The sequence below is a fragment of the Strix uralensis genome, chromosome 4 (genome assembly GCF_047716275.1).
Source record: "Strix uralensis isolate ZFMK-TIS-50842 chromosome 4, bStrUra1, whole genome shotgun sequence".
NCBI lineage: Eukaryota > Metazoa > Chordata > Aves > Strigiformes > Strigidae > Strix > Strix uralensis.
Genome location: NC_133975.1, coordinates 12,355,540 through 12,419,478, shown reverse-complemented (window position 1 = coordinate 12,419,478; position 63,939 = coordinate 12,355,540). Strand labels below are relative to the sequence as shown.

At 39.1% G+C, this 63,939-nt stretch overlaps 1 protein-coding gene across 1 annotated transcript; it reads left to right on the top strand.

Moving 5' to 3' along the window:
• Nucleotides 1-25,279: 25,279 nt before the first annotated feature.
• HTRA3 (HtrA serine peptidase 3) lies at nucleotides 25,280-52,627 on the top strand. Its single transcript, XM_074865674.1, has 9 exons — nucleotides 25,280-26,097; nucleotides 35,321-35,420; nucleotides 37,189-37,411; nucleotides 38,097-38,291; nucleotides 41,143-41,175; nucleotides 41,852-41,966; nucleotides 48,727-48,775; nucleotides 50,562-50,657; nucleotides 51,648-52,627. Exons 1-9 carry the CDS (start codon nucleotides 25,674-25,676, stop codon nucleotides 51,811-51,813), a joined length of 1,401 nt encoding a protein of 466 aa, XP_074721775.1. The 5' UTR covers nucleotides 25,280-25,673; the 3' UTR covers nucleotides 51,814-52,627.
• Nucleotides 52,628-63,939: the final 11,312 nt, after the last annotated feature.

Below are 63,939 nucleotides of genomic sequence, written 5' to 3'. Positions count from 1 at the left end.
GCGGCTGGTGTTAGATACTTGTGTCATATCAAGTCAGGTTATAAACTGGGGGAGAGAGAAACTTCTCAGCAGCCAATCCATTCCCAAACTGGGAAAAGACTTTACCAAGAATTAGGGACCATTATCCACCTGCTCATAGTTTGCTTAAAGTGCAGATACATTTCTGTGTGCCTGCCTTTTCTAATATATGCCATAGTTACATGTTTGAGACACAACACACATATTTGTTTCTCTCCCTTGAGAAGATTTAATATAGTATTAGTGTAACTGGGCACTTTCAGCAGAAAGCAACAGCGTATGGGTATCAGGACATACAAGCAAGCACCTAAGAAGTGACCAAAAGTGACCTTGAACCAAAATATTGCCTCCTTTTCTGGAGTTCCACATTCTGGCCTTTGGTCATGAATAATTGGGGGTGGGGGTGGTGTTTTTAGGAGAATCGGGGGCTTAGGTTTAGTAATGTACTGAACCCCCAAGTTAATTTCTGCATTCTTCCATAATTTCTCTTTAGCAATTCATATCTATTTAATAACATACACAAATTTCCAAATACAGGCACACTGTTGTTGTTCAGTGGCAATGCAGCAAAGTATCCACATTTGCTTGAAATTCAAATGTAAATTGATTACTTTTAGTCTACCTTCCTTTTAAAGACTATCTTCAGCGTTAAACAACCTATTGATTATTGAGGCAATTTTATTCTCAATTCAGAATTGAATTACTGAGCATCATTGTAAAATGTGGTAAGGATGTTTTGTCTGTTTTCAAAGTTGATGTTAGGACTAACTGTGCAGAAGCATCCAAATTATAAAGAAACAGGATAGTAAAATAAATACATCCACTCTATCTATGAAACTATTCCCTAAAAGCTATTACTTTTAAAATTTTTAATTCTTGGTATAATTCTGTACTTACTTCTTTGGTAGATTAAAGTGATATGCACTCCAATTTTATTTAAATCCTGAAGCTTTGTCTCATATTGGTCAGGAATTACATGGTATAAAGACTTAGTTAAAATTCATGCATTTTTGTACTGATGAATTGAACTCAAGAGAAAACACTTGTAAATTGCTTACTAAGGAATCTGAAAAGTGTTATTCTTTTATGCTCTGCTGTAGGTCTGTCAATTATACACTGTGTAAAAGTTCTTTTTTCTGTTCTTCCTGCATACCAGAGATAACAATAGTCTTGCATGCAAACATACAGCTGAATAAACATGTTGTTCACCATGAAGTAATGATAATTCTATGACTATAATATTATATTTTCTTTATTATCTGAGATAGAATTTTCTTTAAGTTTCTCATTTTATTTTACTTATTGATACCTGTAGATTTCTAAAAATCTTGAAAGACTTGTAACTACAGGAAGTTTCAAGAAAATTGAGGTGTGTGTCATCAAGTCTCTTTGCCTAAAAATCTGTCCTTTACTAACAAATTTGAACTAATGTCTTCGTTTCTGACATATTTTTTCTTCTTTCACAGATAAGTATAATTTTTGGGTAGAATCACTTTGTCAGATAATCTATTTCCTTTTTCTGCCTACCAGCCGACCAATGTGTATAAATTTGCATCTGTGATTTTCTGGGTCATTGAACAGACAATGACACTTTCTTATTAAATCAGAGAAAAGTTGTCTTTCTTGCAATGTTTTGCCAATTACATTTGCTCTATTGATTTCCTTTTTTAGACAACATTTTTACTTTGGTTTAGGTCTGCCAGGCTTTTCATCACCCTTGCTGGACCTTGGGTGTCTGCCACATACCAGTTAATGTTGGAAAAAAATCAATCCTATTTCTAAGAATGAGTCTAGAGAAAAGAGCACTAATTGGTCAATGTTTATTTTAAACTCAGTGGAGGATGGTTACCTGTTCTCTATAAAGGTTTAGTGACCAGGAGCACTGATTTATCAGCCAAGTGGGGTTGCTTTAAGAATGGACTTTCTCTTATCAAAATGTATTCCTGTCCTAAGCTTTTAAAAAACTGCAACTTGCGTAGGAATGATGTTTTGACACATGCTTCCAAAATTCTATGTCTACTGAGTAAGCTTGAGCTACTTGCATCTTGTGCGGGTAAGCAGACTCTGCCATGAGTATGCTTCAGGCTGTTATGAGGCTGAAGCAAATAAAGCTATGAGAATTCCAACAGAAATTGAGAATAGCTTTGGGAAGTATGAACAAAGCTTATCCTCTGCTCAGAATGAGGAAGAATGGGAAGGGAGCTACTTCTGAAGATGCTGTTGCATCACATCCAGTCTCCCATACTCACAGCAATCACATATTAGAAGCTTCAGAATTCTCTGTTGCTTTTTGTCAAACAGCCCAAAACGCACCCTTTTTAATTGGCGAGAGGTAAAACTTAAAGCAGTGCACTGCATATGTTTCTCTATGGTTTTGGCCTTTGTAGTGCACTGAATATGTTTCTCTACAGTTTTGGTCCTTGTAAGGTGCAAATAACTGCCATTTTGTAAACTGCTTGTTTATTGCTTCTGAACTTTACTTTTAAAATCTATACTTGGATTACCCAAATGTATTTGTTGATCTTTTCTGAACTCTCTTCAATTTTTAAATGACATTTGATAAACTAATCCTGTACTAAATATACTGGAAATGGTTTATAACAAGTTAAATCTAACATAAACTTAGATCAAGCATCTAGAAATATTTAGATTGCTGCCTTTGGACCTCCACGTTCACAAGTTAAGGTTTTATTTTACTCAGTTGCTGAGACATGGAATTGTGATTTGGACAATATGCCACATTCTCAGTTCACATAAATGAGCTAAGCTCCATTAAAATAAAACCCCAGGTTTGGGTCAAATTAAGAATCTGAGATTTGGCTAAAGGTCCATATCTAACCTGACATTCCCTTGCCACAGGAGATTAAAGCTAAGTGCTGAGGTCCTGCATAAAGGCCCAAGTTGAAGGACTTCCTGGAAACAGAGACTGTATGTGGGCTGAGAGACTGAATCTTCCTCCTGTCTGATAGCTGTTGTGCAGCTCTGATGTGTGGCTGGTTTTCTGTGTGAGAGTCTGGGTGAGTGGGTTACATGGGCAGGGACAAACTGGAGAGACTTCCTCAGCATTGTGTTTGCACGAAACCATGAGAAGCACTTCTCCACAGGATGTAGGAGTTTTGGCACATTCCTACACATCCTTCTTCTTGGTTGTCCTCTCAGTGACTTTCCCCTCCCCTGTTCTACAAAATATTAGAGGTTCTACTGGAAAGAAGGCTGCAGAGTAGGACACATTTCACAGCATTTGGTTTATAAGAGAGGCCTGATTCTGGAAGAAGGTCACAAGTGTATGCTCTAAAACCAATCTCTCACTTTCCTTATAGTTCAAGATCTTATGAAACATTTTGTCTTCTGAAAAAAATCTATAATCCTTCATTGACTGATTCATATTTCTGTAATTAGAGTATTCTCCCATTCCACAATTTGTAAGCCAAAATACTGTCTGCTTTGTTTACATTTTCATGAAGCTAGTATTTGACCAATTTTACTGGTGTGTGATTTTGACAATTTCTGCTTGGATTCTTTGTTACTTCTTGTGTCATCTTATGCTGAAATCTTGCACAGTTAGTCTATCAGTTAGACTATATGAGGACTATCAGTGAGATGATAATTTTATCCTGCATTTAATTTTGAATAGTAGGAAGACAGGAAATTGTAAAATTGAGCCTTCAGTTCCCCTGAATTACGGGAAAATATAAGGGAAACTCTGAATGGTTTTTATTTCTCAAAGGTCGTATCAAGGCATATTTTCACATATTCTTTTGTAATTTCAGAAGTTTTAACTTAAAACTGAAACAGCTTAATATAAAGGTTCAGATTAAGCAAGCACATATATTTTCAATGTTACTCAGCTAGTTTAATATAGTCTTGCGAGCATCTAACAGAATATGCGTCTGGTGTTTTATTAAAGTAACAATGCGTGTGGGATACTCAGCAGTGTTTTTCCATTGTGGTCAAAGTAGTTTGGAGAATTCAAACATAACAAAAACAGTCTCATGACACTTGGAGATCATCTTTTTTTTCCCCATTTTTATCTAATACAGTGTTACTACACTGTTTTTAATTACTTTATTTCTACTCCACAAAAAAACAAGCATAATCTCTAGAATAAATTATGCAAACTGTTCCTTTTAGACTACAGAAATTTAAATTAAATTAAATTAAATCTGTGCATTGGACAAGCACAGGAGAGCAATGAATCTTTAATATCTTCACTGCATCTTCAAAAGTAGTATAATTTTTTCTCATGGTATGGATTAGTTATGCCATAACAACTAACAAATAAAGCCATTACACCCACTCCTGTACTACCAGTAACACAGTTTAAGCAAAAAGGCTGAAATTGGTAACTGAAGAATGTGTATGCCAATGAGATTCAAGCATTCATTAGCTGCATTCCCGTATGAAGTTCTTGGTAAAAATTACATGTATCAAAAAAAGTACAAAATGAACAAGAAAAAGTACAAAAAATTACCAAAAAAAATTACAAAAATATGGAAGATTGCAGAACCAAGATTTGGTGTAATATGTCTATTTTCAAGATCTTAGGTATTTTTAGTCCTTCACTCTAGCTCAGAAATTCTTCTTGTTTGTATTTTTGCAAACATACAATTAATGTTAAGATTTTAGCCCTATTTTTATTTTGTTTAAAGTGACTGCAAAACTTATTTCCATACAGAGAACTTATTTTCATACAGAGGATTGGGACACTATAGAATGTATGTGAAAACAAAGATAATGGTTAGATCTCATGGAATAAAGTACCAGAGTTAGAACCCTTGAGTTCCACAGGCCTACAGGTTCAGTCAGCCAAGTATAAATGTCTCAGATATGCATACAATCTTGGCCAATGTCTGAATTTTTACTATCATGCTTAGTTGCTGTATCCTATATTATGGGGTGTGGTGGAATATCAGTGTTTAAAATCATCCATATCCTGAGGCAATACTTCTGAATAAATGGTGGGAAACAAAATGGATTAAGTTCATTCAACTTGAGAAAACATCTGAAAATAACCTGAAGCTATTTTCTTCCTTTTGAATGCTCAATCCATTAAGGGGAGGTGGCTCTTCTTTGCTGGGTGGAGTCAAGTATCACTTTTCATTTGGTCCACACTCTACAGTATATTAAAATTACGTTCATTCTTTAACTTCATCTTTCATGAATAAAAACAAACTAATAAAAGTCTCTGGAAGAACTCACCATGCAAATAAACTTTCGTTATTATAGAGGCTTAAATCATCACTTAGAAATAGGTTTATGTACTTATAATTGAACTTATTAAAATAAAAGATCTTTTTACAGATTTTTTTCACACACCCTTTTCCAAAGAACATACAAATTTGGTTCAATCCCAAGAGCCTACTCTTGGATGGACTTTTTTATTATTATAAAGAGTCCACTAGAAAAGTGCAAAGTCTCTGCGGTTTGGATTTGACAACAACACTGCAATTCCTAGATTACCACTGCCCTTATACTTTGTGAAATCTGTGGCGGTCATTCAGGTAGCCACCTTTCTTCAGGAACCCCAAGGACCTCAGACATGGGATTTAATAAAAGCAAGGCGTAATATATGCCACTGGCATGAAACTGGCAGTAGGAAATACTAAGATGATGGTAAACTGCATTAGAGCTCACATGTCAGAATTTGCCAGGATAAGTACTTTAATGGGACAGTGGATGAAGGTGAAGTAATAAATGCCAAACTACATCATACATGCTCTTGTACAAGAATACGTAATGTAAACATGTGATTTACTAAAAATTTGAAAATAAGTTGTTGGGGCTTTATAGTATAAATGGAAAGGATTTCAAACGGCAACCTTTAGAGAGATAAATTTGGGCCTGTTTACATGTTTTGAAGAAATCTGGATGTCTATAATTTGCCAATGATATCAAATTGAAAGGGGCTAAATGCACTACTGAGGGCAGGATCAGAATTCAAATCTCTTTGAGACAGGAAACTTGTGTTAAAGACCTGTGTTATGGAAAATAAATGTGGAATGGGGAATAGCTGATTGGGTGACAGAAGAGGATGAAGGATTGTAATGGGTGACAAGTCAGACACGAATAAACATTTTGGCTGTAGTGCGAAAATGGCAAGCTTCAAATCAGTAAAAGTGTCACAGACAACATACAGAGAAATTTATTCTCTTTCCAGTGAGACCTTGGATGAAGAACTGTATCCAGTTTAGGCACAACACAACACAAGAAAGATGTTGACAAATTAGAGTACAAAGAGGAACAATAAGGCTGATAAATTCAGAAAATATGAACTTTGAGGAAGGGTTGAAGGAACAATGTTTGTTTAGTCTAGAAAAGACTGAGGGCAGATATAACAGTCTTCACAATGTAAAAGCCTTTTATGAGAAGATAGCTCTTCTCATCTGCAGGGGAAAGGAAAATAAGATTTATATTGTGTATTTTCATAATAGTAGAGTAATGAAGTACCAGGATCTGTTACATAAGGAGAGTCTCCTTCATTGTAGCTTTTTAAAAACAAGTTAGATAAATATTTTTTTAAATATTTGGTATCCTGGTTGTAGGTATTTCTGCCTCAGGGCACCAGGGCTGCACTGGATCCCTAGAGATCCTTCTGATCCCTTGCATTTGCATGCTTTCAGGATTTAATTTGACGAAATAGAACAGCTTAAGCTATGGAGGGATCAAAAGACCTCCATCTGTAAATCTCCCAGAGCCTAGTGGATATAAGCCAAAGGAGATGGTGATTCAGACTCTTTCATGTCTAGCTGTCCAACCACTAACTAAAAAGACATGATTTCATTTGGTTGTGTTCTGTATGGACAAACCATGCTTACATCACTAGAGTGAGAGATAGGGGAAACCTGTTTTCTTTCAATTTTGTAAGTGTAGAGCCATTTCTTTGGCACTGTCAGTGCTGATGTGTATGTCACCAGTGCCAAAGCTGTAAGCATACATGGGATTTAATCAGGCTGAAGAGTTCAGAAGAGATTTTGAATGGTGGTTATGCCAAAACAGTGGAGAGATGCTTAGTAAGGAATCCCATATCCTACAGTGACTGAATGGGCTTTGGTCTACGTAAGCTAAACAATAAAAAATCTTTTTGGAAGATTTAGCTTTTTCATTGTATTATTCTTGTGCTCAGACAAGCTTAGTGCTTCTGAATGAAAGTAGATATGACAGCAAAAGAGACAGACATCATTTCTTTATCTGCACAGGCACAGCATGAAATACAGTGGCAGTGCTGATGCTAAAAGGCTTTCTCAGTTTATGGGAGGATAGTTTAGTCTTCAGGCTGATGCAGAAACAATTACTTACCAAGACTGACGATTCTGATACGAGTGCTTGTCCACTAGGAAATGAGACTGAGAGAGGAGTGTAGGCTAATGAACAGCAGTCACTAACATCTTGGACTTTAAACTAATAATTTAGAACAGAAATGTAACATCCGTTGCACGTTACTGGTCTGTTCAGCAATCCATTTCCACTAGTAAAGCAGAATTGTTTTATACACGCAGTTTTATTTCAGCTGGATGTAAGGGTCCCTAATTTTAACTGAAAAATGCAGCTACTTCCAAAAGTTTACAGTATTTATCAGGAAGAATCAGATTCAATAGTAGGTCAAGCATGACACAATCTTTTCCAGTAATTTTTCTTATGTATGTGTTTCTGCTGGCTTACATCTCTTTTCCATCCATCATCCTCAATGAAAATACTTCAGAGTACTATTGTGTGGGCTAGACAGATGAATGAATAGGTCAGATATTAGGCACCTGACACCAAAGCTCGAGTATTCCAAACTCATGCTTAACAGCTGCTTAAAGCAGTAGGAAGTCCATAGACACTTATAATTTTGGTCACTTGGATTCTCTTGACTAGATGTTCTTCCTGTTTTATAACCATAGTTCCAACATCACAAGTAGCTCAAACCTCATATCTAAGTCCCATCAGGATCTGCTAACCAGACATTCCTTTGCTTATTTTGGTTGACACCTCAATCCAGAAAGCATTTTGGAATTTGCTTAATACATCAGTCTTTTAAAAAGAATAACTGAAAGAGGTTGTTCTTCCTAACCATCAGGCACTGTTAATTTTGGGGAAGAGGTAATAGAAAATGGAGTAAGTTTTATCAGTATGTTCCTAATAGGCCAATAAGACTGAAATCACACGGAGTCTCTCTGGGTTTGTGATCTACCATAAACTGATGGGCACCACTACTGAATATCTTAGTACTTAATCCTAAGGTCCCAGATAATCATATGTGGGCTTTGCAGTTCCAAAAGCAGGTTCTTATTGGAAGAAAAATTTTCTTTCAGAAGAGGAAGCCACACCAGTAAAACAGCAGGGCAACTGCCATATGCCTACATTTCCTGGGTCTCGGTTGTGTGGAAACTACAATGATCCCAGTGTTGTAAACTTCCATTACACATCCAGTTGGCTTTGTTGATTGACCTACATTGGCCTTTCAGCTTTGGGCATTGTGGTTTGAAGCTGATGAAAACTCAGGCAAACACCACAAAGACTAAAAGACAACTGCTTTTTCAGTGACTACAGTATTACTCCAATAACACTGTGAAGTTTACAAAGATACAATCAACCATTCCATAGTATCAAATCAATAGTATGTGCAATAAATTATCTGTATCGCTACATAACTCCAAAAATCTAGACTAATGAGAGTTTTCTTGTGTTTAATTGGCAGAGTTCATGCTACTGTACTAATTTTGCCAGCTGAGAGATTTGTTGTCATTGAGTTTGGTGTCCTATTTCGGGTATAAACCAAGAAATATACCCTAGAAAGTATTTATCCATTTTTAGCCACTGAGTTTATCACTTTCATTGCCAAGGAAAATATTTTCAAAATTGAAAAACACGAAGGCTTTATTTTCATACTTGTTGAAAAAAAATTTCCACTGCTACACAAACACAAACACACCCGTGAGCACAAATCCCAGTGAGGTAATGGCAAAGCTCAGAATCAAGTCTGCAAGAACTGAGACTTGCTTATGTGAACAAAAAAATATTAAATTTACAGGCTGGGTGGCTGACTGCTATCTTCCACAGGTGCTAGACATAATTTATCAATAGAATTTTTTTAATTACTGCATTCAGTTTTTATTTCTGTTTGCTGTTATTTATAGAATCTGTCTGTCAGAAGCCTTTAATCCTAATTACTATCTTCTAATTATTCTTACTGAGCTCCTTTAATTTTAATGGATATGCGTATTTGTGCCTGAGACTAGTGGACTGAAAAGACAATACTGAGGCTATGGTTTGCAACCATCATGTTTGCCCTTATGTGCCAGAATGTCATCCTGTTTCTGTTTTTAAGAATAGCCAGTCTATTACTATAAGCAGTATATTTGATCTGAAATTGTTTGGAAATTTTTTTTAATTAAAAATTACTTTCCTTTTATTGAAAAAGTTAAGTGTATAAAATATTGGGAAAATAAAGTATTTAGTATAATTTTTAATTTTAGAAATGTGCAGAATTTTTTGCCTTTCTATAGAACTGACTTAGTGAGGACAGAGGAGCAAAGATTGATAAATTCTTTTCTTGCCCCTTCTATTTTCACTGAAAATTCACTCTTTTTTATTAAGTTGTAACCTGAAAATCCAACAATTCCAAATGTACCCTCAGGCAAAAAGGCTATTACCATGCATATAAAAGGAGATGACTTCAAGAATATTTTTTCTGTGAGCTTCATAAAAACAGATTCCTGAGGACAATTTGATCTCTCTCCAATGGAAAATTTCTGTGGACTTAGGAGCCATTTTGAGTTACAAAATGATACCAGTGCTGATTGTATTTGTCCATGGAAAATCTTGACCTACGTGATGAGGACTAAAGCAAAACAAAACCCATTTTCTGTAGGATAGAACTATGAAGCTGTTTGTGAGAATAACAGCTTGTGTAAATGAGTTTCTAACCTCTCACATGAACAGCTTCTGGGATCTCTTCCAGTATTACCTAGACTGTAAAAGAGCAGATACCACACAGAAGAGAGATCCTTGAAGCCTGCAAAAAGAACCAAAAATCGCCCCTAGAAGCTCTGCAGAGAAATTGCTTAATACATATGTCTACATAATCCTGGGTGTACCCACAAAATTATTTCTGTAGAATGAAGACCATAAACCCCTTCCCTAAATATAGTCTAATAGCAAAAGTGACACAACTACTAAGAATTAGAAACAACAGCTAATGATAGATGTGGGCCAAAGAAAAAGTCATACCATACTGAAGCTTCTAACAAAGACACAGAGCCACCAGTGAAAGCAGAAGGAGTAAGGAACACTTCATTAAAAAAACCCCAAACGCATCCCCCCCCCCCCCCCCCCCCCCTTCAAAAAAACCCTCAAATGACCATCATAAGTACCATAGCATGGACTGGAGAAATCACTATTTCACAGAAGTTTATGCCCACAGAAATTCAGAGCTTTGTTCTGTCCTTCCATTCAACAGTCTGGGCATCTTTGACATAAGTTATGCATAAGGTAGCTTTTTCATTAGCTATTTGAGAAGGCAGACACATGCAGTCTCTTTCCCTGAGACCTTACACAATGATGTCCTAAAAATGCTTACTGTGAATAAAGCTGTTACCTCCTATGATTCCTTGGGAAATGATATGTCTAACAGTGTAAGAGTCTGGGAAACAAAGGGATGTATTGCCATGTATACATATCTGATTGGCTTTCTATCTATCAAAACAACATACATTTTGACTTAGATATATGTTTAATAAAGGTAACACACTCCCGAGCCTAGCTGAGCACTTCTTTATCAGTCTCTGAGAAAAAGACATTTTTTTAGTGAAGAACACATTGGTGGTAAGTTCAGAATAGTGTAGTTTCATTTCTTTTTTAGATAATCTCTGCCTTCCTATGAAATATATAATGATAGCACTGGACTAAGGGATAATGAGCCTAATATGAAAAAATAGCATACTGAAAAACAGCTGCTTGAGTTTATTTAAAACTATGCATACAATCAAAAAATGGTAACAATTTATCTGTCTATAGCATGTCAGATAATTTCTAGGTCAAAACCAAAATGAAATACTAGAATTCCTACTACAGCAAAATTCTTCATTATGCTCCACTGTAACATGGTAATTTTTGGAATTATTATTGCATAGAATAAATATTCTCCTATCTATCAGGGTTTCAAACTCATCAGTGAAGAGGCCTGGGCCAATGCCAAATGGAAGCAATGTCAAAACTAGGACAGACTTCAGTGAGAGTTGTAACAGTCCTGGAAGGAGGAAGCCTGTTGTGAATAAGGTTGCTCCCTTATGTTATTGCGTTCCTTGAATGGATGCATATTTGCACAATTAAAACTGTTTTCATAAGTAAGGTACATTAACTGCCATGGGCCTTAATGAAGCAGACAAACTGAAGGTCCTATATTACAACAAACTGGAGATCCTATATTACCTTCTTTGCTCTGTGGCAAAAGTATACTTGCTACATCTCAAGTAATTTACTCCCAACTACTTGCTGAAGGGCTTTTAGTAACATTCTCGAAAGAAACAGTGAGAAGAGAGACAACAAATATTTGGAATTAAAATGTATCATTTGAATCTCAAACTAGGATATTGAGGAGAATGTTGACAAAAATAATGCAAGTCTTGCTAGTGTTTCTGCAGGAGAGAGATCAGAACAGTTCAAGGTCCTTAGTTTCATACACGTACACTGAAATAATTTTAGATTCTTTCTTTCTGAAATTATACTTTCTTCTGTCCCACAATCCAATTGGTATCATCAGTTTGGTACTGGTGCAGTGGAATGGAATTGATGATACAGGAGGATCTTTGCCCAACCCAAACGAGTCTATGTAATCAATTTTTTAGCTAACACAGATTTTCCTACCTCTCTGGTAATCCTTGCTATTAAGGATATGTTCTTTTCTTAAGGGAAGAGATATTCCTTACATTCAAAAAACACAACCCTTTGAATGCAAATAAAATGACTAATACTTCTTTAAGCTCATAGTGGTTCCATGCAGTAACTTAAATGAAAGGCTATTAGTTCATCTGTGACTGAAAACCAAAACCAGATGGATTAGCTTGTTAGAGTTCTCGCAAAATATAGCTATGAATTATGGACATAGTGGGGAATACATTTCTTTTTCAGTTGTCTTCTTTTAAGCTTCTCTTTCCGCTGTTTCATTATACCAGGCTTTTAGAAAATTGTTGCATCTAATCTCTTCTAAAAAGTCTTATTGAGTAAGAGGGAAGGAACAGATGCTATTTTCGAATGTAAAAATGTAGCTAAAAGATGAAACACAAGTTTGGTGGGGACAATTCATAAACCCTACATGATGTACTACTCTCTCTTCTGTCAAGGAGAAGGCAAATTTGAACTACAGTTACAACAACAGGAAAAAGAGATATTGGTCACCTTTTAAAAGCATATTCATTTTGAGTCTTTGCATGAATTTAGGACTAATGAATTAATATAATGGTGCCTGCTTTGTTGTTCTTTGTCTGTACATGAACATGCCTAGTGAAACAAACTCGTCAAATTTGGCACAAAGATACCAACAGTGTGAATCGTAAGGGACTTTATCAGGAAACAGGCAGCTAGATATCCAGCTTGGTCAGGACAGTACAATTGTATGCATGCCAAGAAACACAACTTTATGTGCGTAAGGAAGTTTTAACAGGAAAATGACATGTATTGCATTTCAACTCATAAATGCACTTTTTTGGTTGTAAAGAGCTTCCGCTCTGAGAGTTCTGGCAGCAGAAGTGTGCTTTTGAGTCCCACTCCTGTTCACACTGGAGTCAGTGAGAAGGCCTCCACTGCTGTCAGTGAGAGAGTGGATTTGTTGGATCGTTCAGCGTGTTTTAAGAACACTAGCCCCTCTCACATTTCTTTGAATCCAATAAGCAGTGTGGATGCTCACTGCCTGCCAGAAATTCCTGAAAAGGTTCATCAGGACTCATCATACCAACATCTTCCCGCTATACAACATGCCTCAACTGTAACTGTTAGGGTAATTGCCATGCCTGTTTGGCCTTTGCTTGGTCTACTGGGACTACCAAGTAGTGTACCACCACAGAACTTTGGAGCTAGTAACCTGAATCAAATTTAATTTATTGTATTATAAAATATGAGCCTTGGATACATATCTAGTATCAACTTCATTGGTTTTATTGTGGATGTAGATATCCATCTACAAGACTGAGATACCAAACAGCCATTAGATGAGAGTAAGTTTAGATTCTGACTAGCTTCACTTTTATTTAAAAGGAAATAATGCAGTCTGGATAGGGTCAGTTTGGAGGGCTATTCAGTCTCCCAGGCTGTTACCTTTATTACACATAGCTGAGCTGATTCCCATCAGAACCCATGGAAAGACTGCCAGTGTTTTCTGTGAAAGATGAACTAAATCCTTTTCAAGCTCTCAAATGAAACAAGACACAATGCATGTGATTCCGCTCACCTAACTTCAAGGATTGAATTCAACTGCCTAAGTATCAGTGCAGATTGTGATTTTTAACACCTTAATGTATTCGAGACATCTGCACAGGGCTGCCAGGACCAACAGGGCATATGAGAAGGTTATGCCTTTCTGGAGTGTCAGTGCCCTTTTGCAGACCAGATGGAATACCCTCGAGCAGCTCAAACAGTAGTAGATCCATATGTGTGCAACTGATTTGAGTCCTAAGTAGTTGCAATGTACACATCTACATGTCACTCAAGTGTCCAGGCTAATCTTAACATCGATAGCGTTAATATATCAGTAAAATACAGAGAATTATTTGTCTAATCTGAAAGTAGACATCCACATTTGAGCAAATGAATTGCACCTTAATCTCCATTGATGATATTCATCAAATGAACTAAATGTTCCACTCTTCTATAACTCAAAGTTTGTAACAGTAAAAATAGCTGAAGAGCCTTTGTTTTGTGGTTGACCACCGACACTGCACTGAAGTTTTCGCTTCTCCACTAGTGCCTCCAGATTGATACATACAGGGATTTTCTCTCCTCTGAGAACTGAGGTTCTCCAGCTCACACAATTTTCTGTATCTCCCCCAAACTGAGTAAAGCTGTTTCAGTTTAGGCATAGACTTAGAAATCTAAGAGGGAGCTGTCAGACTGAAGAAACAGACTTTTTAATAAGACATCTAAGTTCCCTATACATTTTGCCTTTTCACTAGCTAACTTGGTTTAATATTTCTAGATATGTACTGAAAGGTGTATTTGTATTGTAGAACTTGTACATACTGTGAAAATTTTGGCCTGCCTGGATAATAAAGAACCTAGTTATCAGCTGTTGATTTGAAGGTTCCTTAAATTGTAAGGCATTTTCTTTAAGTCAGCCACTATACAAACTCGGGTTATGACCTCTCCAGATCTTGTAAAGCAATGCAGGCTTGGAGTGGCTAAAATCTGAATGCAAGCTGTGATCTCGAAGAACTGCCAGGTGCTAGAGATTCAGAAGATGCCAGTCTTCCCTCCAACTCAACATTAAACCAATGCCCGATGTGCTTCAAAGAGGCACTGTACTGCTGAGAAATATAAACCTGATTCTTGGCGACTTGTGGTCAGTTAAAGATCTCTCGGAACATTTCACATGGGAAAAGACATTAACCTTGGTGTCCTGGTCAGATTATACAGTATTAGTAAAAACAAGTCTAGAACATTTTGGGTCTAGTTTTGCATTCCTCACCCTGAGTTGGGTGCCAGGATCTCTCCTGGTGCCCTAAATTCAGATGAGTTCTACCAACTAAAAGCTGCATTGGATTTGGCCCTAGAATCGGTTCCCTTCTAGATCTGCTGTCAGCTGGGCATTGGGAAATTCACCAGAAGCAGACGGGCTTTTTTTCTGCTTTGGTTTTGATGCTGTCAGGTGAGTAGGAGTTATTTGAACTCCAAAGGCAGAAGTGGAAATCAAAAAGCAACCTAAATCCCAAGTGATTCTGTCCACAAGCAGATGTTTTTAGACCACTGTGATTAAAAAGACTGTATAAGAAAGCATCAGTTACAATACAGAGATTGTTGGCACTTAGTACATTTCAAGAAAAGAGCATTACCAAAATGGGGAAAAAAACATTTTTGTGTTGTTAAATCATATTTACTTACTAAATATTGATACCAGATGAGTTGCCATTTATTGATAAAAACTTTTCAACATGATAAATGTTTTGATCTAAAAGTTTTTGTGAAACATATTATAAGATGTGAAATACTTAAGAGGAGAGAAAAAAAAAGGAGGACGGGTTAGTTTATATATGAAGAAGCAAAATTTTTGAAAATATCTTGAGTATGATATGTAGGGACAAATATTGTCACAATTCAATGGGTTGCTTATACTCTGGGGACTGGATACAACAGACAGACTTGACTGATTAGTTTGGCAAACTTAAATTTTGGGATGCTTGCACTAAGTGTCTGAGATACCACTGTAAATGGTATCACAGATCAGTGGAGAGAAGTGCATGCCATGTGGGATCTGACTGGTTCACTGCTGTTGTTCCTGAATACCAAGAAACTGGCAGATCCATAAAAGAACCTGCCCTCCCAAGTCATCCTGCCAAAAACATCCAAAATTAAAAGGTTTGTGGACAAGCTGGATGAGTTTGTACACTGCTACTGACGGACTTTTTGAATCCTTGCTTTCTCTTGCAACAATGAACATCATGTTATTTCTTTTCAGATTTGATCTCAGCTGCAAATACTGATATATTCATCTTGTTCTCTTCCACATGTAGTCACTGCTCTTTCCTAAGAACTCTGAAATGCAGCTGCTCCACGACAAGTAAAGGATGAGAAAACAGGCATGCATGACTCCTTGACTAGTAAAATTTTCCAAAGACTGGGCCAGGCGCACACAGAAGTCCTGGGCATAGCAGTAAATATACATTCCCTTGGGTTCTTTGGAGTGGAGAGAAGGCAAGCATCTCCTCTTTTTCCTCCCTCATGTAAAAAAATACCCGTAAGGTCTGCACGTTTCCAAATACATTTTATGCTCTGATTTCACTGTAGTAATATGATTCAGTAATTTAATTATGCAAATCCCTCTAACTTAGAGTGCCTATTATTTGCTCTTCTTTTATCCAGTCATGACCAAAAAAACCATGACAGTTTTAACCTATTTGGTTAAAGCACTTTGATAAAAAGAATTTTGTGAGAATACTGAATAAAACATTTTTTTTCATCATGAAAAACTGCGGGAGATTTCATATACAAGGCAGCTCTTGGCCCTGAATAGAAGAGGAGTGTGAAGCAGACGTGAAAGAGGTACAACACCCATCTGTCTTTCAGTGTGGCTTCGATAATAATATGCAGAATTTCAACAGGCATCTACATAGAGGGGGTGGCAAGCAGAAAGCCCTGTCGTGACCGCTAGTGAGTTTTCACAGATAGTCATCCGTGGAGACAAACCAGAGAAATGTGATTAATGGGCTGGAATAACATGGTCTTGACGGGCACTGTAGTTTGTGCTACAATGTTTCTTCACACTGCACACATCTGTCACAAACGGGCTCATGAAATCATTTGCCATTTGCTTTATCTGCAGAAACATTCTTTGTGTGCTGACATCATACAAAGCGTGCCAGGGTAAGCAAATAAAACCCTATGGCAAACAGCTTGGTCTAACAGTAACACCTGTCTTCTTAACTTGCTTTCGCCAATTATTTTACAGGGCTAAGCTGATAAAAATGCCCATAGCTTGGGTGAGAAGGTCTAACGACCATCTTTGAAGTCTAGTCCTTTCACTCAAAGTTAGTCTGAGTCACAGAGTTAGGTGGAGAGTTCCAGTTCAAAATATAGTAGTGGTGTCAGGATGTGAGAAAACTGCTGCTTCCAAATCAGAAGCACCGTCTAGCGTGAGAAGTGTCAGTTCAGACTTTCTCTATTCTTCTTCAAGGATCTGTTTTAAGTCTTAAGTCACCATAAATGAGAGGACACTGGCCCTTTGGACTGACCCGAAAATACCACACTTATGTTCTTATCTTCTTCACACTTGATCCATTGTTCTCCACTTCATGGTTTCACTCATCCTATCAACATCTCTACCCTGGCTTTTGAGTTCTACTAGCTGCTCTCTTCTGCCATCATTCAGCCTTCACAGGGAAAATTCAGGCAGTGTTATACTTCTCCTCATTGTGCTTATGTTGTCTCCTCAGAAGTAGTTCTACTTACTTTCAAGTTCTAGGCCTCTAACTTAAACCAAAGTTTCCAACTGTTACATTTTCATGGCAAGTCTTGAAAATGTGTTTTTCTTAAAACATTAAATACTGCAGTAATTTGAGAGTCTCCATTCCATAATAAAACAATTTTCTAGCTCTCATTTCATGGAAGCTCAGAAACACAACTCCCAGGCTTATAAAAAGAAGACAATAAAAAGAAACAAAATATAGATTATTAATTTTTAAATTCATAATTAGAAAAAGGCTCAGGAGTTTGAAAACTTGAGGTTGGCAAGACTCCTAAATCCACTTTCTTCAGCAGTCTTCCTTTGGAGTGATTGTTTAATTAGATAAATTTGATGAGAAAAGCATCGTGTACCCTAGGCAGGCACCATTTTTATGGTAAATTCCTTAATTTTTTCCAAGTGAAATTGAACAATTTATCCTTTCATGGATTAAGTATAATAAAGCTTTCTTCATGAATTTAAACTTTTTACTCTAATTTCTAGAATTAATTCTATATTTGTTTCTGTAATTAATTTCACAATTCTGTTTCAGCCTTCCAATCCTCATCCCTCTTGGCACCCACTGTGCAGACCCTCTCACAGAAAGACTGGCTGATATCCAGTGACATCCACACCACCCTTCTACAATGCCAAGCCACCATAAAAAGATTCATAAAATCTGCAGGCCCCTGAACCTTGTTACTCTGCCAGCAAGGAAAAAAACAGTCATAGAAAATGGGATGGTATCAACAAGAAAAAATACAGATGAGATGGAAGACAGAAGGATGTTGATTTTTTGACGTTTTAGAGAATATGCATAGTTATATACTAAATACATAGTGACACCAATAATGATAGTACAAAGGGAGAAAGTTAGATTTATACACACAATTTGCACATTTTAAAGAGGAACTCATTTGCAAGAAGTCTTTTCTTACTTGCTGAACAGAATTTAATATAACACACTTGGTATACCTCTATTCACAGCACATCCTCCTCTTGGCAAGATTCTCTAATCTTGCCAATCTTTCCAGGAGATAATACATGCCATCTGGAGGAAATGTTTCTCTTTCCCCCACCCTCCCATCTGTTATATATTTCTCTTTGATCTCCTCACCCTCAGCACTTTATCCTCTGATCATCCCTAGACCTCAAACTCTAGCTCTACAACCATTTTCACTTTCAATCTCACTATTTCTATTTGGGTTTTGCCTTGTGGTTTTATCACACTACTGAAACTACTAGTCTGCAATAGTCTTAACTGAATCCTTCTTCATCTCTAATTCTAATCCATCTCTTTCTTTCTTTTCTCTTGAAATTCTGAGTGAGCTTCCTAAATTCATTTTAGGACTTCTGCTATCTGATTACTCTTTAATCGGGCAGACTGTCCACATTATGATCATAAAATCAGAAACAAAGTAGGAAGGGATTTCAAGATCCTACCTACCCAAGGCAGGATCAGTTCTTTCTGGAGTAATTTCTGAACAAGAACCATGTAAGCTTTCTTACAAAGAAGGCCTTAAAAACCAAAGATATTCCACATTCTCTCTACAAAACTCAGTTCCAGTGCTTTGCTCTTTAATTTAAAAATATCAGTCCCTTCAAAAAGATCTTTGTAGTATCAGCCCTAAAGTCCCCTAGCAGCATTTTGAGCCTTCTCCTCTTGAGCTACCCCAGTGAACATGGAGAACAGCTTGTTACCCTCTTTTTTTCAGCAACCTTTTACATATTTGAATACTCTTATCATGTCCCTTTTCTGTCTTCTTTTGTCTTAGACTAAACAATTTCAGATCTCTCAAGCTTAGCCTAAAGGAATATTTCTAAACCTCTAATGATTTTACACTCTTGAGGATCCTCTCAAACTGATTCACACCTTTTTTGAAGCAGCAAATGCAAACCTAGGCACAGAATTCCAACTGAGACCTTATCAGCAGTAGGAAGGAAGAAATATAAGGGGTGGGTTTGGGGTTTTTTTTGTAAGATATACAAAGGTTCTGTGTATTTCAACAAGGGGGAGAGGCTTGGGTGGTTTGGGTATGTTTTTCCCCCTCGATGTGTAGGCTGATGGTCTCTCATAAGCTTGAAAACTTGTATGTGGAACTGTATTGAATCAGTCAGTCCGTTTCATTACCGGATTGCTCACTACTTGTGCCAAAGTGTAGTACTTTGCACTTTTCCTTATTGAATTGCATCTTATTTACTGGAAACATTTCTCCATTAAAAAAAAAAATCTTAAATTTCAATTTTGCTATTATTTTGTCTTGCAGTCAGCTGCAGTTATAAGAACAGTGCTGGACTCAAGCTATGTTTCTGTGGAAACACCTGACATAATTTCAGGTAGACTATGAAGGATTGATGACTTCTTGGACATCAGAATTCCAAGAAGTTATACATCATGAAGTTTCACCCAGACTTTCACTGTTTACTTACAGAAATATTATCAAAGACAGTATCAAAAATATTAGTAATGTCAGTACGTACTTAGATGACAGCCACCGCTTTTACTCAGTCTACAAATCCTATTATTCCGTTATAGATGAAATATATGTGAGACATGCTATATTCTTAATCATAATGTCTGTTAAATATTACTTTATGGTCTTCTGGAGGCTTATAAGCTGACTTTATTTTCACTCTACTGTGAACTGCACTTCCAGGTTGCTTCCGACAGTTTGTTAAGAGCATCCTAAGGTAAAACGTATTGGGCCCAGCCAAGTAGAAAACTTTTATATAAAAGTTACTCTTTCCTTTTAACTTATTGCATTCCAATTCATTCCTTGTTCTTTAATGCACTGTATCCTTTTTGCATGTGTCAGGATCTTGCAGGTTATGTATATTCACAAGGACGTATCAGCTGGGATGAAGTTATTTGAGAGTCTAGGCCGTTGTTCAACGGCAAAGCAGAGCACAGAGCAGAGAGAAGCAAAATCCCATTTACGTTTGCATGTTTTCCTCTGATTCACTATAGCCATTTATTAGAAGAATAAGGAGTTTCTATGACTCACGATCATTCCCATGCGACTGTTGGTTCCACAAATTCGAATCACACACACAAGTCTATGAGCTAGAGTAGATGCAGTGTGGGTCTGGCAACGTCTTGTCTGAGAAACCCACGAAAGTGTGGTTTGAATTGAACAAAATTTCTCTTTCTTTCAGATAGTCCCACACATACTGAACTGATAGCAGTTGGTGTCACCGTATCTCTCTTCAGAGAGCTAATAGGAGGTAAGGAAGAGTACAGCCGTATTTTTACAGAACTACAAACTTAGGTATCCTGCTGAGCAGTGACTTGGCCTTAGGTCTGCCTAGTCCACCTAACCCCTCGCAGTGGCTAGCTGAGTTTGCATGTTGCAGCTTCAGACCTGGTAGCTCTTGCCAAATGCCCTTCACGCAACATTTGTGTCCTATTAATGGAACGGCCCGGAAGCAGCTACAGGAGAGTGGGCTGCAAAGTAGGAAGTTTGCATACGAGAAGGAGTTTGGTATTTCTTTTTTGCTTCTGCATAAAACTAAGGCTTCCAACACTGTATATAAGAAAACTGAATCTTCCAGAGTAGATAGAATATTTACCTGCAACACCAAAACATCAAAGCCAAGTCCCTGCTCTTGACCGGAAAGATCAGAGAATTGAATCTGAATCTTCTACAGCTCAGAAGAAAGCTCTGAAGTTTTGGTTCTTGAATCTGGAAAAACAAGGGCTCTGTTCTTTCCCTCTTTCATTCTCCACTCTTCCCTCTTCAAACACACATTTTGACCAGATCTATCCCTGTCTCATTACACACAACCTCAGAAATCAAACAGCTCTTCCAAGTACAAGTTGTCATGCTTTGTTCCTCTGGATACCTTTCTTTTTTATGAATCAGTATTTTCAAATAAAAAAATGCTTTTTTTTTTTTTTGTTCCCAAACACCTGCTCAAATATACACTTACCTTTTCACTGCAGACCTTATATTTAATGATAAAGTTTGAGATACAATTCCCCCTTTTACAGCTAGAAAAAGGCCTGTTAAGAGTGTGACAGAATTTAAAGCATATGATTTCTAGGCCAGTTCTGTTATTAACGGTCTGAATTTCCTTCCCTTAAACATACCAACACAAACTGTTCTTTTGGCTAGAAACAGAGTGAAGAACAGAGCAGGCTGTGGCATTTCCTTCAGATCAAAAAAAATGTGCCAAAAGTCTACCTTTTTTCTCTTGCATCAAATGCAATGAGTTCAGAGTAGCTGTGTCTTACGTTAGAGGAGAACAAGCTCTTGATTTTTTAACTTGCTTTCAGTATACTTTGAGAGTACTTCTTGAACACATTTTTTGACTCATTAACGCTTCCTTATTTATTGGCATCAGTTTGAGCAGAACACGGAGAAGAGAAATGACCCCTGCTTTTCAATTACTGTTAGGGGATGGGGGAAGGAGAAAGAAATTGTCCTTAAAAGTATATTTCTAAGGCACAGCTTGCCTGGCTTATGAAGGCAGCTGAGAAAGTCCTCACTTTGTTTGAAAAGATGTGTTTGTGAAAGTCTCCCCCCACCCCTTCTTTTCTTCTGCAATGTCCAGTCTTGAAAACAAACTGACAGATGTTCTCTTGGATCAGCTTGTGAGACTTGCAATGTCAGGAGTGCAAACAGACTTGAGCTGTTTAGTTCAGGAAATGAGATGCAGACAATCTGATAAATAAACAGTGTTTATTACTCCAGTTTAAAGTGTGCTTTGGATTTCTTTTCAAAATACTCCTGCGAGGAACTGAGGATTAATATTAAACATGTGCTCCTAATTTAGAGACCTCAATAGCAAGGTCAGAGTGGTCTTTAACTTACACAATTTATATAGTGAGGTTATAACAGAAGTGAATGTTTCTGAACTTTAACCGTATTAAAGAAACAATAACAATAAATTTGAATTACATAGAAATTCACTCCAAAGGAACTTACAAGGCTTATGATTACACAGAGATGAATCAGAACAATAGGATTTAGGACAGTGTGTGGACTAGAGTACTTTGTGATTTAAACTGAGAGACACAGAGATTTAAATCAGCTGATACATAATTACACAGTTTGGATAGGGACAAGACAGAGTGGAAAATATACTCAAGCAATTATGTATGCATTTTAATGCTTATGGGGTCATAAATTTAGATTTAGATATCATCCAAATGGCACTTCCTTTACCAGCAGCATATAGATCCCCAGTGCAGCACTAAGACACCATTTCACTATTAATTCTGTGTAGTATCATGTGCCACCCTACTTCTCTGTCATGGCTACAACGATACATATGCAGCCAGGCAGAAGTTGGAACAGCCAGGGACCGTAAACCTGACCTGCATGTACACCAGGACACGCAAACAAGCAGGCACAATGAGACAATTAACTTCAGAAAAAGGCAGCAAGTACTTTTTTTCCTATTGTGGGAAAGGGAAGAAGAGGGTTTAGAATGCAGTAGGTGAGTTTTGGAGCTGACTCCTGATATTCTCTTAAGGACATGGCAACTACATGCTTCACTGTCCTTTGGGACTTCCACAAAATCACAATTTGGCCCTCAAGAGAGAAGACAGATACCCATTGAGTCACCAGTAACATTTCCTGCATTGCTTTGGATCTGTCTTGAGGCACCTCCCTTCCAGCTATGCTGTAAGCATCATTTCCACCAGACTGAAGTGATTCAGAACCCATGAAACATTTTTCCAAGTGATGGAGAATTATTACTGAATGGGTTATCATTTAAATAGCTTTAAGGGACACATTTGAATTTTGAATTAATTCAAATTCTAGTGAAAGGTGTTCACCAAGTAGCACTGAACCATGAAACCTCTTACTGTTCCCAAGAGGAACACCCAATACTTGGTGTGACTGTGATTTTTTTTTCCTAGCCTTACTCTCTGCATCATTCTCCTTTCTTTTGAATAATTAATTTTGAAAGGAAAATAAATGGTTGCAGAGACTGAGGTATCCCTTATAGTTCTTATTTTATCTCCAATAATAAATAGGAGCCTGATCAGTACCCCTCAGAATATAATTAATACTGAGTCCTAGCAGTGGCAAGACTATACATATGCTTATCTAAGAGAGATTATGTCATCTATTTTATTTTGGCTACAAGACAACAGTCAGCAGAAAACACCTTTGAAATTTTTTTTATACTGAATTAATGAGATGCAGACTAATAAGCCAGTTATGAAAGATTCTGTGGAACTCTAGAATGCAAACTCTCCAGTCAAGATTGCTGTATTTATCTATCCATATTCACTCTGTTTTCCTATATCCCACTTGAGGTACCCAAGTGTGACTACAGAATGAGACAACTAATAGGAATACCAATACAACTACGAGAGATTCTGTAGTCTAACAGCAGTAATTCACAGACTGCTATTTGTAATTTGAGACATTTTCCCCAACCTCTTCCTTGTAACTGTTGTCATAAATAATGAAAATATTCCCATTACCTACACACAGAGCTCTTGTTTCTTTCTGTTCCCTGTTTCAGACCTAACACTTTTCATTTTTATTAGTCTCCTGTTTCCTTAAAGGGCAAGTTTAAATCAAAGCACTGATATTTTTCATATTTTAGATATTATTCTATAAATAAAGTTATTTGGTAAATCTTACCTTTTCAAAAGTGTGCTCTACAGCAAATTTTACAGTCATGTAGTGTCTTTGGCTTTCATGTATGCCTTTTTTTGCCATAAGTGAGACTGCAGCTGTTTGGAGAATCCAGTCATGGACCCACTCTGCCCCTGTAACGGAGGGAACAACAAAACACTAACTGTAGCAGGGGATTCTGGATGCTGCCTACTGCATTCAGGAGGTCCTTAATTAGAAGACAGCATTGTAATTTTTCCCTTCTTATGAGTCTATAGCCAGATGCAGTTGGTCAGTAAATTGTGCCTACTTAAACCTGGTTTTCATGGGATCCCATCAGGAGAAAGCCTCAGGTAGTACCTTACAGGAGTGCATGAGTTTTATCCCTTGCATGAAAAAGAGGGAAGGGGGAACTGTAGGCAGAAGTCAAGGTTGGAAGTGTCATACACAGCAAGTAAGACTTGCCCAGCTTGGTGTAGTATCCAGGTGAGCTATGTCAGAAGTCTTTCTACTGAAATCAGCTTAGTGTTTCTGGAAGCCAGCTCAACTCATACCTAGATTAATTTGAATATTATGACTAGTTGCTACCTCAGAGCAAATGTGAGTGTTTTGTTGATAAAGACGGCACACGTGGACAAGGTTTACTCTGCATAGCATGAAGACTATGTGGGTGACAAGTTATCAGAGCTCAACAGATGCTGTTCCACTTGACAGTGTTACTGAATATTTTGTGATTAATAATAGATTAAAAAAACCCCAAAAGTCAAGAATTAAGGCTTTGGCAATACTTTCAGATATTATTATACAGAAGCTACCAAATCTTTTGTTGAAATAAATGACGGCGGGGAGCCCCAGTGGATCCCCTTTGGCTGTTGGAAAGTGTCTCATACAACTTGCCATGATGCCATGTATGAACAAGTGGCTACAAGGGCTATGTTCAGCTCCAGGTGTCTCTGCTTCGTCACCTGCAAAAACGGATTCACATCCAACTCCCGTTGTGTTTAACAAGAGGCTGAACCTTGACAACCCCTTGGTGGCAGTGATGACAAATGTCCTTAAAAATGCTGACAACATTAAAGACAAGCATGAGGGAAGACAAATTGGCTGCTAGCGTTCTGCCCCTCGCACTCACTGAGGTCGCAGCTGCTCTCTTCACATACGTTCTCTTACACATATGTATTTGTATTTTTTAGCCCAGGTCGCACACCCACAATTGCTGGCGTCGAGTGGATCGCCGCAGCCGGGCTCACACCGGGCCTTTCCCCCCTCGGGGTGGTGATTTACCAGCAGACCGGCAGCATCTGCCCCACACCGTCCCGGCTAAGGGGAGTGGGCCCCTCCGCTCTACCCCCCCGTAGGGAGCCCGCCCAGCCCGGCCCAGCGCAGCGCAGCCCGGCTGAAGGCTCCCCCCAGCCCGGCCCTCCGCGGCCCTGCGGCCCGCCCGCGGGGAGCCGGCCCTCCCCGGCCGGGGTGGGGCCTGGCCGTCGTTGCCGTCGCGGAGCTGCCGCCGTAGCTGCAGCTGGAGGCGGCGGCGGGCACGTCCCACATATAACCCTGCCGCGCTGCCCGGCGCCGCCCGCACTGCTTCCCGCCGCCGCCGGGGGACGGCGCTCACCTTGCGCGGCAGCTTGGCCATGGCTCGGCGCTTCAGCCCTGCGAGCTAGTCCCGGGAGCCGCTGAGCTGCCGCGCCTCGGACGGACTGAGCTGGCCTGGACTCTGCGGCTCTGTACTCCAGACTCCCTCCTTCCAGCTGCTCCTTCTCGCTCCGCCTGCAGAAGCCCTGCTCGGGGGAGAAGGGGCTTTCCCGCCCGTGTGTGCATAAAGTCCGACTTTCCCTTCCCTCGCTGCACCGCGACTGCACGCTCCCCTTCTCCTCCACCTCCTCCTCTCGGGCCGGGAGGGCTCGCACCCCTTCTCCGCCGCTCTCCCCGCCAGCAGCCCGCCGAGGATGCGGGTGTCCCTGCTGAGCCTGTCGCTCCTGCTCTCCCTCAGCTGCAGCCCAGGCGCCGCGGAGCTCTCGGCGGCCCGAGCCAAGTGCCCGACCCGCTGCGATGTCTCCAAGTGCCCCAGCCCCAGCTGCCCCAGCGGGTACGTCCCCGACCGCTGCAACTGCTGCCTCATCTGCGCCGCGGGCGAGGGGGACTCCTGCGGCCGCAAGGAGGACCCGCCCTGCGGGGACAGCCTCGACTGCCGCTACCCCATGGGCAAGCGCTTCGCCAAGGGGGTCTGCCAGTGCAAGCTCAGCGCCCAGGTGTGCGGCAGCGACGGCCGGACCTACGACAACATCTGCCAGCTGAAGGCGGTGAGCCGCAAGGCGCTGCAGCACGGCCTGCCCGCCGTCGCCCAGGTCCAGAAGGGAGCCTGTGAATCGGGTAGGAGCATGGCGGGGCCCCCCTGTGCGGGGACGGCCTCCTGGGGCAGAGGGCGGCAGGGGGACGGCGCGGGCTGTGCTAAGGAGAGCTGTGATTTCCAGTGGCCTGGGAAGACTGGGTGGCTCCAGGGACTCTAAGAGGTTACAAGGCCAAGGCACCTTGCCCCGCTGCTAGTGATGGCTTTGGTGTGGGGAAGGAGTGCTCGGGGCCTTTCTGAACAGCAGGAATTCTCCTCGTTGGTCCTCAGTCTGGGCTAGAGGAGTCAGCTGAGGTTTGGGAAGGTTTCCCCTCGGTAGCATGGCCATGGACACCTCGGTGTTGTTGTGCACATCACTGCCACAGCACTCCGTGAGCAGGAGGCACATGCACTCAGTATGGAAACGAGCTTGGTGGAGGCACTGGGCTGTCAAGGTAGGACAGTGGTTACACCCTCAGCTGTTGCTCTTCCCAAGGCAGGGCATGCTGGCAGGGCAAGCTTGCGCTCATCCTGCCAAGGCTGCCTTCGTTTCGTAACGTCAGCACTCACCGCGGAGGTGTTTGGGTGGCATTGCCTGTGCAGGTTCCATTGCAGACGCTTTGCGCCATAGCCTGCACAAGCAAAGTGGGGATCAGGGAACCCTCATGCTCTGGCCTTCCCTGGTGGTATCTGGGAGATTAATTGCATTCACCTGACAGACATCTCTAGGCAGAAAAAGCCTCTTAAATCCATGCAGCTCAAACAGGGCAGAAAAAGCACCAAGTAGTATATAAACCACCTAAAACATAGTCTTTTGCCTGGTTTGTTTTCACAAGAGGTTTTGTAGTCTTGTAGTGTCTAAAGTGGGAGAAAATGCCTGCAAACCTCCTTTACGGTTTAAAAGACACTTAGGATATCGAATGGTCTTCTGTTTGCAGTTACATACTGAGGCCTTTGCTTGGATATTGTGATATGCTATGGCAACTTCAAGCTTAATGGTTTAACTTCAGAAAATGTAGTGATTGCATCAGTTGGTAATCTTTTATAGTATTAAAATGGGTCACTTTATGGAACTGTTAATGCTGTTAATTTCACATATTTACTGATAGGTTATTTTAAGGGTTTGCTTCTGCTACCTTTCTCATGTTCCTGGAAAGCAAAGCCATATGCATAGTGGAGCTTTAAATCATGCACTAGTGTTTCCATTATGTCAGGTGAACCACTGACTGTCCTGTTTATTCATAGATAGCAAACTTGCCAAGATTATTGGGAGGGGTCAGAGAGAAAAGAGCTACTGTAGTAGCCTTTCTGTGAATACGGGATCTTTCATATATCCTGCTCCTGAGAGAAGGCAAACTATGGTGTAGAGGGAGGAGGTCAAATTATGTTTCTGGAGTTCCTTTAGGAGTATCTTGTCAGAGACAAGAATTGCTCCAAATGCCAGCCTGGAGCTGCAATGATCAGTCTCTCCGGTATTTTGTAGTCATAAACTGCTGTTCGCCTGTTCCTTTTCACATCAACATCCATTAGCTTTAGTACTCCTAATATTTGGTTGGAACTGATCCACATGAAATAATCAGAATGTTTAACCAAAATGAGTGAGCTAGCCTGCATCTAAGGGCTTACGGAGTACTTGGGGTTTGGTATATATGACATTTTCTTTAAGGAATCCTCCTGAATCTACTGTTAACAGGCTTAGGAATTTGAAGCCGTGAGGTGGAGGTAACTTTTTTTTTCAAGCAACTATTTTAGTGTTCATTTTATTTTGGCTTTATTTTTTGTCCCAGAAAACCTCAGCTTAGATGAAGCATCTGGTTCTCTGTTAAGTTTTAATTTTTTTTTATTCAATTCTACAGCTGCACAAACTGAAGCTCAAAGAAACCAAGTGTCTTGCCCAAGGTCAGACTGAGTTGGTGGTTGAGCCAGGAATAGAACTCAATTATAGTATTTTTTTAATTTTTTTTTAAACAATAACATTCAATGGCTGTAATGAGAGGTTTAGAAGAAAGTCAACAGTTTAAAATTACTGTCGAGTTTCTCTCTTTTTCCCTGTTCTTGAAAGAAATCTGGCCTCAGATGACTCGGAGTTTGAAAGGCTAAGTCAGTTATGAAGTAAATTCAGTTTTAGTTAACCATACATATATTAAAACAATCTGAGATAACGGTAACTTTACACAGCATGACTTAGGCCATTTTCAGAATGTGCAGTGACCCTGAGGAGCAGCTTTTGAAATGTCTGCTTCTGTCCATTTCCAGTTGCTTATGTCAATGCTAAGTTAGGTTCTGGCTGTGATAAACCAAGATAGGCTGAGAAAATTTAGCTGTGGTATTCTGGTGAACAAGGATGCATGAAAAGGGAGTAGTAAAGGATAGAAAAGGATGCAGGAAGGGAGGGAGGAAGGAAACAGGTGCTGAGGATGACTGAGTGGTAATTCCAAAAGTGACAGAATTTACAATATTTTTTTCCTTGTTGAAGTCCTGGATTAGGTTGAAGAACAGCATGCCAAATGACAAGTTCTAGGTACAGTGTACGAAGGGGGTGTGTACTGCATGCAGATACTGGAACTCTTTCATTGATATTCTTCAATACGCCTATGCCCTGAAAACTGTTACTCATACAGTTAGCCTTACGTGTCTCAGCAGACCCCTGAACTTCTCCGAGATATTAATAGGAACAGTCTGCAGAACTCCTAGGCAAATTGAATCTATATGCTACAAATATTCTTTTTTTCCTCTTCAACACTAGATACCTTAATATATGGGAATTTTCTGAAGCAGCTAGCTTTTTCCTGCCTTCTGTTGCCTACTGTGAGAAAGACAAGCTATTACAGGCTAGTGTGTAAGTAAACATAAGTAAACATAAACATTTACAGAAGATGACCTCTGTAATCAAAGACCTGTTCTTACAGAGCCCTGTTTCTCACTGCAGCAAATTTAAATTTTAAAAATGCCACATATCGATCTATTAAAGTGTCATACTCCTCAAAGGATTCACATGGTCATCTGTAATCTATGGCCAATTTATGTCAGACTCTTTCTTCCACAAAGTGCTGTTTGTGATCTCTCTGTACAGATTTCTTAGTACAGTTAATAATTCCCTGCAATGTTATTTTGCTGATGGCTTCTGTGAAGACAGTTCAGATGTTGAAAGATTTGTATTTGCTCACCTAGGATGTGAAATTAAAAAAAAATTTTTTTAAAAAAAATATGGCTGCTATCTTGCCAGTGCAGCAAGGAAAACTAAAAGATTGATTAGAAAACCTTTGAAGAAAGAAGTTCCAGAAAACAAGTACATTGGCTTTGACACTGATCCTTTGCAGGGTTCTGCCTGAGAATGTCTGTCCTCTGCCTTGTTTAACTGAAGTCACTCTCAGAAAGTGGTCATGATGTAAAGCCTCACCCATGTCAGTCAAATCTTTGCAAGATATGGGCCTAAAAGTGCAGCTCCCTAAACAAAATGTTTGAAATATGGTTAATGCATGAGCAGAGTCATTGCGTGCAGTTCTACATGGGGCGTTTGGAGTGTGCCTGTACGTAACCTTGAAGATGCAGAGGAACAACTGAGCGTATCATTACTTGCATTTCTGAGAGATTGGCCCAGTAAGAGATACTGAAGTCTCCTAGTGGTGTTGTCATCAAAGCCTTACAGCTGCCTTCAGCTGTATTTAGGGAAATGCACTGCAAGGTGCTGGCTGGAAAAGCAAATTCTAGTCACATTCCTTTACTTGTTGTTTTCCTTATGTCTGAGTTTGTTTTGAGTTCCCGCAGGTGAGGATGGATATTGTACAGTGTTTGGTATATAATTCAGAGCATAACACCTCACTGCTTTGTATAGGATAGCTAACAGGAAAGAGGTGTTCTCGTTGTGTCTCTGAGCATCTGAAGTCAGCGAGGCAGTGAGGTGCCTGTGCTGGAAGGTTTATGCCAGTCTGTCTCCATCTGACCATTGTGATTGCTGCACTGCACAAGAAAGCCACTTTGGTGTTGGTTCACCAAATTGTTTTCATCTGTGCACGGTAGATATCCATTGTATAAACAAGTCGCCTGAACCATAATGTGGCATTAAACTCACCAAGGCTTTATGGTCAGTGCACAGCTATGCAACTTGATCTTAATGCTGAAATCATCGGAAAAGCTGCCCATGAACCTATATATTCCAGCAGATGTTTCTGTTTTTTAAGCAGAGACATTATAATCTTTTATTTGTCTTTCATTTCTTTCCATGAAAGCACAGTAGGGACAGTGTTTATCCCCGGTGATCAGATCTGCCAGGTTGCAGTCCTTCCTTAGTCATAATAATTTTGCTGAACATACAGATCTTTTCTGGAGCTGGTTTTAAAAGGGAGATGGGGGAACAGCCTTGAAAGAATGACTTTCCCAGGCTCTCAGATTCTTAATGAATATAAAATTGTGGATTTTAATACCATGTATTGTCTTTAAGAAGCCATTGAATGTAATTTGATTTAATTCTACAGGGAGTAAGTTGGCAGATATTCAGAAACTTTCAGTCTTTTGCAAATGTAAATTGGTCTAGCTTGTCTTTAGTGGGATTATGATGATTTATTTCTGCTGAAATTTTTTTCCAGTTCTCTTCATACTAGGTTAACTCTCCAAATTTGTTGGAGTTGTTCCTGATTTACAGCAGTGTTAATGAGGTTGGAGTGGGTCTGTTGTCTCTACCAGAAAGCAAATAAAACACTATTAAATTAACTCATAGCCTGTAGATAACATTACTATGCAGGCAGAGTCTTAAGCTGATAATAAGGATTCTCCTACCTGACAGGCACTTAGCTTTAGCCATGTAAATGCAATGTAGTTGGAGCCCATAGAACTGGAAATATAAGATCACATTTTACAAAATAGGCTGAACATCTTTAGCTCCAGTTTATGTACTTACATCAAAATCTGGATTTTGAGTGTGTGAAAGGAGCTGGATAGCTTCTGAAAATCTAATCACTTAATTGAAATGATAGGATGGGAGTTCAGATCTGCTGAAAATCTGGTTGATTTGTGGCTATGGAGCAGACTGGGAAAATCTAGTTCTTTTGATTAAGAAATGTGTGGACAGCGAAAGACTCATACAGTGTAAATTTGTTTTTGCTTCAAGTACAACCTGGTTGCAACACCTTTGATATCTTGGTTATACAACAGTTAATTGGATTAAATTATGGCTTTTTGCCAAGATAAATTACCTTTGGTTAGTGTGAGATGATTTTGAGCATGCAGTAATAACATGGAAAATAATGATGTTATTGAGAGACCTTTGAAAAAATACGTGGCAAATCTCACTAAGTCAACAGGTCAAAATACACAAAGGTGCTGTAAACTCAGAGCTTTTACATTCACAGTCCAGCAGAGGTCTGAGAGCTGCGTGAAACTCTGCAAGACAGCAAGAGTATCGAGGTGGGGGGGGAGTTCTTACTGTTTTAGTAAGAACAGTAGCAGCAACTAGTGTCTACCAAATAATGCAAATTAAAGCATAGATTGAATGTCTGACATAAAGCCCTGATTCTGCTACTACAGTTAAAACGCTTCTTTTCAGGGCGACTTTATACAACTTCTTGTATAAGACCTTATACAACTTCTATAATGTTGGATGTTGCTTCCTTCTTCAGTTTCTCAGGCTGCAATTCCTCCCTTTTAAAGTATATTAAGAACTTCTGATGAAAACCAACAGTTTAAAGTTAGGCACTAAAATGTTATTAATATTAACATTTCAGTTCCCTTAAATAGGGCTATATGTGTGCGAGTAAACATTAGTTTGCGGTTACCTCTTCCAAGTCCACAGTTTGAGTTCCTGACATGTCATATAATGTGTTTAAAGGTTCTTATCACACCCAGCTTGGAGAAAATTATTCAAATAGATTGGTTTCGATGAAGGCCTCTCAGCTTTGTAAGTCAGTTTCCACCAGTGTTTAGTCCCCATCAGACAACAGCAGAACAGCTCACCTCTGATCAGGCCACTAGATCTTCAGCTACACCTTTCTTGAAAAGTTTGCTTGTCTGTTATTCTTGATCCTCCTTTCTTTTGGATTTCCCTTTAATATATATTGCAGATTTGGATTCACTTTCAGGTTTGAGGTTCTAGACTCCTGCTCAGCCTGAGAAATGCTTTCACTATAGTATGGAAAGAAGACAAGCTTTGCTTCAGTTTTACAGTCTCTGCTCTGTGTTGCTGCATTTTATTTTCTTCGGCTCTTCCCATGTTTGCGTTCGTCCAATACCTCTTTCAGACTTTTTCTTTCTGCCTACCCCAAATCTTACCTGGAAAGCCACTGCCACCCATGATGTTTCCCTGGTGGCTAGTCAGGAGTGGTGCAAAACTGAGTTCCTTGGCAGGCATCCTGCTCTGCTTTTGCCCATGTGCAGTGCTGTGACAGTTTGTCATGGGCAGAACAGTTCAGCACTCAGCAGATGCGAAGGGGTTTAGATGCCCTGACTCACACAGAGCTATGCTCATTTACACCAACTGAAAGCCTGCATTCACTGTGCTTTTTCCCCCCAATTCTATGCTAGTTCATCAGCTGAGGGGCTAGCCAACTGTTTTTCATAGATGTGTCATCATTTCTATTAAAATAAATGTGATTATAATGTTTTATCCTGTTAGTGAACACTGCTGTGTATGCAAGCGTTCAAAGTCATGTTAGTAGACTTCAAAGGATATACTGCATAATCAGGCAAGCTGCCTGTGAACTGAAGGTAAGATAAATCTTCAGTGGCCCAGTAAGCAAAATAAATAACAATATATTGTGCTTACATTTGACTGTCCTCTCTGATTCTTGTTTGCGGTGTCTCTTTTAAACTAAGTGCTGAAACAAGCATGTTCAATTGATTAGAGAGATTTTTCAGTGTGTGTGAGAATGTACATAAAAATAATAGACTTAATCTAGTCCTGCCAAGTTGTTCCTTCTGTTTATACTGTATCATATAAATCTAGCTTGCTAAATGTAAGCATGGTTTCTTTCCCCTCAGAAGTGAACCCCATGCCCAGTAATAGGAAAAAGAACTCACGGACTTCTATGGAGAAATGCCTAATTGTCTTGATCTGGCTTCTTCAATACTTCTTTTTCCTTGGTACTAACTAGTGTTGGGTCCATTCCATAAGTTCCTGTCTTTGCTTCAGGTCTTTTGGATACTGTGGTAATGTAAGGTCTCCCACTTTCTGACTTTGTAGGTCCTTTAACACTTTATTGTGAAAGCTTTCTGAGAGACTGTAAGAACTATAACAACTAGTTCTCTGTCACCCACTATCTTATGAATTTATTCAAAGAATAGAACAAGTGAGACATCTTTTTTGTAAATAGGTTAGACTTCATTGTGCTGTAATCTTTATATTCATCCCAAGTAATTTACAAGTTACAATGTTTAATGATCAGTAAAAAAACCTGTAGATAAGGATTGGTGAAAATGATCTTTGAATTAAGAGCTACACAGAATACCAAAATGCATAAGAAGTCTCTTAAACTTCCCTCTTCTTTCTTTTCTGTGTATCTTTGCTTTTTGTGTGATGCCTCCTACCTACTTTCCTTTTAAAGACTTGGGTAAAGGGCAGCTGATGAAAGAAAAGAGTGTCCTTTCAAAAGACAGAATCTGTATCTGGACTCATTACTATGTTATGTGATCTAGAAATAGGCAAATCTAGAACCTTTAAGATCGGGCGTTGACTTGGTACACAAGAGCTGCTGTGGAGTAAGTTCCTCCTTCAGCATGAGTTGAACTTGGAGCAAACCACGATGGTGCGAAGCATCACTTCTGAAGAGTTGATATTGTTTACAAATCAGAAATTAGAGCCTCTCTCTCCTGACCAAATGGCAGAAAAAGAATTACATCCCTGGGATAAACTATGTGCTATTGCACCAGATTTGAATAAAGCCAAAAATGTTATTGCTGTATCTGATTACAATTCATTTACTCCCTTGCCTAGATCCCATAGTTAATTTCAAAGCTGTGAACGTGAAAGATTGCTATTTGAGTGTGGTGTTATGTCCCCTAGTGTATGTTTAACATGTGTGGTGATATGTCCCCATGTATTATGGATTGCAGAAAGTATGGCATTCTAGCACAAGCAGTATTATTTGTGATGTTGCAATGTTAGAATCCAGGATGTTGTGACGTTAGAAACCAGGATGCTGTGGGCTTTTTTCCCTCTCTAAGATCTTCATTCCACAGAATTATATTCAGTATTCACAAATGCTGTGTATAGTGCTGTTTAATGTAGTACTGCACTGACTTTTATCAGAGCACTTAGCATTTAATAATCTCTTGCTATGCCCAGCTGCTTGTGACAGCTTAAATGTGAATTTGCAAAACTTTTTTAGGTGCAAAGGTTATAATTCACAGCAGGTTTCTAATGTGTCTACTTCAGAAAATCCTAACTTGGGTTCTAAATGTGGTTCCCAAATGCTGCAGCTGTATCACTCAATACTTGTTTGGCCACATCTAGAATACTGCATCCAGTTTTGGACCCCTCAATACAAGAAAGGCATTGACAAACAGGAGTGAATTCAGGAGAAGGTCATGAGGATGGGGGTGGGGTCGGGGGTAGATGTACCTCCTGTTAGAAGCTGAGGGAGCTGGGCTTGTTCAGCCTGGAGAAGATAAAGGTTCAGGCAGACCTAACAGCAGCCTTCCTGTACTTATGAGGAAGTTATCAGAAAAATGGAGCCAGGCTCTTCACAGTGGTGCATAGTGGGAGGATAAGAGACAACGGGCATAAGTTGAAACACAAGTCTTAACAAGGGAGGTTCAGACTAAATATAAGAAGAATTTTTACCTCACGGAGGACAGTGAAGCAGTGGGAGAGGTTTCCCAGAGAGTTTCTGGAGTCTCCATCCTTGGAGGTTTGCAAGTCCCACCTGGACAGAGCCTTTGAGCAACTTGGTCTGCCTTTGTAGCTAACCAGGCTTTGAGCAGGAGGTTGAACTAGACATCCTGAGGTCCCTTCCAGCATGACTTACCCTATGAGCCTATGCATTTTGGATAATAATTAGTAGTTGTCCCAAGAAAAATACTCCAGACAAGGCTTGTAGACTTCCAAGAAAGTCGAAGAACTTATAGCCAAGTGATGATGATGTTTAATTTTCTCAGGATCAAGCAAAATGCTGGATAAGTTTTGAACAATCTTAATGACTTTGATTCCTTTTCCAATACCTGTTAGGAGACTATCCCAGTAGGAGAAACAGACCAATTCAAAGCATATTTATCTCACCTACTTGGTATAAAAGAGTGTTGTCTTATTAACATATCCAATTCTTTCTGCTAGTATAGGTCACCTACAGTCCAGCAGCCCAAGATACAAATTCAACTTCATAGCAGATGTGGTGGAAAAGATTGCACCTGCAGTTGTACACATTGAACTTTTCCTCAGGTAATGCTTCCAATTCTTTGTGTTTTAATTGCATTATTTAACAGAGGTCTACAAAGACTTTTCCAGTGCAGTAACTTTCAGTTGGAATTCTTAAAGTTCACAAAGTTCTTGAAGTTCTGAAACATTACAGCAGACTCATTTATCCAGAGAACCACCCATCTTTGGGTTTTGTTTCTATTCAGTCGATCTATTTTATCAGGCTTACGGTCTTTACAGTACTTTACAATACATATTGTCTGCCATAAAATAAGTCTGTCTCATTTTTGGAGGTCTCTTAAGCCTTCACTAAAATGTGTTGCTTGTGTTGTGCTTATTATCCCAGTTTAAAAAAAAAAAAAAAGTCCAGAAGGTAAGCTGGAAGAATATAGCTCCTTGTTGCTTATTCTGTTTTCAATGAGAGGTGATTTTATTTTGGCAGGGAGAACATTAAGAAGTAGCATGTTGACCAGACGTAACCTATCTAAACACAGAAATGATTTCTGATAGGAAAAAAAATGTACTGAATTTGCTGACCAACACATACCAATATTCAGTGTACTGAAGCTGTAGCTGAGGTGGCAAGTTTAACACTGAGTGCTCAAAACAACCTGGAAGGCAGGTTTAACATTGAGTGCTCAAACCAACCTGCTGTCAGAACAAATCACTGCAGATATTATAGGTACTCCATTACCTAAATACCTTTCTGCTTGGAGTACTCTCGTTTTGCATAGGTTTAAACATTTCCTGGAGAATTTTTATAGGCTTTTTTAGTGTGCAAAATCAAGATGATTAGCTTTTCTAAGACATAGCTTTATACACAGGGTGATTGATCTTCTGAGAGAATATTACAGTTGAAGATGTTTAAGGTCTTTGCATATGTAGTTAAGATTGTTTGTTCTTTCCCTATAAGTAAATGTTTGTCCAGCAGCCTGCTGGGTGCTAATTGTGATACTGTCTTTTGGCTGGGATTGGCTCCAATTCTTTACTGCTGAATAGCCCAGAACTTTCAAACAATTTCCTAATAAGGACCACATCTTGGGAGAAAGACGAATTTGCGGACCTTTTCTCATATTCTACTGCCCAGGCGCTTTCTGTTCCCCTAACAGATCTATGGTCATTACAGCAGTTGTTCATAGAGAAAAGTCATAGTACTTTAAACAGTTTATAAAGTCTTTAGCTGTCTATATTGCAGTAAATGTTGTTTTCTACCAAGTCTTACGTATTGTTAGTGTTCTTTATTTCTTTTCTTTCACATTCCCAGTCTTTTCAGTTTCCAGACATGCTTTTTCTTACCAGTCCACACTTGGGCTTCATGACTCCCTGAGACGTCACCTCTTTCTTTACTCCTCTGTCCAGCTCCAAGGTTCCTTCTTTCCTTTTTCCCATTAGAGGATCATTCCATTTGTCAGCCCTACTATTTCCTGTCATTGTTTTCTTCAGGTATAGAAGCAGCTACTGGTGGCATCAGATGGACTCCTCCTTGCCTTTTTGTCACCTAGCCTCTTTGCAAGGAAGCCTCTAAAAATAGACTTGGAAACCAAAGGAAAAGGACCCTGCAGGTTGTCTGAAAACCTCAGTTCCTATCTCCCTGGCTGACTAAAAGCAGTCACAATGTTCAGCAAAGGGTCCTTTCTTTGTCAGTTTTTTAAATTTAATTTTTGTAAGGGTTGTAATATTGGTCACCACATGTTTTGTTATTTCTCAGGGTGAAAGGTGGTAAATGATTTCTAATGTAATCTTCTCAAGTTATGCTTCTCTTATGAGTTATAATTACTTGCTTTGTGTACAGGCACCCTCTCTTTGGTCGAAATGTCCCACTTTCCAGTGGATCTGGGTTTATTATGTCTGATTCTGGTTTAATTGTCACCAATGCCCACGTGGTGTCGAGCACCAATGCTATATCAGGGAGACAACAATTGAAAGTACAGCTACAGAATGGAGATACCTATGAAGCAACTATCAAAGACATTGACAAGAAATCTGACATTGCAACAATAAAGATTCACCCGAAGGTGAGTGGCATAAACAGATGAATTAATTGAGAACCCTATTTCAGTTTCATTTAGTTTGGAGTGGTTGGCTGGAATATATGTTTAGGGATTCCTTGGAAATATATCTGGGGAAAACAATATGCTGAAATAAATGCCTGGAGATTTTTCATATCTTGGAATTAAATTACTTTGTCTTCTGTGCTAGGAACTACTGAAAACAAAGGGGAAAAAATGCAGCTCAGTTAATATGTGGCCATATTCTGCTATCTTTACCTGAAGACCCACGTTATTTTGGCTAATCATTCTAGCTTTGTGCCAGTACGTGGATGACAAGGTGGTACATAAGATGGGGAGAGCAGCAGGCTGGTCAACAGCTGCTTTGTATGCTGTTTCTAGGAGCTGCAGGGAACAGTCTACTGGAATATGGGGAAATCTGTTTCAGAATCTTGATGGCTCTTTTGTCTGGATGAAATTGCAAGGTACTACTGCTAGCAGTTTTGTTTCTGAAGACAGTTTAAAGCAGTAACACTGTGCAGTCTACTAATTTTACCTGGCATAAGTTTTGGGTATATGATAGTGAGTGGCTCTTACATTAATGTAGTGGAAAGTATATGTTCTTAACTTCTTGCTAGTTTTTGATCTTTCCAAACAGGTTATTTTCAGATATAAACTCATGCTTATTTCTTTCTTTCTGTGTTTATTTAAGAAAAGACTACCAGTATTGCTACTGGGACACTCTGCTGATCTGAGGCCAGGAGAGTTTGTGGTGGCGATTGGAAGTCCATTTGCCTTACAGAACACTGTGACAACCGGTATTGTCAGCACTGCTCAGCGAGATGGCAAAGAACTTGGCCTGCGGGACTCAGATATGGATTACATTCAGACAGATGCTATTATCAATGTAAGTACTAGGTATGTGAGGACCTGAGCTTCACAGTCCTGGGACCTTGAAATCCACACCTATTCAGCAGAGAAGTGTGTGCTCTGAAAGGTGAATCCACTAAATAAAAGCAGCTTTGTTTAAAATCAGTGATAGGCTCTTCTTTTTATGAAAGATTATGCAGCGTCTGCAAGTTGCATTCAGGCATTAGTGTTGTGAGAGGTATGATAAATAAAACTACTGTCTTTGAGGTTGTCTGTGAAGACCCTTCTAGTTGCGTAGATCTCGCGCAGTAACACGTAGTTGTACAGACCAACAGTAAATCGGCACATTTCTGTCTGCTTGATCAGCTGATCTGGCCAAGCAAGCTGTAGAATAGAATCACAGAATTGTCTAGGTTGGAAACGACCTTGAAGATCATCCAGTCCAACCATCAACCCAACATTAACAGTTCCCAACTACACTGTATCCCTCAGCGCTATGTCGACCCTACTCTTAAACACCTCCAGGGATGGGGACTCCACCACCTCCCTGGGCAGCCCATTCCAACGCCTAACAACCGTTCTGTAAAGAAATGCTTCCTAATGTCTAGTCTAAACCTTCCCTGGCCCAACTTGAGGGAGCCAAAGTCTCTTTCATCTCCATGCATTAGAACCAAATGGAGTAGTGAAGTTGATAGTATCTGCTTCAGTTTAATGACAGGACACCCAGGTAAGAGCTTAAGGAGAGGTCGGGGGTTTTTTTTGTGTGGTTCTTGTTTTCCTTTTGCACATCACATACTCCAAGTAAGAATTTAGATGTAAAATAACATAAAGTTTGAGATACAATTTGGAGTTAAGGGTCCTAGCACTGCATGTTGTATAGAAATACATGAAAATAATGTCTTCAGAGCAGCTTGGAGGGATCCAGAGAGCTTAAGTAAAGTCCTTGGGTGTGTATCTAACTTGTACTGATTCTAAAAAGAGCACTACACGCATATCCGAGGTAGAAAATGGCCTGAAATTTTATGGCTTAAACTGTTATACGTTGAAAGGAAAATATTTTCAAAATTTCTTTGCTGGACCTCAATGTCAAATTTGACATAACAAGTCATAATGCTTAAGAGTTTTACACACAAAGTGCTTCACAATTGTTTATCGTCACAGACTTGTTGAGAGAAATTGTATGGGGAAAAAAGAGGGTAATTACTTTTGGTGCTAAGATATGTCATTTAAAAAAAGCAAGCTTTTTCAAAAAGCTTCTGCATGATCCAGGAGCTGAACCTCTTAAGGCATTTAATTGGAATTACTCTCTTCAGTTGTCTAAGGAGAATAGGAAAACTTAGGCAAAATTGGTTACTTGGGAGCATGCGCTGAATTGGTGGCAGAGACAGAATTAGAATATGGGATTCTTGACTTCACGTCTATATGCATTCCTCAAGATCAAACTGCTTCCTTGTATATACTTAGGCATTCACTGCCCTTAAAAGCTAATGAGGAAGTATAAACAAGGTTAGCAGAGTGTGTCAGATACGCTAGACCAAATGGAATAGTGATAGCAGAGGAGGTAAGGAAAATGACAATATATTTGAATTACTTTGCCATCAGAGACCACAAAATATGAAGATAGTCACTGGCATAGGGATGCTTTGTGCTTAGCTAATGCACTAGTTTTCTCTTGAGAATGGGAGGAGTTTGAGAGCTGGTCGAGTCAGAGCATTCCTGTGGCTCAGCCAAGAGTTTCCTGCAAGAATGTGCATGCAGCTGCATTCTGAGAAAGGCTAGGACAGCAGGAACATGGGGCAGCAGAAAACAGGGCCATACGTTCCTAAATGAAGCTATACTGCATGTGCCGAAGGTTGTCCATTATCACATCTTTGAAGCAAAGGACAAGTGAATGAAAGCTCATATGCTGAGGAAGGCTGAAAAATCATTATCTTGGTTCCTTTGTGTCAGTCAGACATAAAAATCAAGTGTGTAGCCTCTGATCACTGAAAAGATAGAATGTAAGAAACTGATCCCTTTGTTTAAACTTGAACTTCAAAGCTATTTTAAAAACTTTAATGTCTGTTTTATTCTTCTGAGAATCTATAAGGTTTGCCCAGTGCTATCTAAGTGTAGTTTATATGGCTCATGTTGCTGTCGTGCATCGCTCAGCTTTTGTTTCTTTTGAGTGGTAAGTTGCTGCTCTTGGCTGTGCAGTAGACCTACTTGAAAACTCTGGCCTCGCTCAAAAACAAACTTGTTGAGCCAACATGAGGATGGACAAAAAACTTCTCCAACTCTCATTTCCTCTAGTCCTGTTGAATGTTTCCTTTGAAGGCCATTAGGTATTAGGCAACTTTGGACTGCTCAGAGCTGCTATATGCCCCTTCTAGAGAGGGCTACAAGTCTGTGGTTACTAAATTGATCCTTACGTAGTACCTACCTCATGTAGAGCACTGTGTTCTCCGAAGGAGAATAAGAGAATGACAGTGTTACAAACCAAAGTGATGAATAAAACTACTGAAGAACTGGATGGGCACCTCGCTGAAATACAACTTCAAATAGCAATTAATTATTTCAAAACCTTGTTCTGACAGTAGAAGAATCTAAATACTTGTTTTAATTATTTGATGATTCTTCTTAAACTTAGGGTCTAACTATTTGGAGTGTTAAGTTGCCACTCCTAACTTAAGGCCTGTTTCTGAAAAGAAAAAAACATCATAGGAGGTGTGAACCGGTAGGGTAACACCTACCTATAATCTTCTGTGATCAGTATTGTGTCCTTCAGTGCTACCTAAGAAATGACCTGCTCTCTTTTATTTACTTATAAAGAAAATACTGTTTGAAATAAATATTGCATTTCTTACAATGAAGCACCAATTTATTGTTCCCTTATGTCATTTTTACAGTACGGCAATTCTGGAGGACCTCTAGTTAATCTGGTAAGTCCAAGTGACTTGGTTTTTGTTTTGTTTTGTTTCAAGAGCTAGTTTGAAAGAAGTGGGAGAATTTTTTTTTTTTTCTTTTTTTAAAGATTCATAGGTCATACCAGCTTCTAGTCATTCAAGCTAGTGGTAGGCAGATACTCTGAAGCTAATAAAAACTGCAAATTAAGTCTCAGTTCATACAGCATATAACATTTCCCCATAGAGCAGAGGAAATTTTACACAGAAATGAGGAAAATGGGCTCTGGTAGGAGCAGTTATGCTTGTTCACACTATGAAACCTGGGATGCATGGCAAAGATGGGACCTGGTTAATTTGCACAACTGATTATTTTCAAATAGATTGCTTTAAACTAGCACTGATTTTGCAGGTCGGTGAATTGTAGCTGTAGTGGTAGTAGTGACTCCACTGCCTGCTCAGTGGAGGGAATCTCTTGCTGAGTGGTGGGATGGACTGTGGATGAACAAACTGTACTGTAATCTCTTTGGCATCACAGTTAAATGCAAAAGGGATTGTGAATCAGAGCCCAGATCCTCCCTTATAAGTAATGTTTATTTCTTGAATGATTACAACACTCTAAAATTTCTTACACCAGCTTTTAACGTGAAATGCTAGACAGTGAGCTGAACCCTGTCACTTAGGAGCAAATTAATTGGGTGCTGTCTCTCAACAGGATGGTGAAGTGATTGGCATTAACACCTTGAAGGTCACAGCTGGAATTTCTTTTGCTATTCCTTCAGACCGCATCACTCAGTTTCTCACAGAGTCACATGACAAACAAAGTAAAGGTAAGCTGCAAGAAACAGTGACATCTTCCAATTATTATCATGATCTGTTGGTGAAGTGCCAAAAGACACAGATCTGGGATCTTACTGCTGAAAGGAGCAGCATTATTCTACAGTGTAGAACACCATAGACCTGGAAATAGAAAACAGCTTCACAGAAGTGGGAGAGATGTTTTATTACTCAAACCCCTGAAGAGTAGACGGTATCTGTATAAATCTGGGAAAAAGGGCCTCTGAGGGTAGTGAGGACACAGATGAGTCATTACAGTCTCAAATAATCTTGAGAACAGATGGTGACTGGTTCAAGGAGTCTTATCCTCCTCTTTCATATACTGTCCAAGCAAAAAGGAGATTAAGGTGTACTATGGAGAATAAAGTAAAAACTTTTTAAAACACTTGTTCACAGGTGAAGTGTAGTGTGTGCACTGTCAGTGGATAATCTTTATTTTACCATGGTCATCTAAGTCAGTACTATATAATGGGATATTGTGATAGACTCTCAGATCCTGGTGAAAGAGAGCTGTGTGCTAATTCCAGAAGAAATACATGGGGAAGGAGTGGGGAGGCAGAAAAAAAGAAAGGCCTCTGCGCCGAAGAGCATATAAACCTAAATATACCAGCAACTGAAAACTGCAGTACTCTGGACTTTTTTTATGTGCCTGCCTTGTATCTGTTGCACTGTACAAGGTGTCATACTATGTGCTGCACAGACAAAGCTTATCTAGTAACGCTTCATCCAGGCCAAACCTTCCTTTCTCTTTTGCTTGCCAATTTATCTGTCCCCACCCTGCTCATCTAGTATCATGACTGTTGGCTGCTGCTTCTCTTGAATCTTTTTGATATTAATCTTGTCTTCTGAGTTCATCCAGCCTCTCATGTCAGGGTTGTTTCCCTACACCATTGTCCTCTCAGTGTTCTCTCAGATACTGTTATTTCAGAAACTTCCCTTAGTCAGAGGTTTTTAAGTTATGCATCTGCTCATATATTTGAGACCATCACAATTCTGATGGGTCCACTCCTCTGTGTTTTGCTGAATTCCCGAAATTAGATTGTTTTCAGTTGTTGATGGGGGGGGAGGTGATGAAAAAAGTTATTAATTATGTACTGAAAAGTACATTTCAAAGTAGCTGACTTAATTTTGTTTCAGCCAACAAGTCAAAAAAATCTATTTATTTACCCAGGTTACTTACTATTTGTTGACTTCTGAGAGAAGCAGGTCTGTATCCTTGGTGATGTTACCCTTCAGAACCAAACGAGTCATCTCAAAACAGAGGAGAGCAACGGCTCACCCTGCAGGCATGGCTCTAGAGGCATGTGCTGAAAGCCCATCATCTGTCAGGGGGGGCCTGGTAAATGGGGCTGGAAAGTCAGTGAAGGCTAGAGATGCCACCACTGAAATGAGCCACCTCGCTCCTTCAGGCACCTTTGCCTCCAGAGAACAATGAACCCGCTGAGCCCAGCTGGAGGGCCTAGAGATAACTCTGCCTATGGAACCCTAAGAAGAAACAATAATGAAAGATTCAAGTTTACTTACTCCTAGCATCAGTGTGACTGTCATTGTTTGGCATACCCTGAGCAATGGCAGTTTAAAAAGTTTTTGGGTTTTTTTTTTTTTGCTTGTCTGAAGTACCCCTTGGCCTTTTGCTGCAGGCAAAAGAACAGTCATTTAAAGCCCTTGATGCATAGGGAAAGATCATTTCTAGGGGATGTTTTCGCTATATTTGAGACTTAGTTTGCATTGTTTAGGCCTTCAGTAATAGTTTTCAGGTTTGTTGTATAGGCGTTATTTCTTGACATAAGAATTTTATGTAAGCAGAATTTTTGGGATGTTTTTATCATGTTTTCTCTTCAGTTACGTTTCAGTAGTTTCAGTGGGATCCGCCCTTATGGTACAATTAGGTCATAAGAAATAAGTTTAAGGTTACTACCATTTTGCTCTAAATATCAGATTGCCTGAAGATGATAAAATTCCCATAGGAAACCACTCTTTCCAGATTTACTCTGGCATATGGGAAATACTCAGAATATTGTTTAATAAGCTTGACTTTAGTCTTTTAAATTTCAGTTGATCAGATAACTACCAGTTTTACATGGAAGGCATGTATTTTTGAAGTCACATCCATTGTATATAACTGCAAATACATGATCTACTGAAGTACAGGAGTGGAGAGGGGGGAAAAAGGAGAGGATGGCATTTGAATGAATTACTTGCATTGATTATTATTGTCTAAACATTCTATATTACCTAATGCATGGGTAATACATAATAATACATAATGTATTTTGACGAAAGATTTGCCACACTGCATAGAGACAGTTGTCTGTTGAATGATCTTGAAAGCCTTTGCTAATTCGGGATTTATCAGTAATAATGTTAACCTACTTCTATAGTTAGGAATTCCTAAACTTGTGCATGAAGTTAAGTCTCTCCATCTATATCTCAGTTTTAACCATCTGTGTATTCTGTCTTTACTTTTGGAAGTCATCTATATACTTAAGCATTGACTGATTTTTTTTTTTTTTTTTTTTTTAACTTCAGTGTCTTTTAGTATCTCATAGGAATTTCTTTTTCAGCCTTGGCTCTGCTATCTATTCCTAGATTAGACTTGAGCAGAACAGTAAAACTAGAAAGTGTTTGAACATGTATCCTCTAGGACAGAAGACAGTAAGTTAGCAATTTGACAAAATATTAAAGAGAAAATCCGGCCTAAGAGGTCAGCCTGGCCTCTCATATAATGTTAGCAGAAAAGTGAATAAACCTTGTTTCAGATGGGTAAGGAGAAATGGGGGAGCTCTGCATTGGCCACACCCAACAGGTCATTTATATGTACCCTTATTTACATCCCCAGAACGCTTTTTTAGTTGTGTTGAAACTGTGTGCTTACCTGTGTATTTGATTGTTACTGATAATTATTAGTAGTCATGAGGGCTTTCTGAGTATACATGCAGACTACTGAGTAAATTCAACTATGCCATTTATATGGAAGGTACACTGCACATAACTCAGCATTATAGACTCAAGCTCTTTTCGTGGTTTCTGTTTGGCAGTGGAGTATCTTTCTTAAATGCTTTCAGGACTACTCATGCAATCTGCAAGACAATCTGAGTGCAAGAGGGGTGAGCAGAGAAGTAGGAGTTTTGCCTGCCACTTGAATAAAAAGTGCAGGTTTCATTTCTTCACTCAGAGATCTTAGTGATATCCTGGCCCCACTGAAATCAACTGCAGTGGGGATACTCATGTGCCAGTTACTCATGCCCGTAAGAGTTTGAGTACCTGACCCCTTAATTTGGATTTATCAGTTCTTCTTACCACAGTTTATAAGTCATAAACACTTTTGCCTTCAGCCTGGGTTTATCTGTCTGGTTTGTATCGCTATTGTTACAAGCATCAATAAAAAAGAATAGCAAATGCTTTCCTTGCTGTGGAACAGAAATCTCCATAAATAGTGAACTGCTTCTAGATACTTGGGGTCAGCTGCTTGTGACTTTCTATTAACACAAAACAGATTTAAGTTTAAACTAATGGTCGAGGCTGGTTTGCTTGACTTTGTATGACTGGAATCAGTGTTTAATGTGGCCTGGTGTTTACAAAAATGAAATGCAATTTGAATATCCTTCTCTGGTGTGCTCTGCTCCAGCTTTAAGTTGCGATGGTTTCATATTTGTTCAACCTTACTCTTTCAACGTATTAACCTTCTTTTAACTACTGTTGGGATTTCACCCTGGTGACGCACTTAGATTTACGAGCTTACTTTATTCCAGTTCTCGTAATTATTTTTTTCTTCTGCTTCATCATTGCACAGATTGTCAGAATGACAGATTTTGTGACTTTTTATTCACAGAACAGATGTAAGATGACAGTGGTAGTTCCAGGTGCCACACACTGTTCTGCCAATGTGACTTAACCCTGACATCAAAATGCCTGTCCTTTGGGGTGATAAAACACTACAACTGGTTGTTTGTTCCTGTTCAGTCTCTGCTGATGCTTCTAACAAACTGGACAATTATATTACCTCTGATCATTGTTGATGAAAAATTTGGAGTTTTGTGTAAGATGTTTGATTGGGTTAAATTTGAATGGAACAGACTTTAGCAAAACAAAAGGCCTGCAGTTTCTTTACCTGTATTCTTATGTATGAAAGGGCTGGGGGATGGGAAGGGGGGGAATCTAGACTCTGCTGCTAAAATAATCCATAGCTCATAGCTATTAGTTTTACTTTATGCAATAGCCTGCTACTGTTATCATATGAACCACTATTTGCAGAGTACCAAACGTCGTGGAGAGGAGGGAGAAGGTGATTTTTAGTTTAGTGCATGAACATGGATGAAAATGTAGCCCAAACTGCCCAAAGATGAGACTTTTATTTGTGAATAAGTCTGTAGTTACCAGATTGTTTTTTCCAAAAGCCTTATTTTTACATGTATCATTAGCCACTGGGGAAATAATTCCCTTTTAGATCAGCGGCATTTCTGCTGTGGTTTTTCATTCTTGCCCAATCTTCTCCTTGCTGTTTTGTTTCTTCCAGATCAATTTCTTTTGTCCCTTCCTTCATTTCTGATTTTTCTCTCATGTAAACATTCCTAACTCAGCCCCCAGAATATGCTTTGTGCTTCTGTCACGTCCCGCTCAGACGAGGGGGACAAGTGACTCAGATTCGCAAATCCCCAATGGAGCGGACAACAAGTCTCCAAGTCTAAACATTTATTAACTACTCACAATGTACTAATTGAACACACGATAGTTGGCTAAGTATATAGCAAGTTGTGGCAAGCAATATAATATGCCTTGCATTGCTTAATAGGAAAGGGAAAAGAGGGAAATAGAGGGAATGGGGAAACACAGATCACCGGTCTGGGTTTCTGCGCTGATCCCGCCGCCGAGGGTTCCAGGAGGCACAGGAGACATCCGTCTTTTTCGCTGGCATCCGTCTTCTTCGCTTCACTGCACTCTCTCTCCTCGGGGCGTGCCCCCCCCCCCCCCTTCCCTTCTTGATTTATACCCACTTTCCTTGGGTCCATCCCCTAGGTCGACCCCCATACCTACGTATCCCATATACGGGGAGGGGTGAGGTGTTTCATGAGATGATGTAATTAGCATGATCATGTTAGCCCTCGTTAGCATATTGAGGGGTGTTAACTTTAATATGCATTTCGTGGATAATGAAGCAAAGGTCATTCACCGGACAGATGGCCCTTGAAGTTTTGGCCAGGTGCACCAGAGCAGAGCCGTCCTGTCTTCACAGGGCTCCCTCCTCCAGTCCCATCTTGTGTTATTCGGGCAGCCTTATCAGCTTCGACCTCCACAGAATGCACCCTGTGACTCATAGTTTTGTCTTGCGAGTGTTTGAGGCATTTATTCGATCAGCCTCAACTTTTGCTTTCTCAGGCTGTTTTTCTTAGTTTCTCACAGGCCTGGTTTCTCGTCTCTCACAGCTTCTGCATATTTCTGCATCATAGAGGCAATGACCAGCAGCAAACTGTTTAATGCACAGTAAGGAAATTGTTATCAGAGAGTCTGTCATCTATGTGTCTCGTGAAGGCAACTTCATTATTTAACTGTCCACATTGCAGGGACAGGGGGATTTTCAGGTGGGAGAGTTCTCAAGTTTGGATATTTTTAAAAAGTGAAAACTTAGATTTATGACATGTAGACTAGAGAAGCAGTATGAGAGTGCTAGTTCATGGCCATGCCCAAGCTTTTGAGACTTTGAGTAATTGGACTTCTTTGTGACACTCTTACTATAGCTGATTTTGATCTCATTAGTTTCACTTTAAAATACAGGCAAACCAGAACATTTCAGGAAATCAGGGATGATAGTTACAGATGTAAGATTGTTCAGAGTGTAGTAAATCCAGTGTTTAGTAGTTGACACTTTCACTGACACTAATGGGAATATTGGACATGCATAAGATTCAGGACTAATTCCTTTACTTGGGACTATTTTTCTTGGAAACATAAGAGTTCCATGAGACTCTGTACATCTCCTTTTCAAACTTTGTCCTCACATGAGAACATGGAGAAGCTCAGAGAAATTGTGAAGTAGTTATGCTGGAACAAGTAAGGGGAAATACTGTTTCACACCGGATATAACTAACTACTGAAGCACTCTCTTCAGGAAGTCATCAAACTGCTTTTTTTTTTTCATAAGACAGCTGTGCAATATCATGACTAGTAAAAGCCAACTACAGAAATGTGGTGCTGTTCCCACAGGAGTGAATTTTCACCATTTAAAATTCTGTAGAGTCCTGGCTAAGGTCTATGGGTTTTTTAAAAACTTGTGTTTTTTTGGGATAGAAATAAGCTACATGCATTAGGATCAGTGTGAGGTTTTTTGTTCTCCTTTCTCTGAAAGGTGGAAATTTTAATTTCTTTAAATCCCATTTCTACATTTTAATGAGAACACTGTGTGATTAAATTGTCTTGACCAGTTTCAGATGAAATGGTGGTTACAGAATTTTCTGTTTACTGAAGCTGTGTGATACTAGATCACAAATTTTTTTTCCTGAATTTCCTGAAGGAAAACTCTTATGGAATGTAAATGAGCTTCTCTCTTACCTTCACTTGCAGAGAGGGGGGGTTGTGATTCTGTACACCGAGGCTAACCAAAATAAAAAAATGACCTCAGTGTAAATGTGTATGATTTCTCTTTAGTTTTGTTAAAAGCTGATATATCCTGTTTTAATTGACAGGTATTTTGGGTCATTAAAGTAGTTATTTTTGTCACTGTCTAAATTTCTTAAATATCCTCTGTATTATTTTCAGATGGGAAGAAACGTTTCATTGGCATCAGAATGCTGACAATAACACCCGCGTAAGTATCTCAGAAAGGTAATCTATATGATCATGCATACAAAATGTGGTCAATAGTAGTTCAGAACTTCATTCAGCTGTCATTACAAATCTCAGAGAATCCAGAAGTGTGTGTTAGCTTCTGTGGAGTCTGCAAACATTTTAATGATATTGGTGAAATACATATTCTGAGACCTGGAAAATCAGTCGGTTATTTTCAAAATACTAATAACAGAGAATGTACTGTTGGATAGGTGAGGGAAGTTAGGAAGAGCCTTAATACTGGTTTTGGTTCTTGATGAGGATGTCTGGAGTTACACTAGGTTTTAGGTGACATTTAAACAAGCTGCTGCTCTCAGATGACCATGAGTGCCAATGATAGATTAGCTGCCTGAGGATTTGGCAGTAGTTTTATCAGTGCCAGTGGAGACCATATGATGTGAGATTTGATGTCTAACTGTTAACTGGAAAGAAAGTATTTGCTAGAGTGCAGAACTAAAGCTTCATGCCTCCATGTTAACAAAGACAGAATATGGACACCCTCCTCCAGTTCTTTACTGTCTTTTCTCTCTCATGTTGCTTTGTGTCTTGCTGTTACCTGGATATATTCTGGGATAACAAATGAGGGCTCTTAATGCTTGTGTTCTTTCCCAGCAGTAGGCATGTTTCCAACGTGGCAGTAGACTACAAAATTAAAGATGACAAATTCCGCCTGGGGTTTTAGTAAAGCCATCTTTGTTTATTGAGTCACACTCTTGTGATCCTCCCCAAATGGTCAGATCCTCAGCTGGAATGAGCCAGTGTAATGTCATTAACATCACCGGGCCACCACCGATAGAAACTCAGAATGCTTCTCTGCATAATGGTGAAGTGAACACAATATAAGATTTTACTGCTTTTGTGGTGTCTAATAAAGCACTGTAAGATGTCTCCAGGTCTATTTTCAGGAAAAGACTAATTCCCTTGGTGTGTTTGTTTTAGTCATTTAATTCTTAGTTTCCTCAGTACAAAATCAAATGAAGTGGAGCTGCGTGCAGCCATTTTGGCTTGCTTTCTCTCTGAGGGACCCCAGGTTTTCATGGCGGACAGCAGAGTATTCTATCATTAGTTAAAACCCTTTATTTTTAGAAATGGGTTTTAACCCACACTGTACACAGACCTGAAATGATGTCATCTCCTCAGAAATGAGAGGATGTTTTTAGAGTCTCTATTTGCAGCTGGTTCCTATCATCTTTCTTTAGAAAAGGATGCACAAATAATTCCCCAAGAAAACTTGAGGAAGCTGAAGTTTCCTTGGAAAACTCTCACAGTTCCAATCTATCTGACTGAAGTTATCAAAGGTATATTGTTCTAGATAAAGACAAATTAAGAATGACTTGCAAAATAAAATAAGCAAAATAATTCGCAAATTTCTGCACCATCACCAGCATTAATTCTTTGGGCAGGAATGTCTTTTGTCCCTGTACAGCACCTAGGACAGAGTGACTGTCCCTGTGCTCTTCCACAGTGCTCTCTATGCTACTGCTACAAATAGCAAAAGTCAGGTTCTTGCAGGACATGTATTGAGACCATTAAATAGAGCATGCTTTGCACAGGTAAGTACTTTTGACTCTCTTAAAATCTGCATCACTTGTTTTAATCCAAATTCAAATCCCTTACACTGCCATCACAAGAAGAAGGGGCAAACAACTAACTGTTAAGTCATTCATTTTTGGTCACAAAAAAATTGAGAATAAATAAGTAATATTTTTGAATGCTACTGCTTTTGTAGTGGAATCAAGTGCTGTATAATTTTGTTCTTCTTTTAGCTTGGTGGAAGAATTGAAACACAGTAATGCTGATTTTCCTGATGTCAGAAGTGGAATTTATGTACATGAAGTTGTTCCAAACTCACCTTCTCATAGGTATGTAGAACACATTATTTTCTTCACCATAAGTAAATCTTCAAATAGATACTAGTAGGTAATATTTCTATTTATATTCAAGTACTTCCTCATACCAGTCTTGATTTGTAGTTAAACAATTTAAAATTGTGCATTTAGGTTAAAAAAAAAAAAAAGTTTAAATATTTGCGCTAAGATTCTACTCACATCTACAAAAAGTGGAATATTTCAGTATCAGAACTTTTTTAATGACATTATGAAACACTAGCAGTGTGCAAATTTAAAGAACACCCCAAATACAACGAAACAAATTTTGTTTTTGAAAAGTATGTTGAATGTTAAGAAACAGAAACTTGGATTGAGTTTAAACAGGATGGCATTCACATAAGACACTGTCAGAGCTATTATCTGAGACAGTGCTTTATGTTAGAGGAAGAAACTATTTTACAGAACAGTTGGAAAATAAGTAAGACACTTCTAAAAATTACTTTAGGAATTTTTAAGAAAATGGAAAGGCAATAAAAGGAGTTACTTTGGATTCCATTTGAGCAGCAACAGAGAAATAATTTACCTGTAGTTCAGTTGGTATGCTTTGCTAGTCTTGAAATTTTGAGACTGCTTTAATTTCCAATGCTTAAAAATACATACTGGAGAGATAAAAGCATGTTCTTGCAAATGGATGGAGTAGAGTGAGTCAGTCATGGCTAAAAGTCTTTTCTATTTCTCCTTTGCTGTAGTTTTGTGGAAGACAAAGAGAAAGCTAGACAACTTTTACTGTTGGTGTGTTTTTGCTGTTCTAGAAGAAAATCCTCAATGAAATAATGCAAGACTGACTTTGCATTTAGCAAGTACTACTGATTATTCTTCCGCAGTCAGAAGGGTGGAATTTCCTTTCAGTGGAAACTAAAACAAGTAAAAAAATTTTTAAGTCAGCCAAAGAGATGGTGAATAGTTTTTGTACTTTCTCTCTGCATAGAATGCATACTTACTACCTTTTCCTTGTCTTTGCAGAGGAGGGATCCAAGATGGAGACATCATTGTTAAAGTCAATGGGCGTCCTTTGATGACTTCCAGTGACCTGCAAGAGGCTGTGATGAATGAATCCCCTCTACTACTTGAAGTTCGAAGAGGAAATGATGACTTGCTATTTAACATTGAGCCTGAAGTTGTCATGTAAATATAATTGAGGAAGCTCTCACCTTAATTAAACTCACTTATTCTGGAACACTAGATACCTCCTTTACAGCTACAGTAATTATACTTCCTGTTGACTAATGACAAGGTGGACTAACTTAATTGCCTGAGCCATTTCTGTACATAGTAGCTAGAATGAATTCAATTATGCCATTTATAAAAGATTTAACTTTCAAAGAAACTTAAGAACTGTGTTCTGGGGAGGGGGGGGAGGAAAACAAATTTTGGGTAGCTGGTAAAAATGGGGTCCTCTTCCAGTTCCTGCAGGTTCAGAGCAGATTCAGTTCTGCATTTTGAAAGACCAAAATACTACTGGAAGTGAGGAAACATGCTGAAAGGGGAAATTATTCTTAAACTACAGTCATGGCTGCAGCTGAACCAAGCTATTGCAATGCACAATTGAGCTTTTTTTTTATGTAATGTTTTCAATGTGAAACTAGTATTGGCAAAGCTTGTATTTGTTCTTAGTGCTCCTGTGCTACATGTCAATGCAGGTAGATTAAATCTGTAAATACCAAAAGGAACAAAAATGGTATCAGGCTATAGAGTGTTACACCTAGGTCATGCGATTTTGGAATATAGTAAATGATTCTTATAGAATTAATGCCTTATTATATATAAATCAAAACGATGTGCTGAACAAAGTTAAGTTTGAGAAAGTGCACAATTTTTTAAGAATTTGATACAAATTAGTTTTGCATTTTACTGGTAAGCTTTGCTGTAAAATTGTTACACTACTTTTGGCTTGTACTGTGTATGTTTCTACTGTAAGGAGATTAAAGTTTACACAAATAACATGTTGGTGTAAACCTCTTTTTAAACAGTATGTCTTCCTTCCCTCCTGTGTCAGACTGGAATAGACTCTCCCAAGAGAAAAATTTTACAGAAAATTGGGCCCTGATGTTATGAAGACTCTGGCAGCCCTATGGTATAATTATTCTGCCTTATTTAGACTATGTTTAGGAATGCTTTGCACACAAGTCATTTACACTGTTTTTTTAGTATTTATGAATTATTCTTTGATGTCATTTAGCAAGTACCGAGCTGGGATCCTTTTGTCCTCAATTCTGCCTGTACATGACAAGAAGTAGAAAGGAAGCACTAGTAACCCTGTTTTACAGCTAGAGCATGTGAGACTTTTATGTAATAAACTTAGGACAGAAATTGCTAAGAGCTAAATCCACACAACTATCTTATTTCTTGGCAAATATTGCTACTGTTCCCCAAAGAGACAGAGGCATATCTCTATCTGAAGGATTTCTTACAGCAAGCTGTGCTTTCTAGGTTTGGTTCTTGTGTCTTTGTTTAATTCCTTTTTGCATCAGAGTATATCTTTGGGGCAACTAGAACCTTCCTTTTAGGTTGCCATCACATCTAGAGTTTCTGGCTATACCAATTGACTTGTTTGTGACAACCATTGCACCTTTGGATTTGTACAGTTGAAAGGTGAATGGGCTATATTCCTCTTAAAAAAAGTACTGTTTCTTTCCATCACATTATCACCCATGTCTTTAATAATGGTGCTGCACCCATGCTCTTGCTAAAAGAAGAGCTGTTTTCACCCCTCCAACAAAAGATTCTTAGGTGTACCTGTTGAGTATTCCATAGTCAGAGGGATTAACTCCTTTCCATTAAGATACAGCCTTAGCATCTGAGTTTGCAAAATGCAAAAGCATTTTCTGACCTTCTGATAGCTGTGGCATGCAGAAGGATGCTGTCATGGCTAAATTCAAGCCTACCCATACATGTGTACCATTTTAGGACTATCATTTTACATTGTGAGGGGTGTTCAACCCTGTGTCTATTGATTGATTAATATTAGACAAGTTAAAATATTTCCATGAGTTTGTGGCTAATTTTTCAGACATTTGACCAACAAATTGTTTGGTAAGAAGACCCACAGAGTGATTAGCTTCTCTTACAGTAAGAGAAGCTTTTTGACTTCCAGATAACACTGCAATGATTTTGAAATAAATTGCATAACATCTCTTATTACAGTAATAATGAATAAAGTGACATAGCAGCATTAAAATTAAAACAATACACTGTTGTTGGCACTGGCCAAGTGCCTTGGCCTTTTAATCGTGACACTGGGGGGGGGGGGAGAAAGACTGTTTTCTTACTCATTAAAAACCGTTATGTTCTACCAAAAGTTCTTTCTTTCTAAGCTTTCTCTGAAAATCTTGTGGAGCTCGCACATCTTAAGAGGCTGCAAGGGCTGTTGCACTGGAGGCAGATTTCACTCTGAGAGAATAAAGGTCAGATGAAGTTCTTTTAGAAAGAAAGCATTGTCACTTCCTTTTGCTGAAGGAGCATCTGTGTCATTTCAACTGTGGTGTGACCCTTAAACTGCTGAGATATAAGAGTAGACTTTATTAATTGCCACTCATCCCCCGGACATCGGCCAGAGCTGCAAAGATTAATTGCTCGATCTCAAGATGGAGTCATCATCTACTGATGCCAGCAGTTAAGTCTATAACGCAACCTTGCTATCTTTGTTTCTTGGCTAAGATAAAATAACACAGCAGTCGGCGTCTAAAACAAAACATTCAGGCAACTTCTCTGTTACAAGCAGTTACTGGCTGTGTGTCTCAGGGAGAAAAGAAGTAACAAAAGTTGATCTCTCAAAGAAACTGGACTGGCAGCTACAGTTTTTCCAAGTCAAGGTTGGGTCAACAAAATGAATGTTTCTGCTGTTCATTAGATGGCTGTGCAGCTGCCTGAACCAGGTACTCGAAGACTCTTCTCTGCAGGGATGGCATCTTATATTTATCTCTGTATCCTCAGAGCATTTTTGGATAGGAGGGATGGGTAACATCCCAAAACACCAGTGGCTCTCCACAAGAGGAATAGGTAATGGAGAGAGAGCCTTTAGACTGCAGTCAGTGTGGCACATACCTTAGCACCTTCCCTGAGCGCCACGTAGCAGCTCCTATGGCTGATTATTTGTAGCTATCTGCGCCCCCACTACACAAGTGCTCTTGCACTTGTATCTCTGATATCAGTTCAAAAGTATGATGTCACTGGAACTAAAGGCACTTCCTATTTGCAAGAAAGGAAAACAAAGATAATTCCTTCCCCTGCTGGGGATCTTGTAGCTCTGTCCAGGAACTGGACGTGACACGAGAGGTGCATGAGTCTTGGGGCTTGCCTGTACAGGTAAAAGGCTGCCAAAGCAAGCTGGTGATTTGCAGACTGTGGCGCTATGTTGCACAGAGCATAGTCCCACAGTCGTACCTGCTGCAGCTCCAGGAATTTTGGCTTATGGGAATCTGAAAAAGCTTGAAAAGGCAGCAGAAACCTGAAGATATTGAGGAGCTTCACTGGTCGCACAGAAAATCAGTGCACAGCAGCTCTTCTTTGTAACCTGTTCTCTGTTTGCTGTTGTGTATGTTCTGCACAAGCTACTCTGCACAAACATACCACCCAGCAGTCCCTCCTTTCTATACATGTCTTGTGACTGCCTCTACACCAGCTATTCTGTGTAAAGCTCTTCTGCACAGCTTCTTCCGCAGGGGCTGTTTCGCACTTTTGCATTTTGCCCTCCACAGCAGCTGATGTGTTTGCTTTTCTCCACTGGTTTTGCACCAGCTATTCTGTACCACCATATAGCCCAGACAGCAGTCTCACACTCTTTCAATTTTGTTTTGACTGCTTGTTTCTTGATTGAAGCTTTGTTGGTTTAACAGAAATCTGGAAGAAAGAGGAATTATTTTTTTTCTTCCCAGGCTCTGAAGTCTGGAGTGCTGTGCTGAGCATTTCAAGTCCATAGCATAATACTAGAGCAGTGGGTTGATGAAAAGTTTATTTAACTGCAAGACACTGCAGGATATAGAAGGTGATGCTGCCTCCGTTTAGGCACCACCAGCCAGGAACTGGTGTTCAAAGACATGCAAGGTTGAGAGCTTAGCCCAGAGGGGGTGTGTATGGATAGTAAGAGTATGCTTTCTGTACCCACATATAGAATTAAAGTCTCAGGATTGCTTTGAAGTAGGAGGAAGACTTTAAAAGGGAAGGGGAAGGGGGTGTAGCATGTTTATTTTATTTTATTCCCTTTATTTACTTGGGTTTCTGTAATCATTGAACTGGACGTGCCTGGGGAAGGCATCCAGGTCTGTGTTTGTTCCCATCCCTCTTCCCACAGTAGTAGATTATTTTTCCAACTTTGGTGTTCTGCAAATAGTAGATTTGGTCTTTTATGCAGACCTTCCCAGTGCTTGTGTCAGCAGACACAGCTTGGTGGGGCTTTGCTGTAGAAGAACTTTCCAGGTCATGCCATGGGCTGTAAACTGAGGCAGTTAGGTTAAACCAGCAGTTAAAGTAGAGTTGCTTAGAAGACCTTGCTGGCTGGTCCAATTCTCTGTCATCTGGCAAACATGCAAGGCAACGTTATATTGCATTTTTCTACTAAAAAATGCTCAACAGTATATTCCAATAGCCGTGAACTAATGTTTGGGGAGCATGGAGCATGGACACAGGAGTGGAGATTCAGGCAGCAACAGTCAAAAAAAAAGAGGAAAAATACATTTATTTTTTCTCTTTTGATTTTTATCCTCTGGGGAGAAAGGTCAGACAGAGCAGGTCTTCCCCCATCCTCCCTTCCTCTTCCTCTCCCTTTCTGTCAAAAGGTTCCCCCAGAGACTGTGAGAATATGTCAATATTAAACAGCATTTTCCCTATAAAGTTCTCTGGAGAATAACAGAAGCAACTGCTCGCTTCTTTCTTTCTTCAACAAACACTGGCCAGGCCTTCACAAACAACCAACTGAGGCATAGTCAGGAAAAAACAAGTTCTTAGAGGAAGAAGTCGCCAAGGAAAATAATTGGGCAGCACAAGGGGTTTGATGACGCAGCTGCACAGCTGCTAAGTTCAATGACTTCTCGATTGCCTCCATCTGAAGTTGTGTTCCACTATGAAATTATTGTCTACCTCCGTAACTATAAATAACCAGGCACAATGATTTGCTGCTTGAAATCCCAGAAGCAGCTTGGGAAAAATACCAAAATCAAACCCTAACAACTAACAGGAAAACAAGAAGCCTTCAACTATCTTCTCAGTAAGATCCTAAATGTCAAAGAGAGACAGTGAAGCTGGGGGGTATAGTGCTAGCGCTTTTGAAGATGACTTTCTAACATCTCGGTTGGTCAAGATGTACAGCGCTACAGCAGTAGTGCCAACTGGTCTTCATCTGTGGGAGGAAGTCCACCTCATGGTTGCTGTCACATAGACTGCTGGTTGTTTCATCTGAGCTACCTGGCTAGGTGTCCCTTAGCATCAAGGGAAAGAAACATTTGTTTTCTTGTTCTCAGAAAGGAGAGGTTCAAAACAGGTCCAGAAAGTTGTATCCTAAACATATTTGCTATAAGGCCTCCTTCCTGTAAAGAGAGCCTCAGATGACCAGAACTGATGTACATGTCTGTGCTGTACAAATCCCAAGTTAGGTGCGATGACTTTCAACTCTACAATCTTAAGCTGGTTTCAGAATAATGAAGGTTTTGCCTTTGGTTACTAGTTAAATTTCAATCCTTATTTTTGATGAGGAAAAAAAAATCTCAACTTTGTCTTGTGTCCACCAGAAGTAATCCATAAAGTTCTCAGGCAATGTGAGAAGAACTTTCTGAGTATAGTAATATGTGATATTTCATGATATTGTCTAGGTTTATCTACAACCTAGGTGCTGGTAGAAAAATGATGGATCCTGCCTCACTCAGGTGTAAAGCTCACTACACCATGACATGCCTACCACAGCCACCTACCAAAAGTTGTCTGATCAGAGTTTGAAAAGCATTGATTACACTTGCTTTTCCAGCTGTTCTACTTCTAAAGCTGTTTCTTTCTGTCTATAAATCCAGATGCAAGGAGCATAGGAAAATACACATAAACCACCAAAAATGCTCCCCAAAACCTTTTTTATGTACATAAAAATATCTGAGCTTGGAAGTCCATCATGTTGGTAGTCTTTGTGGATAGACACCAGTACTCTGTTTCCCACTGCAAGTTATGCAGGTCACCTCCTGCAAGCTGTATATCCCACTGGACCTTAGGGGCATAAAGCTGCCAGTTGTGCCTCTACAGAAAGACTTCAACATCTGAAATATGTTATTCCTCTAGAATTAAAGATTGCCATTCTGGCCCATAAATCTTACAATGAAATGCCCCATTTAGGGAAAAGCAGAGAAAATCTTGTGGCAGGTTAAGGGAGTTCTGATGTTTTGAAAAGCCCTTTACAGCTTCTCAGTGGTTTGGGATGTGAGATGTTATATGAAGTAAAGGAATCAGCGGGCAGAATCTTAGGAAATGATGAGAGGCACAATGATAAATGTATACCATTGTTTCATATTTTTTTCCCTGAAAGGTCTGTACATATGGTCTATGATTTTGCTGGTTTTGTTGCAGTAAATTTTCTGAGTGCTTCTGAGATTTTTTAAGGAAAAGTTATCTGATTTCTTGGTGATCATTGTCTTTAATGTTATTGGTATGAAGCTAAACAACCACAAACAGAAACTGAATGTGGTATGAAAGTTGAGAGCTGCTTTGGTTTTTGGTTTGGGTTTGGTTTTTTTTTTTTTTTGCTTCACATCTGCAACGGCAGCTGCTGAAAAAGAAAGACACATGAGTAAATCCTGGCAAATTGAAAAAGAGCAGCCTCTGAAAGCAACCTGGCAAACTTCTGTATATCACCACCACTCTTTAGAATAAAGCAAGCTTTTCTACAGCTTAGTTATACCACTGAAGCAATTTAATATTTGTATTGAAAAGAAAAACAGTAATCTTTACACATTTTGCATGGGTAGGCATTACAGATTTGCCTTAACTTGGAACAATATTTGCAAAACCTACTTTTCAAACTGTTTTACCCCAAAACATGGTACATAATTAAATAAAATCAGTATTTTCTGAAGAGAAATGTGAACCTTGTCTAAGATTATTTTTTAAATGAGCAGTGTTTTCATAACACAACATTTATTTTGTATAGTACTGAGGAAATCTGACCCAATAGAGTCAATTGCTAATGCTGTCAACCCTAGTGGCATGGAGTCAGGTTCTGAAATGAAAGACTAAGGCATAGAGGTTCTATAAAAGATATCTGAAATTTAGCTTGTCAGCTAGCAAAGTCCTTCCATGCACTTTGGGTAGGTTTCTGTAATTCTGATGGCTGCTGCAGGTCAGGCATACATTTGCCTCTAGATGTAACTGTGAAGGCTGTGAGAATTTGCAGCAATTGCTGTTAATTACCACACCTGGGGAGAAGTTATCTCCCCCAGCTTGCTAAAAACAAAGACCTTCCTTATCCACCTCCATCTGACCAGGCTTGAAAACATGCTTTTGCAGATGGTAGATCAGCATAAAATATAGAGTTTTCTTTTCTCCAGAAAGCTCTGATTCCTGTTTAATGCCACCTACATTCCTCTTCTAACATGTACAAATTTGCTACAGTTATCATCCTGTTCAGGTCAATAAAGTTTGGGGCGTAAATGCAAAGAGATGATTAAGCTTCAGAAGGTCAGTCAGTTAGCAAGGAGTTGTGCAGTTTAAAAAATCTCAGATTTTGAACAAAAGGAACCCTTGACACATTTTCATTTTGCATATGCAGCATGGGTTTATAGTCACAGATGCACCCTCTGTGAAATCAAGCCTGTGTTGTCTTTTTAACAGAAAAAAAAGAAGTCAAAGTATGAAAAATGAGCTGTGCACCACTGCTCTTTCTCTATTAGCATGGAGGAAGAAGAAGAAGAGAAAGGCAATTGTAGTCTGAAGTGTCATCTAGCTCTTCCTGGAGTTAGGAGTGGTTGGATGCTGCAGAGGTCTATTTAACTGTCTATGGCTTTATACAGTCCCATTCCCATGGCATTTGAGGTCCAGATTCTCCAGCAGATGTAGGTGGTGTGCCATGAATACCTTATAGATTACATGATTCGCTGTGTGTGGCTCACGGGTGCTACATTTCCTGCAGACTGACCATAAGACAAAATTTATGTGTGTGTGGCAATATCTGACACCACAGCACTGGTTTGTGTCCTGATTTAGGGGAGAAAAAGTCAGAATGTAAACATCTTTCTTGGAGCAAAGATTTCCCGCAAGTTCATCTTGACACTTCCAATCATAGTGACACATTTTAATATTCATTTATCTCCCTAATAACACAGCAGCTTCTCAGCAAGAAAAGAAAATAATTTACATCACAGAGCACACAGAGAACCTGGACAGAAGGTATGGTGAGAGGTGACATTTTTATTTCACATATTATAAAGCACAGAATTTTATTATTAAGTAGATGATATATTTGAATCCCACATGCTATATGAGTAGTAGTTAAAGAAATCTTACCTAAACCTGGCAAGCAAAGGACAACCATCACAAGCATATTTTGACGTTGTACACAATTTGTCAAATTTTTAATGGCACCTATATATTAAAAATAAGAAAAAAAATGTGGTTTCACTGTGTAGTAAGCGTCTTAAGCTAAAATTGCACCATTTTGAGAATGTGTTTCATGGCCAGTTTTTAAATTCATACAAGATAGGAAAGAGCTGTGTGAAATTAAATCTTACTGCTTAATGATGTGTAGCAGAAGTCTTTTTACTGTTAGTACCAAAATTACTCCAGTTTATGCTCACTGATAACTTCCCACCTGTTTGTGCCAACATTAACAAATAGAAAGTCATATTGATTGTAATGTACTCCACAGGGTAGGTTTGGTTTAGATTGAAATTCTCCCCTAAAAACAGAAAAGAAAAACGCAGTGTGCTATATTTAACCTGTGTGCGTGTGTGTGTGTGTGCGCACGCGCAGAGATTAGGAGGATTAGGAAAGGGGTCTTAGAGGCATAGAGGGTGTTTTGGGTTAAACCCAAGATCTAATCCCATGGCCGTAGCAATAGTATTTTGAAAAACCATTTTTCAGCTGCTATGGTAAATGTTTCTAAAAACAGAGGAGAGGTTTACAATCTGTTACAACAATGAATCAAAATAACTCTGCTCATTTTCCATGCTAAATCTCAAGAGCCTTGGCGAACACCACCTTGGCTCATTTGAAACAGGAGAATGATTGACAGTGTAATGCAACCAAACGAAAAACCCAAAAGAGAAAACAGGTAGATTAATTATCTGTTAAATTAATACTCATCTATGCCTCGGAGTTCCAGTCACCAGAGCTGGGTCTGCTTAACAAATAAACTGTTCGTGGGTCCAGCACAAGTACACCATAGGAACCTAGATCCTAAAATCTGTGAAGGAAAACATATGCCTGAAGTTAAGCACATGATTAATACATTGGAGAACACTGATATCTGGTCCATGCTGGAATTCTCATGATGCAAATATTAAAACATCACTCCAAATCTCTGCAAGTGATCACAATTTGCCAGTCCAAGATCTATTTCATCTGCCATTGGTAGCAAGTGCATAGTAGCCATAATCTTATGAGTGAAGACATAGCACACACATTAACTCCAGCTCATATATACTAAAAAACATACACTATGCATTCACATGTATTCATTTTGCATGCACATATGCAGTCTATACAAATATACTAAAAGGGGAAATTAATATAAATAAGAATATAAAAAATGTAGAAGTATTCACCAGGGAAATACAAAGATGAAAGATTAATTTTGTGGCTAGTAGACATTAAAAAATCTGACCCTGGGAACTTTAAAAGAGTTGTCCTTACCCTTGATCAGTTAAAAACACTGATGGAAGTATTGTCATTAATGCAGAAAACATCATCTAACAGATATTTCCTTCTGTGATTAGTACAGAGGTATTATCAAATGAAATAATAACAAATGTGTCAGTCAATTCATATGATAATGATGAAATACTTTCCACTTTAACAGTAGCTCAGCATGAAGTTAGACAGCTGTATCTAGAGCTAAGCTTTTTTGTTCTTTTTTTTCTTTTTCTTTTTTTTTTCTGGTTTTTTTTTTGCTTATTTTATCATCATGTTCAGATAACTTGGAGCTGTTTTTAAAACTGTCTAAACTGTCTAGTAGTTCATGTTAAGTTTCTGTAAACCTTAGAACTGTGGTGATGCTCCATGAATAGCTCCAAGTGAGACTAGAAGATCTCTGACATTTTTAAGGGCTCCTAATTGCTAAACATATAAATAAGCATCAAAGGGTAGATTTTTGATGGGATTTTTAAGTCAGACTAGTAACTTTGCAGCTGATAAAATGAACTGAAATTGGAAATTATAAATGTCTGGAGAAAAAGGGTGATTTTGATTGCATTTTGTGCAGACCACAGGAATGAGCATCACATGGCAGTAAGAGGGCAAGGGAGGAGGTGGCTGTGGTAATAAGCTCTAACTTTAATACAGATAGAATGTTTTCTGCAACTTATTTGAAAAGTAGGGGGTTTGCAGTTCAAATCTGTTCCAGACTGTGATTGATGCTGGGCTGGTTATTCAACTCTTCCTCTGCTTCAGTTCCTGCATCCATTAGATGTAACTGGCAGCAATGCCTAACCTGAAGCACTCTGAAATCTCAGACAAACAAGATTATACTATCAAATTGCAAACACTGTCTCTATGTGATTAAAAAAAAGAGACTCAATGAGTTCATGTGGTCTGCAAAAAGATAGATGTCTAAATGGACATTACCTCCTCTCTGCTGTTCAGTTTCTTCACTGAAACCTTAGTTCATGACTGTGAATATGTGCTTTTATAGATGCCTGAATTCAGTGTCTCAGCAGGGTAAAGGCAACGTGCCCAATTACTTAGGGTGATGTCTTTAAGCATCCTAATATTTAATCTGGACTGTCTTTCAGCTGAAAGTTTAAATTTCAATGATTTTTTTTTTTCCAGTCCTGATAAGTCACCATCCATTCTCCCACATGTTTTGTTTTCCTGGCTCAAATTCATACTCTATGTTTCCCCTTTATCAGAAAGAATTAATTTTGGTGTTTTTTTCCTTCTTTTATAAATGTTTTCTTTGTGTGTCAAATCGCAACTAGAAAATTCTCATAGGGTGTTAAGGTTCTTATTATTTAAAGACAGAATAATAAAAATAAAATTAAAGTATCCCTTAGAACATTTCTTTTTTAACCTTTGTAAACTACTGCCCATACTTTGTATCGTAGGGAAAAACTCAAAGCTAGTATGTCAAACAAGATAAATCCAGCCTTGCCAGAAGATCCTCCATTTTCCTGTAACTTTTGGAGATGGAATGTCCAGTGCTTGAGTCAAAACTGGGAGAAGTCAAAGGGGAAGGATGTTCTCCATTTTTATTGGGCTCAGAGGAAAAAAATCCCAGATGAAGTTTGCTTCCAATGGGAAACACTTTGTGAAATGTGACCTGCTGCTCTCTTAATTAAAAATAAAAACCTTGATGAACTGATGAAAGATATTTGTATTAATACTTAGACATTTAGGCTCATTAATTTCATCTGTTATCATCCAAGACAAAAAAAAAAAAAAAAGGTAGCAAGTAAGGGCAGGTTCTTGAAGTCCATGGTGTTACTCATGTCTATAAGCAGTATCCAGTGCTTGAAAGGTGAATGTGTCTCCCAAATTGTGTTCAAGCATGCAGAAACCAGCCCAAGGTCAGTAGCTAACTGCCCCGACTGACTCTGCTGTGGAGTAATGTGCTATTATGCAAAAATTGTGCCTTTGTTGACAGATCTTACCTGCACAAAGACAGCAGACATTTGTCTGAAAAGTGTGGTTTTTTGGAAAACAGCCTTCATTATCAGCCAGCTGCAAAGAAACTCAATATTTGAACAACCAGGAACAGGAAAAATCCCCATAAACATCTTTGCACGTTAACAATGTGTTTGATTCTGGAAGGTCTGAAACATCTGGGAGTTGTTGGAGTGTTTGTGCTATGAAAACCAGCTGAGGGTTTTAAGGTGCACTAGAAGTGGCTAACTACGAGTCACCTGTCAGCCTCCTCGTAAATCTGTTATAAAGCAGAGTATGCATAGACTGCCTGGTATTCTCTATTTTTATGCATGGAATAATATAGCAGCAGGTGACTTTAACATAAGGCAAGTAATTTGTGCACATTATACAGTATAAACTCATCAGGCAGCTATTTTGATACTGGCAAGACTTCTGAGCAATTCAGTTTTGAGGAGGAAAATAGAAGACAAGATTTATTCCATTT

Bases quoted from the DNA above. Each gene is read 5' to 3' on its own strand.
- HTRA3 (XM_074865674.1), top strand. From the start codon at position 25,674: ATGCGGGTGTCCCTGCTGAGCCTGTCGCTCCTGCTCTCCCTCAGCTGC. The intron at 48,776-50,561 runs GTAAGTATCTCA...TTCTTCTTTTAG, and splicing joins ATGCTGACAATAACACCCGC to CTTGGTGGAAGAATTGAAAC. The intron at 50,658-51,647 runs GTATGTAGAACA...TTGTCTTTGCAG, and splicing joins CCAAACTCACCTTCTCATAG to AGGAGGGATCCAAGATGGAG.